This window comes from Anomalospiza imberbis, chromosome 12 (genome assembly GCF_031753505.1).
Source record: "Anomalospiza imberbis isolate Cuckoo-Finch-1a 21T00152 chromosome 12, ASM3175350v1, whole genome shotgun sequence".
NCBI lineage: Eukaryota > Metazoa > Chordata > Aves > Passeriformes > Viduidae > Anomalospiza > Anomalospiza imberbis.
In genome coordinates, this window is record NC_089692.1 from 19,282,753 (window position 1) to 19,341,531 (window position 58,779).

Sequence of the window (58,779 nt, forward strand, 5' to 3'; positions counted from 1 at the left end):
TGTCCCTGCCATGGCAAGGGTGGCACTGGATGGGCTGTAAGGTCCTTTCTCACCCAAACCATTCCATGATCTCCAGTAGCCCGAGGTGGCTCCAGCCAGCCAGGACATCTGCCCTTCTCCACAGCCCAGAGCCAGTTGGTCCCATCTCTGTGGCACATTCCAGAGGAAACACAGCAGGACAAAGGGAACAGCACCAGGCAGAGCATGGAGAGACTGCCCAGGGAATGTGCCAGGGCAATCCCCACCCTTTATTTCTCCCAGCACATGCTTTAGGGGCAAACATGGCTCCCTGAGCAGGGCCATGAGGACAGAGAGCACAGAGCTGCTCATCCCATGCTGGATGAAAGCCTGGCACAGAAAAGCATGGAATGAGCAAGCCAAGGATTGGCCTTCTGCTGCCTGCAGCTCCTGGGTTTCTCAGCAGGAACTCCCCCCTCAGTGCTCATTCCCAGGGATGGGCACTGTGGGGAAGAGCATCCTGGAGGACTGGCTCAGCAGCAGGGAGCTGGCATGGATCTGAGAGTGGTGACCCAAATCCAAAGGGTGGCAGGGCCCCAAGTGAGGGGCACAGTGACACTCAGATGAGGCCCCCCCACGCCCAGTGTCCAGCAGAACATGGGGGTGTGAGTTTGGGGGAGGGAGACAACATCAGCCAACCTCTGCTTCCCACCCCCAACCTGGGCCAGGTAAGGCAGCTCAGGACCCCCCCACGGCTCTGTGGCAGCCCCAGCCCCCACCAGACACTCTGAACACTCAAACCAGGCTCCAGCAGATCCCAGAGCCAAAGCAAAGGAGCCCCCCAGAGCCAAGCACAGCCCTCACACACACACAGAGGGTGCAGGCAGCACCCCTCTGGAATTGCCCTTTGGAATTCCTCCTCCTGGCTCGTACCAAGGACTTCTTCTGGCTGCTCTGCAGGGCTGGGAGGGGCTGGAGGGGCAGCAGGAGGTGAGCAGAGCCTTGGGGCAGTGGTGGCAGCGGGAGGCAGCTCCGGTGCCTGGGACTGGGGAGTGAGGGGTCGGATCCTTGTGTCATCTCAGAATAACGTTGTGCGTTTCCTCGAGCTCAGAGTCCCTGCTTTTTGCCTAGGATTCCTGAGGAACCACTTCCATCAGCTTCTGGCACAGCACAGTGGTGGAGACTGCAGAGAAAGCAAAGGAAAGGTCAGGGATCACCCCCAGCAGAAACCTGGGTCCATGAGGGAAGGGCTGAGCCCTCCACCTCCCCACCCTGAGTCCAAGTACAACTGAAGGCTTGGAATACTCCAGATATTCCCTACTCCATCCCATGGATGCTCCCCTGCTCCATCCCAGAATTCAAACCTCACACCAGCTCTGCTCCTGCAGCAAGGACCCTGCGCTGCTCCAGGACTCCTGGACACAGCTTCTCCTTGCCTGCTGATACTAATTGTGGACCTAACTGTGGATGCTCTGAATGTGAGCAGCCAAAACTGAGTCAGGAATCAGCATGGAAAATCCAAGATGAAGCTTTTACTTCCAATTCTGAAAACCATGTGAGCCCCCAGCCTCTTCTGAAGGACAAACCCACCCAAAGCCCCCTGTCCTGCACACAGGGCAGAGGCCACTGCCTGGCCCAGGGCAGGTGGGACTCAAGGGACCATTCCAGGTGCAGATTTCCCAGGAGAAGGTGCTAAACTGGAGTAATTTTATTATCCCACCCATCCAAATGCTCCTTGCTCCCTGCTGCTCTGCTCCGGTTGGAGATCACAAACTATTCCTGCATGGCAAAACTAATTCTAAGCACAACCAAGTGAGACTCAGATCAGTTGGAGGTGATCCAATTACCTCAGGTTAAAAAAGTGAGTGTGGGACAGAGGGGACAGAGAGAGAGACGGGGGAGAAGAAGAAGAACAAGTGCTGAGTGCTGCTGAAAGCTTTTTTCTTCCTCATGAAACACCCAGCTAAGGCTGGGCACTTCTCCTTGCCTGCTTTTCTAGGTCAGCCCCTTGCAGGAGAGCGGGGAGGCAGCTGCTGAGCTCAGTTACCCGGGCAGCAGGGACTGACTTTCTGGGCTCAGTTGTTGAGGTTCCATGTGCCAAGCACAGCCTCTCCATCCCTCCAAACACACCCTGGCCTTGTGGCAGCTGCTGGAAAACCTTGGAGCAGATGCCTTAAAAATAAACCTGAGAGAAAACATCCAGGGGAGCTTCCCTTCCCTCTGCTCTGCTGCCACAGATGGGATGCCAAGGAAAGCTTTGCCTGGATCCCAAATGTCAGCACGGCCTAAGCCATGGGCTGGGACTAATTGTGGATTTTCAGCTGTCAGACTGTGGCCAGCTGTGCTCAATCCTTCCTACACCACTGGGAAGGGATTCTTTGCTGAGCAAAGGCTTGGCCCTGGGCTCTTCCAGGAGCAGGGAATTCAGCTCTGCTGCTAACAACCTCTTCGCCAGGATTAAAACCCCCCAAAAACATGGTATTGGTCCCAGACGTTGCCATTATTGCACATCGGGATTTATTTTGGATGCTTGGCACACATGGCAATCATCAGGATAAACCTGTTCCCATGAAAGAAAAATGGAGCAGATCCAGGATTTTGGAAGCTCCTCCAGGGGGAGGAGAGCCAGCACGGCAGCACAGCACTGGAAACTTTTTGGGAGCCAAAGCTGCTCCTCCCTGGAGATACTCACAGATGCCTTGGAGAACCCACTTGGGCTTGTTTTGCCACCAGACCCCGAAGAAGTAAATGGGGATCCCACTGAGGATGATGGCAAAGCCGATCCCGCACTCCTTGGGCGTCATCCAGAAGGAAACGGCGATGAGGAACAGGCAGGCCAGGATGAAGAAGATGGGCAGGCAGATGTTCACCTGAGCAGGGAGCAAGGGGCAGCTTAGGAGATGTGCCAGGGGAGGCTTTCCAGGAGCTTATCCAGCCTGGGAGGGACAGAACTATTGTTCCCCCATGGCCAAGAGCCTTTCTCAGCACCTTTTTGGACCTCAGTTCCATAATTCCATATCCAAATCATCAGCACCAAACATCACAGCCAGCAGAGGCACAAGCTGGGGCTGTTTCCCAGGGGACTGCAGGCAGGGCATCCACCAGAGCAGCCCAGCTTTGAGAAGAAAACCCCAAAACCTAAGGGAGGAGCCAGCAAAGATTCCCTTTGGGAAGTCACCAGTCCAGGCCCGTGGGTTTGTTTCCCTGTGGGTGCTGCTGCCTGGCACGGACCCGAGTGTGCCATGGGATGAGGGAAAAACAGCTTTTGGGGGAGAGGCACCAGGGGCTGACAGGATCTTGGCCTCCCCCCAGATGGGATACGGGGCTGCCAAGCTGGCCAAGGACACCGGGGACAGAGCTCGGCACGGGCTGGCTGCTTTAGCAGAAAACTATTTTAGGGGAATTCCACAGGGGTTCAGAGTGTTACACTGAGAGCCACAGCCTGGGATCTGTCCTGGGACTCATGGAGAGTAATCCCACCACAAAGCCCTGTCCCTGTCACCCAGAGCTCCCTCACTGTGCTGTCCCCAGGGCAGCTCTTTGTGCTCCTGCATGGATTCAGCAGCAGGGACACCTCCTTTAGCTACAACACAACATTGCCCTGCAGTCCCAGCCCCTTTTCCATGCAGGACCAGCAGCTGAGCCTCCCCTGGTGCTGGGAAGGGGTCCCCTGGCAGTGCCCACCCTGTTCTCACCTTGATGGGCCTCTCCAGCTCTGGCTTCTTGTAGCGCAGCCACATCATCCCGATGATGGCCAGGGCCACACACAGCCAGTTGAAGAAGCTGAAGAAGTTGATGACTGAGAAGATGTTGTTGGAGAAGGCATAGAGCAGGGTCATGACACACTGAATTCAGGGAAAAGGCCATTAGGAAAGGGAGCAGGCAAAACCACCTATGTTACAACACTGAACGGGGTATTCAGGGGAAATACCTGCCAGGGAAGGGATCACACTAATTCTTACTTATTTAAGCTATTTTCAGTTGGTGCCTGGAACCATTTCATAGGATCATGGAATGGTTTGGATTGGAAGGATCTCAAAGCTTAAAGGCCCTCGAGTTCCAACCTCCTGCCATGGGCAGGGACACCTTCCCCTATCCCAGCTTCCTCCAGGCCTTGTCCAGCCTGGCCTTGGACACTTCCAGGGATGGGAAGAATTCAAGACAGAAGTGGACAATGAGGACATGAGGGGAAGAGTCCATGTCCTGTGGGCACATGCAGGAATGGCTGTGGGGATCCCAGCCCTGATCCATCCCCCAGCCCGGCCCCAGGGCTCACCGTGAACACGAGGGACGGGACGGGGGTGAGCAGCCGGGGGTGGATCATGGACAGGATGGAAGGCAGGTGCCCCTCTCGGGATCCCACGAAGAACAGCCTGGGAGGGGACACAGAGAGGGGACACAGTCCAGTCACAGCCCTGCAGGGCTCTCTGCTCAGCACAGAACAAGTGGGGGCAGCCCGAGCTCAGCCCTGACGGCCCCGAGGCAGGCCTGGAACACCAGTCCCTGCTCACCAGGGAGGCTGGACATGGCCAAGGAATGCAGGAAGGATGGATTTCTATCCTGCTCTCCAGGGACAGCAATTAAGTGACTCCTCAGGCAACCCAGGGATGTGTCAGAGCCGGAACCATGTCAGTCCTGCCCCTGCCCAGCGTTTCACCCCTTCCCGAGGGATTCTCACCCCTGCAGTTTCCCAACTTTCTGCTTCTCATGAAAGCCACTTTCTCAGCAGCCCCGAGCCCTCAGCCTGTGTCTGGTTCTGTTTATTGACCTCACCAGGACTTTGCCTGAGGAACAGAAGATTGACACCACTGAAAGGTTGCCTTTAATCTGGTTTAAAGTCTGACTTTGTCTTCCTGCATTCCCCACTTGGCCTGCAGGCCCTCCAGACTTTGTGTCTGCCCACAGCCACTCTCTGGAGGAGAACTCCAAAGGGTGAGGAACTGAGCACAGCCTGTAAACAAAACCCACAGGATTGAGCAAGGAACCTACCGGGAAGAAGTGAAAAGAGATCCATTGACAGACCCAAAGCACGAGAGCCCAACAAAGACAGGGATGATCCAGGACATGACACCGAGGTGGTAGTTCCCAAAATCCTAAATGGGGGACAAGAAGAGACATTTCACACTCACCGTGTCCCAAAAAACTCAAGAGCTGCCTACAAAGAGTATTTGGAGAAATCTCAACAAATGCCACAGCTCAGTGCTGAAGCTGTGACGGAGTTTCCCATATTCCCATGTGCTGCTCCCCTTTCCTGAAAAAGCAGACTGTGGAACTGCTAAAATACATCAGCAGCCAGCCCTTCCCTCGGGGCCAGGACACGACATTTATCCACCAGCTATCGGAAAGCTCAAGACCAAACGGAAACTCTGAGGAAACTCAGACAGCAGCTCCTGCCAAGTGCTGAGTCAGGAGCTGGGACCCAGCCCTGGGGACACGCAGGGACCTGGCCCTGCAGCTTTTTGTCGCAGGCTGAGCCTGTGCTGCTCCACTGCGGGTTTGCACCAACAATACGGGATCCATTTCCAACCTCTGCTGTTCCAGGCCAGGCTGGACAGGGCCTGGAGAACCTGGGACAATGGAAGGTGTCCCTGCCTATGGCAGGGTGTGGGATGGGATGAGCTTTCAGTCCCTTCCCACCCAAACCATTCCAGGATTCCCTGCAGCACAGGCTGTGGCTGGAGCAGGGCCTCAGTCCCAACCCGAAGGATGGAGCGGTGTCACCTGAGGGGCTCAGCTCATCCTGGACTGGGACATTCTCCCTAAAGCCCTGAACAATCCTGGTCAGGCTCAGTCTGCAAGGTCTGCTCCTTTCTGAAGCCGTAAGGGTTCCTGACCACACTGGCATTTCAACTAATAGAAGTATTATTTTTCTCTCTTAATTAAAACAAGGAAGATGCTGAGAGAGAACAATCCAGTTCAGTGTTGACTGAGTGACCTTTCCCAATAAATATCAAGCTCTGGTAACTGATGGCAGTCACAAGGCCAGCATGAATGAAGCTGCAGCACTGAGTGCCACCCTCACTGCTGCCCAGGATAATCCCCTCAGGATCACGCTCTTTTTTTTCCCTGCTCTTTATCTTCTGCTCAACATCAGGGCTTCTGCAAGCAGCCCTGACCAGCCTGGAACAAAGCAGGAGATGTGTGCAGTGATTCCAAGGCTGATTTCACCTGCCCTGGGATGAGTCAGGCTGGAGCAGCGGGATCTTACCACGGCCACAGCCTCGGACGTCAGCATTTGCTCGGTGCTCAGCGTGGTGAAGTAAGCCAAGTTGGTCAGCACATACACCAGCGTGACAACAGGCAGGGAGATGATGATAGCCAGGGGCAGGTTTCTAGGAAAAAAACATCCATTGTCCTGGAGGAGCTCGCGGGAGGGAGCTGCTGCTCCCAGGGATCGCCACCCTCCCGTGCTCGCTGGCTTTGAGGGACTCTGTTCTCTGGCTTTCCTGTGTGCAGTGTCCCAGGCACACACTGCTCCCATGGGACAGGGGATATCCACAAGGGAACGGGCTGCCCAAGGAGTGGGGGACTCCCCATCCCTCAAAAAACACATGGATGTGGCACTTCAGGCCATGGTTAGTGGTGAACATGGTGCTGGTTCACAGCCTTAAAGGTCTTTTCCAGCCTCAAGGACTGCATGGCCCCTGGACAGCCTGGAGGCTGCAGATGGAGAGGGAAGGATGATGGCAGAAGGGATTTTTTGCGTGGAGAGGCCCTGGCTGCCTGGCAAGCAGGAATCCAAGATCACTTTTAATTAAAAATATCCAGTGGCACCAGCACGGGGATTCTCTCCGGGCAAAGGAGCTCCCTTGTGCTGGGGGGATTCCTGGGGGAGATGGAATCTCAGAGATGCACCGGGCAGTTTTAGGCTCTACCTAAACTCAGCTGTCTGGACTGAGGGAACTCAAAGAAAAGGAGGTCAGGCACAGCCTAAGTGGGTCTGTGAACAGCCTGTGCTGGTACACATTTGCCTTTCCCAACAGTTTAATTTCATTTGTGAAGGGAAAGTGCAAAAGGAAACCCTGCTTGGTGCCACTCTAATTGCTCCTGCAGAGCGCCAAGCTGCAGGAGCAGAGTCAAATACCACAACTGCATCCAGCAGACATGAAAATAATTGCAAAATCCAGCCCCCCTTTTGCTGTTTCTCTGGGAAGGGGCGGATCCAGCCCTGTGCTTCCCAGCAGGACCAAAGCACCCCCAGGGTCAGCCAGGATGGGCTCTTGCACAAGTGCCCCCAAGCCTCAGCTCCCAGCAGCTCCCAGGCACCTTCCCAGGAGCAGAAGGGATTTCTCAGCACTGTCCTGCTCTGCTGAGGGCCCCAGAGAACCCTGAGAGGCACGGGCAGAGCAGGAAGCAGCTCTTGCTCAACAGGATGGGAAGAGCACGGGACAAACACATGGAGAGCAGCACAAACACATGGACAGCAGCACAAATGCTCAGTGGGAGTTGAACCAAGGCAGCAATAAAGCCCTGAGTGCTCTTTCCTGGCCCATAACTCACAGAGGTGTCAGGCCAAGGAAGCAGAGATTTCTCCCAGCGCTGATAACACGGCACGGGAGAGCAGGGAAAACAACAGCCCTGCTCCTGCAGGGGTTATTGTTCCCTTTCCCTGATTCCAGGAGGTAGAAGGTCATTAATTCATCTTGTTTTCTCTTTTTCCAGATGAAGACCTTGGCTTCCTCCTCTGTTAAACACACGAGGAAGCGGCTTCCCCAAAACAGCTGCTTTTCCCCCAGGGAAGTCATGCCAGGACTCACACCTACCTGTATGGATTTATCATCTCTTCTGTCACAAAATTCAAGTAATTCCTGTAATTTCAAAAGGACAGCAGTTAATTCTGGTTAAATAAACCCCTGCAGTTTAACTCATCTGCACAGGGATTCCAGGAGGGGCACAGGCACTGATCCCATGGGAGAACTTAGGATGGCTGATATCCAAGGCCATGCTGGACAGGGCTTGGAGCAACCTGGGATGGTGGGAGGTGTCCCTGCCCATTGGATGATCTTGAAGGTCCCTCCCAACCCACATCACTCCAAGATGAGGATGGCTACAAGTGGCCTTTTTTTCCACAGCAAATGGAGCAGCAGGTGCTCAGAGGACTGACAAAAAGGAGTCCTGCAGGAGCTTCAGTTTGGAATTGGAGCTGGAACTGAGCTCAGTGTGGAAGGGAGAGGGCTGTGCCTTACCATCCTCCATAGGCAAAGAGGCCGCTGTACAGAGCCAGCACGATGTTCCCGACGCCCACCTTGGTGCCCTCGAAGGACTTCTCAGGGGTCAGGTTTTCCACGTCACCTGCAGGACACAAACCCCGCTCAGCGCCGTGGGCTCTGAACACCAAAGGCCTCCAGAGAAACCTGGAGGCAAGAGCTGCTCTTAGGATGAAATTATTGTAATTATCACCCTGCTGCTTTTTGGTTTATGCTGAGCACGGGCACGTTTTCCCTCCAGTTTTCCAAGGATCAATCCAGCTGGGTTCATCCCCAAATGCCGACCCCAAAAACTCATCTCAAGCAAGGACTGACTCCTCCAAACGTTCTCACGCTGCGACGTGCTGTCGCCAAGGTGATGTCCCAGAGACATCCTGGGGACCTTCCTGCTGGAAGATGCTTTGCAAACAGAGATTGTCACATTGTCCTCTCAACTCCAGGCTGCTGGCCTTCGATAAAGCCCCAGGATTTCCTGCACTTCCACCAGCCACCCAAACCCCCAGAAACCCAGGATTTCCTCCAGTCCCACCAGCCACCTGATAAAGCAGAGGCCCGGGGCAATCCCTTTGATTGAGGGAAGTCAGGTTCTGGGGGTTTGGATATCAGAAGTCACCTTCTTTAGGGCCTGATGATCAAAAGTTCCTGTTGTGGATCTGCTTTTGAAAGAAAACGCCAGAAATAGAAGATTTGATTGTGCCTCTGGTCCCAGCTCTCCCTGAGCAGCCCCCAGGTTTATTTATTTTGCTTTCAAATGCTCTGCAGTTGTTTTGTTCCCTGTCTTTGATGGAGGGGCTGGCTGTGGGACAGGGATGGCAGAGCCACGCTCCCAGACGGAGTGCGGGAACGTGGTGGGATCCAGAGGGGCACCTCTGCACCCAGGGGGAGCCCATGTGATTCCTCTTAGGGCACAGAGCTCTCCTAATCACCCCCAACAACTGCATCACAAGGCAGTCAGCAGGGCCTGCAGCTTAACCCTTCATCCCTCGGCACTGGGCACCCAGGAGGTGCTGCTGGAAAAGCTCAGGGATGCTCCAACAGCAGGAATTTTCCCTCTGGATGGCCTCTCTTCCTGCCTCACTGGAAATTCTCCCTCCCCTGTGCCACTGCTGCAGAGGCTGGGTGACAAACGTGGCCCTGGAACAGCTCCCACTCATCTTCCCAGTGCTGGGGAAGAAGGATTCTTTCCTGCAGCACCATCCTGGAGCATCTGTCACTGATGGGGCTGCTCCAAAGCTCTGCCAGTGAGGTGGAGCTGCCCTGTGTGGGGGGAGAGCTCCATCTCATCTTTCCTCCTCCTTCCCTGACCCTCCAGCTCTATCCTGCTCCTTTCCACCCTGGGCATTGCTCCCTTCTCCTTTCTCCCTCCTGCTGCTGCTGAATCCTGACCAGGGTAGAAAGACATTCCTTATCACAGCATGGGAAATGCTCTCTGCTCCCCAGGGAAGCAGCATCCCTCTGCCTTTCCCTGGCTGGAGCCATCTCATGTGCAGTGGGATGCTGTGGGTGTGAGCTGCTCATCCACAGCCTGGGAATCCATCCAGAGCGGGAAAACCAACGTGTGCAAGGCTCCTCCTGCCCAGATCCCAATCCCAGCTGTTCTCTGCTGGAGTCACCTCTTTCCCAGCAGCTCCTTGCACCAGAAAGGTCTTCCCTGCATCTCCCTTGGGATGCGCTGGATGTATTTGATCCTCCACAGCAAAATGCACCAATCCTTTTTTAAAAACAAATCTGAGTGCAAAAGGAGAGCCAGGAAATGCAGAGACTGATAAAAGGCTGAGTTTAACCTCAATTCCTGCCTTGCAGGTTCTGCACAGAATCCCAATTTAGCCCAGGTGAATCAAAGGGCTGAGCAGGAGGGGTGGAATGTGATCCCCTGCATCCCTCGGGCTCAGCTTTCCCCACCTCATTTTCTGCCCTTCCTGAATAATTACCAGTCTGGTTCTTTCCAGGCCTTTTGTTATGGGAATAAGAGACACATTTTGTTCACAGTGCCGGCAATTAGCTACTGCAACAGCACATGGATGGACTGGGAGAGCAGGAGGCATTTCAAACACCCCTCAGGATATCTCTTCTCCAGGGTTTCAGGCTCTCCATGCTCCCACCCTGGTCCATGGACCATCACCTTCACCACCCAGGAGGATGCTCCCGTCTGGGAGCAGCACGAGCTCCACTCCGTTTCTTGTCCACAGCTGGACACCAGCCTTTCCAAAATCCTTGTCTGTCACAGGCAAAACCCTCTCAGGCCAAATGTTCCTTCTCCTGAGGCGGCCAACACCTCACTGCCCTTCCCACCTCACCTCTGGAGAGCTGGAGCTCCCCAAAACCTCCCAGTGAGTTGTTAAATTTCCCATTTCTGTGCCCCAGGGTCAAATGGATTTAGCAACGTGTCAGGACACAATTAAATAACCAGAGGAGTGCCTGCATCTCACCATCCACAGCATAAACGAATCCTTCCTGGGCTCTAATCTAAACCTGCCAGTTTAAAACCATTCACCCCTCATCTCCTCAACAAGCCCTGCTGAAAAATCCCGAAATTATTTAGGTTCGATCCTAATTTGGACCTTTGATCCAACCCCACCTAGTCAGGCAGGCTGAGGTGTGCTGGGGGAGGAGGGAGAGCGGCTGCGCTGCACCATCTCCAAAAGCTCCCAGGCACTCCATCCTTCAAGCCTGGACAATTCCAGCGCCAGGCTTTTGGAGCTGGCTGAAATCAAGGCTTACAAAGGTGCAGGTGAGGCTGCCAAGCACGGCCTCGGGGCATCCCCAGCTCATCCCGGCCTCCAGGCACTGCCCTGCTCACGCCCGGCACAACGGAGAGCCCGAGCCTGGTTTGCACCGGCTGTTCCACCGCACTCTGCTCTACAATTAACCAAATTAAGGTAACGAGCTGTGACACAAAGCCCATTTGCGGCTCCTCCGGCTGCCAAGAGCGCGGTAATTGTGCCGGGTCAGCCGGGGCCCTGCCGCGGGAGGGCTGAGGGAGGGCCCGGCTGAGGCGCTGCGTGCCCGGGCCCTTCCTCCAGAAATGTTCATTTGCTCCCCAGTCATGTCTAGTCTGGTTTTAATAAGCACAGCAATCTTGTCCTGCACAAAGCATTGCAGCATAATTAAATATTTTCAACTTGCCCCAACAGCGAGGAGAGGGAGCGCGGCCATGGGGAGACGGGGCCCTCAGCACGGGGTGTCTGTAGGCAGAGCCCCCAAGGAGGAGGAAAACCACGGACAATTCAGGGAACGGAGTGGGGAAAAGAAGCGTTTGCCACCGGATTAATCTGATTGACCTGCAGCAGGACGCTGCTGTGATTTAGAGGGGCAGGGTGCTGGCAGCTGTCCCTGCGGCCAGGGCAGCGTGAGGAAGGAGGCAGAGCTCCAAGCACGGCAGGCGGTGGCAGCTGGGACAGGGGACAGCAGCAGCAGGGAATGCCGTCCCTGCCATCCTCCTGTGCCCTCCCAGCAGCAGGGAATGCTGTCCCTGCCATCCTCCTGTGCCAGTGCTGTCCCTGCCATCCTCCTGTGCCAGTGCTGTCCCTGCCATCCTCCAGTGCCAGTGCCATCCCTGCCATCCTCCAGTGCCGTCCCTGCCATCCTCCTGTGCCCTCCCAGCAGCAGGGTATGCCGTCCCTGCCATCCTCCTGTGCCCTCCCAGCAGCAGGGAATGCTGTCCCTGCCATCCTCCTGTGCCAGTGCCATCCCTGCCATCCTCCAGTGCTGTCCCTGCCATCCTCCGGTGCCAGTGCTGTCCCTGCCATCCTCCAGTGCCAGTGCCATCCCTGCCATCCTCCTGTGCCAGTGCCGTCCCTGCCATCCTCCAGTGCCGTCCCTGCCATCCTCCAGTGCCGTCCCTGCCATCCTCCAGTGCCGTCCCTGCCATCCTCCTGTGCCTGTGCCATCCCTGCCATCCTCCTGTGCCATCCCTGCCATCCTCCTGTGCCAGTGCCATCCCTGCCATCCTCCTGTGCCAGTGCCGTCCCTGCCATCCTCCTGTGCCGTCCCTGCCATCCTCCAGTGCTGTCCCTGCCATCCTCCTGTGCCAGTGCTGTCCCTGCCATCCTCCAGTGCTGTCCCTGCCATCCTCCTGTGCCAGTGCTGTCCCTGCCATCCTCCTGTGCCAGTGCTGTCCCTGCCATCCTCCTGTGCCCGTGCCGTCCCTGCCATCCTCCTGTGCCAGTGCCATCCCTGCCATCCTCCTGTGCCAGTGCCATCCCTGCCATCCTCCTGTGCCATCCCTGCCATCCTCCTGTGCCAGTGCCATCCCTGCCATCCTCCTGTGCCAGTGCCGTCCCTGCCATCCTCCTGTGCCGTCCCTGCCATCCTCCTGTGCTGTCCCTGCCATCCTCCTGTGCCAGTGCTGTCCCTGCCATCCTCCTGTGCCAGTGCCGTCCCTGCCATCCTCCAGTGCCAGTGCCGTCCCTGCCATCCTCCAGTGCCGTCCCTGCCATCCTCCTGTGCCAGTGCCGTCCCTGCCATCCTCCTGTGCCGTCCCTGCCATCCTCCTGTGCCGTCCCTGCCATCCTCCAGTGCCGTCCCTGCCATCCTCCAGTGCCAGTGCTGTCCCTGCCATCCTCCAGTGCCGTCCCTGCCATCCTCCAGTGCCAGTGCTGTCCCTGCCATCCTCCAGTGCCAGTGCTGTCCCTGCCATCCTCCTGTGCCAGTGCTGTCCCTGCCATCCTCCTGTGCCAGTGCCGTCCCTGCCATCCTCCTGTGCCAGTGCTGTCCCTGCCATCCTCCTGTGCCAGTGCCATCCCTGCCATCCTCCTGTGCCAGTGCCATCCCTGCCATCCTCCTGTGCCATCCCTGCCATCCTCCTGTGCCAGTGCCATCCCTGCCATCCTCCTGTGCCAGTGCCGTCCCTGCCATCCTCCAGTGCCGTCCCTGCCATCCTCCTGTGCCATCCCTGCCATCCTCCTGTGCTGTCCCTGCCATCCTCCTGTGCCAGTGCTGTCCCTGCCATCCTCCTGTGCCAGTGCCGTCCCTGCCATCCTCCTGTGCCGTCCCTGCCATCCTCCAGTGCCGTCCCTGCCATCCTCCTGTGCCAGTGCTGTCCCTGCCATCCTCCTGTGCCAGTGCCATCCCTGCCATCCTCCAGTGCCATCCCTGCCATCCTCCTGTGCCGTCCCTGCCATCCTCCTGTGCCGTCCCTGCCATCCTCCTGTGCCGTCCCTGCCATCCTCCAGTGCCAGTGCTGTCCCTGCCATCCTCCAGTGCTGTCCCTGCCATCCTCCAGTGCTGTCCCTGCCATCCTCCAGTGCCAGTGCTGTCCCTGCCATCCTCCAGTGCCAGTGCTGTCCCTGCCATCCTCCTGTGCCCCCCAGATGTTCCCTATCCAAGGCGTTTGGCTCCAGGGAGGATCCCTGGTGGGCTCCAGACTCCTGTCACTGTGCCAGGAGCCTTGGCTGACCACGGAATCCCGGACTGCTTTGGGTGAGAAAGGACCTGACAGCCCGTCCAGTGCCACCCCTGGCGTGGCAGGGACACCTTCCACCGTCCCAGGCTGCTCCCAGCCCTGTCCAGCCTGGCCTTGGGCACTGCCAGGGATCCAGGGGCAGCCCCAGCTGCTCTGGGAACCTCGCCAGGGTCTGCCCCAGGGCACAGCCCCAGCCAGCTCTGCCACCCGCACCCCAGTATTGTTTGTAAAAAGCTGTTTAAAAGTGATGTCGTGCCTGGAAATCCAGAGCTCTGCTAGGAGGGTTCTGAAAGTACCAGAAGGATGATTCAGACCTTCAGTGAGCAGAGCCTGGCTCTTAAAATGCCATTTTTAGTACTCCAGGTGCAAGGAAACGTCTGGCACTGTGGGGTTGACACATCTGGGTGCTGCTTTCATTTATCAAACCCCTTTTGCTACAAAACACCCCTCTGGCCTCTGTATTTCTCCCTGGGGGTTATTTTGGTAGTTCCCAGTCCACAGTTTTTTCCCTTTTTCTGGGTGAAGAATCCTGTGACTGAGAGAGAGGGAAGGAAAATTGAGTCTCTCTTCCTTTCCTCCCAGGCTTGGAGCACCCTGGGACAGGGGAAGGTGTCCCTGCCCATGGCAGGGATGGGACTGGAGGAGCTTTGAGGTCCCCTCCCACCCAAATTACTCCATTATTCTACAAAAAACAAAAAGCCAAAACAAAAAAAACAAGCCCAAAAAACCTCAAAAAAAACACAAAAAAACAAACAATAAAAAAGCCCCCCCCCCAAAAACCAACCAAAAACCAACCAACAAAATAAATTATTTTTTAAAAAGTAAAAAAAAAAAAAACAACAACAAAAAAGTGCAAATTAAACCCAAATCTCCTGCCCAGCCTAAGCTCTGCTCTGGAGTTAAACCTGCCTGCTCTGTCCTTAACTGACCCCGTGCTGCTCTGGCAGATGCAGCTCTGCATCCCTGACAGCCCAAGGAAGGCAGGCAGGGAGAAAAATGCTGCTGCCTCCAAACAGCTCCTGGAGGCACCACAGACCAGGAATTTTACAGCCAGGATAAAGAAAAGGGACAATAAATAAATGGACAATAAATCCAATAAAAGCAATTCAATAAAATCAGTGTTAAATTCTATTTCTCTAAGTCCCAAAGGCCCAATTCCAGGTTTTTAAGCAGAGCTGCTGGTGAGAGATCACAGCAAGGGCTGGAGCTGCATCCCTGCTCCAGCTGCCTGAGGACACAGAAACATTCCAGAAACCCCGAGGCATCATCCCCAGGAAAAAAACAGATGTCAAACATGTCTGGGATACGTTTATTTCTAGCTTTTTGACATCAAAACCTTTCCTGAACTTCCTCACCTGTAAAAAGCATGAAGGTGTCCTTAATAGCCAGATTTTTTGGCCATTTCACACCTCAGTCAGGTTTTAAAAGAAGTTTTAAGGTATGGATATGGAGAGGACATAACCACAGACCTCTGTGTCACATCCAGGGCAAAAATATCCCTCAAACCTGCCGTCCAAACCTTCTCCATGATCCAGTCTCAGACATCCCACTCCTCAGCTGAGGAATATGGCCAAAAAATACCCAGCTGGACAGAAAGTAAATTGAGAGAGCTGGTAAAATAAGAGAACCAAAATAAATCTTGTTTTCGTAATACTGGAGTGAAAAAACTGTGATCCTCTCTATGTTTTAAGTTATTTCTATTATTTAAGTAAGTAAGTTATTTTTTATTTATTTAAGTTTAATTAATTTATTTCTATTATTTACAGGCTATAATCTGGGGGCCATATACAAGATTTTACAAACCAATACCCAAATTCAGGACTTCTCAAACCACACACTTCCAGCCCCAAAAAGGCTTTTAAAAAGTTTCATTCTTGAATTAATAAAATAATTTCATCCCAAGCAGCTCAGTTCCACTGAGTCAACCTCCAAGCACTTGAAAGGCTGAGTAGGAAACCAACTTCCAGCCTCCTCCTTTGGGAAGGGCAGGGAAGGAGTGATGGGAACCAGCTGCTGACAGGGAAATGTTCTTTTGTGGGCAAAACTGCCACAGAGCCCTTTGTCCTTGAGAGATCCCAGCTCTTCTGCAAACCAGGAAAAGAGCCAAGGAGAGGACAGAAAGAGAAAAAGCCAAAAGCTGAAGGTGGGAGGTTAATGCAGAGAGATTTCTGTGAAATCACAGAAATTTCCACATTTGAGCAAAAAATGTGGTGTTGCTCCTCTGGGCTGTTTATGGATACTGGGAACACAAACCAGCAGTGGGACAGGAACCAGTAAAACCAGTTCATTGTCCAGAACATCCTGGGAATACACAACCCCATTCCCCCTGAAAACCAGCTGGGTGCAGATCTCACCCCAAAACTGCTGCCAGCTTGGATGGGGTCACCCAGCTGCTGGTGGGAAGAGTCCTCTTTGGCCAAAAAAACCAACACTGGAATGGGCACAGGGTGTGGAAATGTGGGACAAAGCTGGAGGACAGGGCAGTGCTCTCCCATTGTCACTGAAAATGGGAATTTTTTTTGCTTTTTTTGAATAAAAAAATGAAGAAAAAAGACAATTTCTTGCTGTATCCCTGCTAAAAGCACAGAGTGACCTGGAATATTGAAAGGAAAATGGAGCAAGGTGCAAACTGCAGGTGGGAGCTGAGGAAGGGACAGGAAAGGAGCTTGCACATTCTTAAGGACTTAGCAGAGAGCTTGGAAGTTCCCTAAGGAGATGAATAAAATCCATGATGGAGCCCAGGCAGAATCCCAGCTGTGGGATTCTGGACAAGCAGGAATGGTCACTTGGGACAAACTGGGAACCAGGATCTGCTGTGGATCCCAAGGATCCCACTCTGATCCAGTCTGGTTTGAGGGTTGGCTGCTCAGACAGGGAGAAAAGTCTTTGCTTACAGGTGTCACTGTCCAGGAATTGCTTTTGATCTCCCTGCCAGGTGATCAGCAGGAAAATAAATCACATGGAGTTCTCTGCCCTGCAAGGTCTGCACAGCCACAACCACCTGAAACTGCAACAAACATCAAAGGAAGTAAAACAACTCCTGGGACACAGGAGGGGAAGAGGGGTTTTATTTAACAGGGCAGAAATCCCTTCTAGGTTACAGACAGAAAACAAGGGAAATCTCATGGATTTCCACCTGAGGAAGCAGGGCAGAAAGTGGCTCAGCCTCCCCCAAAAGGCCAAAAGAACAGCACATTCTGAAGATGCAAATTAAGATTCTATCTGCAAACAAAGCCCAGTTGTAAAAATCTTCATGGTAAAATGTTAACCGACTAAAACAGATTTATCGTGATTTATCCTTTTCCTCCTGGGAGAGAATCAGAAGGTCCAGCAGAGCAGGCTGGGGAGCTGGGCAGAGGGAGGAGGTCTGTTTTGTGATAAGCCTCAAACAATGTCCCTGTTGAGTGTCTGCACTGAGCTGGAAGAAAATAAAACCTCTGACAAAGCAAGAAATACTGCAAAGACAGCACTGGCTCCCAGAGCTGAGACAGGAATTAGAGACCCACGGGCACACACCCCTGTGCAGGGACATGATTCCCTGGAGATTTTATCCCCTTTTTGCAAATAAGGACAGGACTGTTCCCCAGGACACATTTATTCCCACAAAACTTGCACCAAAAAGCCACACTTTGGTTTAACTGTGAGTTAACCAGGTTTGGAACAAACTCAGATGGGTTTGGAACAAACTCAGATGGGTTTGGAACAAACCATCTCCCTGCTTTGAGAGGATTTTACGGGTGCATGAAGCAAACCAGCAGAATCACCAGAAAATCTGCTTTATCTTCCCATTTTTGTCTCCTTTTCCAGGTGCCAGTGCCAGCTGAGAGCTCCAGTCTCTGTTCCTCATGGGCTCCGTGTCCCTGGGTGACCCAGAGCTGGCCTGAGCCACTGCACACCTGGAACAGGATGAAGGGAAATGTGCAGGGGGAGTTTGTGGAAGGATTAAGATGATTGGGAGTGGTTTGCACATGCAGATAATTCTCTGTGAGCAAAATGTTACAAAGAGATTTCCCAGGGCAGCAGCACCAACATTTTCACTCCCTGCAATCCCAAAGGGAGAAGCCACAGTCTCTGTGTAAGTGGGAAAGACTGTTAAGTGGTTTCAGGAGCATGAAATCAAGCCTGGCAGTGATATAAAACATAAAATCCCACAAATAAAATACAAACCCCCAGCCTCTGGCAAAGCTGGAAACATCCCCCAAGCACCTGAGAGAACAGGGAGGTTTGTAAAGCTCTGGAACACCTGGGGTTGGACTCCTGGGCTTTGCTCCTCATCCTGCTTTACCTGCACAGCCCCAAAAGGAGAACAAGGAACAGAACTCACCCTTAGCCAGCTGCACGAAGCCCAGGATGATGATGAGAGCCAGCGCCAGCAGCTTGGCCGCAGCAAAGGCGTCCTGCACACGGGTGGCAGCTTTGACACTGTAGCAGTTCACAGCTGTCAGCAGCACTGAGGGGACACACAGGGACAAGGTCAGCACCCAGGGAGACACGCCAAACGCACCAAAAATCACAAGGAATCTTTCAGTGGGATATATGGAAGGAATTCCTCCCCGTGAGGGTGGGCAGGCCCTGGCACAGGTGCCCAGAGCAGCTGGGGCTGCCCCTGCATCCCTGGGAACGTCCAAGGCCAGGCTGGACAGGGCTTGGAGCAGCCTGGGATGGTGGAATGTGTCCCTGCCATGGCAGGGGATGGACTGAGATGTTCTCCAAGGTCCTTCCAACCCAAACCAGTGAGTGATTCCCTTTTGCTAAAACAACCAACCAGATCCTCTTCCCAGAAGAGAAAAATCACAGAGAGCTCTGCAGCCTCACACTTCTCCATTGCACCCTTTACTTTGGCAGCAAGAGCTCTGAACAATGCCTGTGGTCCCTGGGACATGGAGTGGCACTGTTCCATGCTCCAAAAGTGGCATTGCCACTTTTTCCATTGGAAAACACTCCTGAGGGCTTGTAAATAAAAGGACTGACTGAAGCCCCCTCCAGCAGTATTTGCTTGCTAAGAAGCTCCTGCTGCCCACAAGTTGCCCTGTGGTTAATGCAACTACTGGGGTTTACTTCCAAACTTTTTTTGCCACATTCTCCCCCAGCTCCTCTGCATCCCACTCCTGCCAGTGTGACAATCCTGCCAGGAAAGGCACAGTCTGACCCAGGCCTTGAATAAAGCCTCTGCTCCTGGCTGGGCTTCACCTGCTGCAGAGCAAATAATGGCAGAGCTCTGCTGCCCTCACAAATCATTGGCTATTTTAGTGCCCTGCTCCCTTCCCCAGAGCCTGCTGCTTGTTATGGACACAGGCAGATGTCACTGAGGGTGACAGTGCCCACATGCTGGATGCCTCCCTCCAGCCCAGTGACCCCTCGCTGTCCCCTGGCTGAGCATTCACCAGCAGCTCAGGGAGGAGCAGATCCCCAAATCTCCTCCTGCAACTGGAGGCTTCTCCCTGCAGGATCCTTCCCCAGCTCCCTCTGCCCTCGTGCAAAAGCTCCTTCCCAGAGCCTGCAGCTCCTTTTCACAGGGGCTCTCGATCAGAGCCAAGCAGCTGCTCCCCAAAACATCCCAGTCCCTCTCCTGAGGGCGTGAGCTGGAGCTGCACACCCACTTTAGAGCCCAGAGCTGATCCCAGAGTGGGTGGGCTTGGAAGTACCTCACGGATCCAGTCCCACCCCTGCCACGGGCAGGGACACCTTCCACTATCCCACGGCGCCCCAAGCTCCACTCAAGCTGGCCTTGGGCACTGCCAGGGATCCAGGGGCAGCCTGTGCCAGTGTCCCAGGATCCAGCGGCTTCCAGGATCATTGGCTCCTTCCCCCACCCTCCCATCTCCAGGATCTGCTGCCATTCCAACACAGGAGCACCTCAAGTGTGGAGAAGTGAGAGCTGCATGTGTCAGGCAGGAAAGCACATGATCCGACCCATCCCACAGGGCTGACAGCCAGCAGTAAACAGGGATTGGAGATGGATTTTGTACCGTGCCCTTGGAGCCCCTTTGGAGTGTGGCTGGGACTGAAATGACCCTGAGCTGTTTTTGGGGAAGCAGAGCCACGCTGGGGTCACAGGACAGCACGAGCTGGGCTCTGGCCAGCAGCAGGGGTGAGTGACTGTGGTGACAGATCTGCCACACCACTGTCCCTGTGCCAGGCCCCTCCAGGAGATACGGGACAGGGTTCCCAGCCCCTGGAGCAGCCCTGTCCTGTGGGATCACAGCTCTGTCCCCACAGAGGGACACTGGGACACGTCTGCCTCTGGGAACAGGGCAAAGGGCCACAGTCAGCCAGCAGCGAGGAGGAAACACACAGCTTAACCAAGTGACCTTACAGTGCTACAGGGGACGAGGAAACAGGGAATGTCACCCAGCAAAAGTCCCAACTCAGCCAGTGAAAGCACCTCCAGTGAATCCTCAGGGCAGCGAGCTCTGGAGCAGGATTCCCTCTGACCAGCGATTACGGCTAAAATAAATCTGCCCTTGTTTACAGAGGGATATTTAGAGGATGAGCTCACCCGTCCAGAACCACGCTGCTGCTGTGGTGAGGACAGCCCTGAGAGGTGTGACAGTGACATTCCCTGCCCCACTGAGGCATTCTGTGTCTGTGACAGTAACTGCTTCACCCCCACTTCAACACTGATTTTTAAGGGCTGTTTTCCCTGCTCTGGTTCTACACAGAGTCCCCTGGAGGGTGGAGGTGAAAATGAAAGGTAAAAGTTCCTACACAGTCCCAGTGTCCGTGTTCAGCCCCAAAGCCCCATCAGTGCCAGATAAACAGACTCCCTGAAAATGAGAAAACACTTTGGGATCAGAGAGTAAACAGGGCTGAAGTTTCTGCCGTGGTCACCAGTCAAAGCCCTTCCAGTCACATTTCCTCTGCTTTGCTTTTCCCCCTTTACAATAGTATTTGTCTTTCCTACAGGAGCACAGTGGAGTTACTCCACTTCAACACCTCCAACACAGGAATGGCCAAGAGTCCCCCATTCTCACCCATCAGGAAGAATCCTGCAGACAGCAAACAGGATGGAAGCTTTTCCATAACACTCCAGGACAAATTCCAGTGGCTGCTGAGTTGTTCAGGAGGCTGGGATTTCTTAGGGCAGCAAGTTTGACTGCTTTGATCCCAGATGCTGCCCTGGCAGGCAGGGGCTGTGGGATCCTCCTGGCAGCACTCCCTCACCTCGGCTGAATCGCTCCAGGAAAAACACAGCAAAGCTGCACAGCTCCACCATAAATCAGGGCACTGATACAGAGAGCAGGCTGTGCTGCCCTCATTCCTGCAGTGTTTTCCTAAGGCTCCAGCCCCTGCCAGCCAGCAGCCAGGCAGAGCTTTGGCGTGACCCATCAGGCTGTGCTCGGGAATCATTCGAGGAACAAGGATTTCAGCCTGACCTGACGTGCCACGCCTGGCTGAGCCAGCAGCCCCTCTCCAAAGCTTTACCTAATTGGGATAATAAGTGTTAGAAAGCTGAAGGGATGGCAGATGGACAGGGGGTGACTTTTCAGAGAATCCCAGACTGGTTTGGGATGGAAGAAACATTAAAGCTCCTCTTGTTCCAATCCCATGGGCAGGGACACTTTCCATTATCCCAGGTTGCTCCAAATCCATTCCAGCCTGGCCTTGGACACTTCCAGGGATCCAGGGGCAGCCACAGCTGCTCTGGGCACCTGCGCCAGGGCCTCCCCAACCTCACAATAACAAGTTTCCCCTACGCCTAATCCAGCTTGGGTTATTTGTTACTCATGACTCTGGCAGGAGAAATCCTGGTTTTGCTCTCCAGATGCTGTTCATCCCTTCACCCTCCAGAGACTGCTCCAGCCCAGCCTCATTCCAAGGCCACTCAAAACACAGAGGGAAACTGGAGTTTCTAAATACACCAGCAGGTCTGGCTTCAATATTTCCCCTGTCCCGCAGTCCCTGCTGGCTTCAGGCATCTCACTGAACCTGCTCCACTGGCACTCACCTGCACAGCCAGGGAATTCCCCATTCCGGACAGGAACAAGGACAAACTGATTAAGGTGACACCAGACCCAGGACTTTGCCCACAATTCCCATTTTATGGCTGTATCCCTTTGAAGTCGCCTCCCAAGCTCTTTCCCAGACACAACTCCTAGAGGACAACAGGCAAAACTGCAGACAGATAAATGGATCAATCCCACCTAGAACACATCCACAATAAAAGCAAGGAACAACAGCTCCTGCGTGTCCGGGGAAAGGCAGGATGGGGAGAGTGAGGCTGTGCCCAGAGCAAACAGTGGGAATGGAGCTGGACACAGCTGGACCTGGCCTGCCACTTCTGATGCAACAGCCTTGGCAGCATTCCTGCCCAACAGGCACAGCTGCAGCTTTCCCAGGATAACAGAGTTGGACGAAGATCCAATTCCCACCTGGAAATGGCTGGGGGTGACAGGAGCTTGCTCAGCCCAAGATCCTCCTCAGCAGCTTTGCAGGTGAAATTTCTGGAATGAGCACAGGAATGAATTCCTGAGGTACTGGCACAGCTGCCTCTGGGGTCACACACACTTGCACAATGTCCCTTTTGTCCCTAATTTCACCGCCTGGGCCCGACCTGTGGTGCTGGCAGTGTGATTCCACGCACACCTCTGGAACATGGATAAATGTGTGCAAGTAGCTGCCTTTAAGGGACTAAACTCATTAACTTGCTCTTAATTCCCATGGGATTCCTGTTTGGGGTATCACAGTACTCAGTGATAACACAGCAGGTTGGGAAGTTCTGGAAAATAAAGGGAAATTGAAGGGGAAATAAAGAGAAATCCCCTCCATCAGCTTCCCTGCCGGGAAAACAAGGACTGTGAACTGCTCTATCATGCATGACTCTGTCTGTAACTCACATTTCCAAAGTGCCTGGCCCTTGCCACTGTCTCCCATTTACCATCTGCCACTGGGTGATGTTGATTTTCCCTCACAATTACTCCCAGAACAGCTCCAGCTCCTTCCCTTCTCCACCCCACAGCAAAGGCTGCTCCTTTCCCTCCACATGAAGTGCAGGTGACAGTTAATCCACACAGGACAAAGAAAAAAATAGGTTATACTGACCAGAGTGGATTAAACCCATGGGAAAATCAATTCACCAAGGCAAAAACACCCCACCAATTTTGTATTTCAGTGGCTGGGATGCCACAGTGTCTCCCAAAAATCTGTGGACTGTTTCCAACTGCACATTCCAACATGGGACAGGCAAGGTCAGAGGCAGAAAATGCTTTGGGATATTTCAACTTGGCAGGTATTAACTGAAGACTTTGGTGCCCTGCAAGGTGGGGAAGGGAAAAAGCAGAGGAAAAACTGCAGATATTTCTGCAAGGACAAATCCCTGGAGAAACTTAACACCCAGGGCAGTCAGTCTGGGAAAGGGAAAGGCCTGGGGGCACACGAGGCCGTTGGAAAGCTCCTGGCCCCAGAGCCAACTGCCTATATTAAAATCTACTGATAACAATCAACATCCCTGGCAATGCTTCCCAGTTCCCTTTTTATTCCTCTTCCCAAAAGAGCAATCAGGGAATGGGTGCATCAACAGACACGAAGGCAAACTTGCCCTACCAAGGAGTTTAAAAATGGGATCATCTCCAAATCTACCCAGAGGCCAAGAGCTCTGGATGTCCCAACAAACAACCCCAGGCACCCTGAGCAGGTCCACACCCCTATCCCATAATAACGGTAGGACACTGACACAGGAAAACTCCAAAGAATTCCTCGGTGTTGGGAGAGGTGGCTCCTGTCTAGAAGCAGGAATTGCTATTTTGGCTCCTTAGGAAGAAGGTTGTTATTTACTGTCAAGGTTTCCAGAGGACATGACACAGCAATTCCACCAAGAGGACACTTTACCTCAGGAAGACAAACAAAAATCAGGGAGAAAAGATATGGAAAAGCTCTTTGTCCCTGTTCCTCCCATTCCCAGCAAATAAACCATCCCAAACTAGCTACCTCCATGCTCACCTCACAGAAGCATCTTCCCAACACGGAGCAGCACCTGCTGCTGTTTTATGTGCACAGAATTCAGCTCTGCATCCTGGCTGGAAAAACTGAATTTCCCATCCCTTGGACTGGACCTGTGGCCACATCTGACCCTGGGACTATGGAACCCTTGGGATACTCTAAAAAAGTGATGCTGCTTTAAATGAGGCTGACCCTGGAGGGGTTTTCCACAAAAACCTTCCCAATTTGTTCATGCCAGAGGAGAAATACCCTGAATGATCTCAGTGATAACATAACTCATTCAAACACAGTAACATTTAGTGGGACAGTTGTTGTGAGAGCCAGGAGAAGGGTGCTGGAATTGCACTGGCTGCTCCCTGTGTGTTTCAAGAGCCCTCCAAGCCCTCATTGATTTCTGGAGAGTCCTGCGAGTGTCAGAGCCTGTTTTCATTAATGCTGCTCTAATTAAACACAGATTAAAAAAGCAACCTCAGCCTTGCAGCCAGCAGGGATTCCACAGACCCCTTCTTTCCTTCCACTCCACTCCACCAAGGCACTTTGCTGATGGAGCTTTAGTCCCTTAATCCACCTTTCTGGAGGAGGAAAAAGAAATCTTCAAAGCTTCACACCCAGCTTGTCGTGGCTGATTAATTAAAAGCAGCAATGCTGCAGAATGAAGCCATGTCAGGCACACAGGCCCTGAGCGTGTTTTGTGCCTGCTTTTCACCAGTTTACACCTGATGAGGTGAAAATCCACACACCTGTAAAAGAGCTGAGCCTGGCAGCAAAACCCTGATGTCAAATGAAGACACTCCTGCTTCCCACAGGATCTGTGATTTCTGGGTGGAATGCTGACACTGGATATTCCCTTCTGGACAACCTGGCAGCTACTCTTGCTTGGACTCCTTCTCTCAGGAGTGTCAGGCACTTCCACAGGAGAAGGGCTCTCAGACCTGCCTTCTGCTCATCCCTTCACTCTCTGGCTGCTCAAAACAGAAGAGACAAATGAGGAGCTCATCAGCATTCCCTGGAATTCCAGCCCTGCAGGAGGAATGCCCAACAGCAGAGCTCAGAAGCAGTGAAGGAAGTTTAGATTCAATTTTGAGGAAGATTAAAATTCCCTAGCTTTGATATTGACGTGTTGGGGTTATTAGTGCCAGATTTGCATATCTAATTAACAAGTGAGACACGAATTCAGAAGCAAACTGTCAAACTCCTCTGACACTGAGGAGCAAGAACAAAATTAAAACAACAGAATATCTTGAGCTGGAATGGATCCACAAGGATTAATTATCGAGCCCGATCCCAGTTTTCCACAGTGGAGCAGATTTTCTTGTCAGGAAAGCAGGGAATTCTAGAAGAAGCTGCGTGTGGCTCTCAGGGTGTGAGGATGTGTGGGATGAACAGCTCAGGCAATTGTGGAACACCAAGAACAAGCTCAGGGCTGGCAGCAGCTTCATTCCTGTCTCCCTGATCCACAGGGAATGAATTTAGTGCACCACAACCCAGACCTGGGAAGGTGCAAGCAGGAAATCTGCAAATTAACAGTGGGAAATGAGGCATCTTTAATAAATCAGTTTAACACTTTCCATCCCTGAGCCCTCTCTGGAACACACAGGGTGTACTGGTGATTTTCACTGATTTTTGTTAGGATTTATCAGCTTGAATGGAATAAATGTTCACACAAGTGGCAGCAGGATGGAAAGAAAACCTGAGCCCCTCACACCTGAGACAGAGCACAGGATCCAAGGTTTAATTCTTTGCCATGTCCAACATTGATATTGAAATGTAGATTATCAATTTGCAAATTAAGCACCTAATAACTGTCCCTCCAGCCACTACAGAAGGGGTACAGATGTTTAGATGAGCTCAGAAGCGAGAGAATTCAAATTATTCCTGTGTTTTCACACAAATGCACAAACTCTGTTTCCTGAACTTCCAATGTTTGTGTACCAAACACGGATGGATTTTGTGTTATGAGTTTTAAAGTATCAACAATCTAATCTCACAGGTAAAAGAGATGCTCAAGCTTCTGAACCACCCAAGTAACCTGCAGCCTGGAAAGTCTTCAGCCACACTTTTGGGGACCACGAAATGAGCCAGGCTAAGGATGAACAGCCTGACCCCTCCTGCTCCAGGAAGACTTCCCTGGAGTGGATTCCCAGCTTTTATCTGTGGCAAACACCACAGGCACTCCCAGTGCCCAAGAAAGAAGCCCTGCACACCAACTGTGTGTAGATTACAATCTCTAAGGCAGAAAATACCCATTTGTAGGTAAATTCTTCTTCCCACCCACCTTGTTTTCCTCAGCACCTCCAAAAAACTCCCTCTTCACACCATTTTCTCCTTTCACCCAAGCCTGTGATTTAGATTCCCTTAATGCATTAATTCACTCTCTGAAGTTCATGGTGGCAAATTCTGAACAACACATCATTTATTCAACTCTTCAACTGCAGAAAAGTGGAAACAAATAAATTTAGTTATTCCTCCTCTTACTACAAACTGTGCAGCCAAGTGCATTTCGTGCGGGGATACAAACTTTGCAAGGAATAGAGCTGGGACTGTTCTGCAAGGCTGCATTTTGGCTACTGTACTCCAGCCCCAGGTCCCAAATTCCTCTGCTGCTTCCCAAGCTGCTCTCCCCCATTTTGAGGTAACTCATTCATGTATGTGCTACAGCCTATGCACAAATAGGTCATTTTTTTCTACTCCAGAGCTTTTGAAAGGACTAAAAAGTCTCTCTCTGGGCAGTTTTTGTTTGAACAAAGCTGTTTGTGAGTCCTCACAAGTGTTGTGTGGCTGCCTGAGCCCTTGGAGCAGATTTATTCCGTTTATTGTTCCTGGGTCACGGTGTGGTTTTGGCACTGGGGAGATGAAAAGCTGATTCCAAAATTCAAAGTTCCAAAAATCAAAGTTGCCAAAAGCTGCCCTGCTGAAGGCGCTGCAGGATGAGCAAACCTCTTGGAGCAAAGGAGACAACCCCAAACTTAACCCAAAGCACAAACAAACCCAGAGCCAGCAGTGCAAGGGGGAACAGAGCTTAAAGGAGAAACACATGGGGATGATGCAGATTTGGAGAACTCCAAAGCCTTCCCTTGGCAGTTCAGGATAAAGGTTCAAGAACAAATTCTGCCGCAGGGAAATCCTAATTGCTACCAAAGGAAGGCTGGAGACTTTTCCTGGAGGAGCATAAACAGGAATGGGAGCTGGCTCCAAGGAGTTTCGTGCTGCAAATCCCCCACCAGTGAACAGATCCCAGCATGGGCAGGTCTGTTTAACCCTGCCCTGGGCTTTGAGCAATAAAATGGGAACAGAGACCTGTTTTGGGAATGATCCTGAAGATGAAGAGTCGCTTATGGTTAGAAACACATCCTCAAAGGCTTTGCCAGCTCTATCTGTGCTTGCACGGCAAAACTTTGCCATAAGGCAGCAAGAAAACCTTAAATAATATCCTAATTCCTTGGTTTTTCAGCAAGGAACACAAATGCCACGTGCATCCATGCCCCTCTCCTGTGTGTCCCTGAGGAAACCACAGTGCAGACCAGCAGCAAAGCTCGAAAATCATATTTCCAAAAGGCAACACACCCAGCAGCAGGACTATTCCCTGACCAGTTTACAGCTCTCTTAGTTAAATGATTACATTTCCCTAATGAACGCCCTCCACACTGTAAAAAACTTGGATGGAAACCCACATGCCTGCCCAGGTACCTTTCTATTCCTAAAAATTCAGCAGGGGACTGAGAAGTTTCAATCTTGCCTGAAGAAAGCACAACCCACTGCCATGCCTGTTATCAATCCTATAATTAGCCATAATTTACCTCCCAAAGCTGGCTCTGAGACATTTCCAGACAATATATCTTCCCATAACGACCACGTGCCGCAGCTTTGGGATGCCTGAGATCCTCGGAGGGGGAAGGAATCTCACACAATCCTAGGAAAGGGCAGCACCAACGAGCAGCTTCCTCCTCATCGCTCAAAATGCAAAAATATAGAGATCACCTGGCTGCGATTTTGTACAGTGGATAAATGATTTATAAAGCCCGCACAAAAATTAGGTCTTCTCCCAGTAAACATCTTTATAAAGGCATTAAATTCCAGTGGAGCAGAGCAGATTGAATGGGAAACGAGGAGGGAAGAGGCAGGGCATGGTCCTGTATTTAAAGGATTGGGAATTTGGATGGGGTGACTTTGCAGTCACCAGAGGAGCAGAAAACAGGATTTAAGTGGCAAAACTGCAGACCCCAAAAGAGCAGAGAGGAGATAAAAAGTGCATCAGAGAGATCTGTGTGCCCTGGCAGGGCTCTGTGTGCCCAGGCGGGCCCCACTGGCCCAGAATTCACCCCACCGTGACTGAACTCTGCAAGGCACCGCCCCAGAGACAGACACAACGTCTGCTGGCAGAAAGAAACCCCACAAAAGCAGGTTTTGAGCGCGGTATCAGCGCGCACACGGCCGGGAAATATCCCCTCTCACAGCTGGTGCTGAAAGCAGCCCAGGGGCGTGTTCAGCACCAGCTGCTGGTGACAGATAATTGTTATCCTCACCCAAAGCCGCACACCAACGTCCACGCGGCCCTGCAGAGCCTGGGGACAAGGGGGTTTTACCCTGCCCGGGCTCGGTCCCGTGCGAAAGCACAAGAAATCCTATTCCAGCTCCCAGGAAAAACACACGCTGCATTTATCACAAGCTGCTCGGGAATCAGAGAGCCTCACTAGCCCACAGCTGGCATTTGGAGAATTTTGCGCTCAATTTATTACGGGTGGGGCCACATTTTCTGCTGTGGCTATTAAAAGTAGCCAAAAAAAACCCCCAGGATGCAGCCAGCGTAGCACAGGAGAGATGGTGCAGACCTTTAGGGGAAGGTGATGGGGAGTGAGGAACCACGTGGAGTGGGACAGCAGGGACCTGCAGAGGGTCACTGAATCATGGAATGGCTTGGGTGGGAAGGGAATTTAAAGGTCATCCCGTCCCATGGGCAGGGACACCTTCCACGAGACCAGGATGCTCCAGCCTGGACACTTCAGGGATCCGGGGGCAGCCACAGCTTCTCTGAGCACCATGCGCCAGGACCTCCCCACCTTCCCAGGGAGGAATTCCTTCCCTAAATCCCATCGAACCCTCCTGCCTGCCAGCTGAACGCCACGAGCGGCTACTTACGGACACACAGACAGGCCACCAGCTTGGCAGCCTCGTCGGGCACAGGGCAGGTGGGGAAGATGGGCTTGAGCAGGTAGGTGGCGAACACCAGAGCCACGATGTACTGCGAGGAGGGCCGGATGATGAGCAGCTCTATCCAGAGCTTGAGGAAGGCGGGCAGGGAGCCGTACACCTCCAGCATGTAGGCGTAGTCCCCGCCGGACTTGGTGATGGTGGTGCCGAGCTCGGCGTAGCACAGCGCGCCCACGATGGAGAAGGCGCCGCACACGGCCCAGACCACGAGCGACAGCCCCGGCGAGCCGGCCTCCCGCAGCACGCCCGTGGGGGTGACGAAGATGCCGGAGCCGATGATGGTGCCCACGATGATGGCCACGCCGTTCAGCAGGGTGATGTTCCGCTTCAGGGTCACCCCCTCCGCCGAGCCGCAGGGCGATGGCGAGCGGGCACAGCCGTTTTCCTGCGCCCCTTCCAGCATCTTCTCCGTCGCCTGCTTCTCCTCCTCCTGCGCCAGCGAGGCGGCCGAGCCGGCGGGGCTCCGCTTCTTCACGGCATTGCCGGGGGAGCTGCCGCCGCTGGCGGACATGGTGGCGGAGCGGTGGGAGCAGCGGGCGCGGCCACGCCGCCACCTTCGGCCGCCCCTTTTGTTCCGGCGGCGGTGGGCCGGGCTGCTTTCCGGGGGGAGGAGGAGGAGGAGGAGGAGGGGAGCGGCAGGAGGAGGGCAGGAGCGGCGGGGGATGCTGCAGCGCCCCCGGGGTTCGCGGCAGCCGCTGGGTGCCCACTCGGGCCAGCACCGCTCTCAGCCCGGGCCCCTCCGACCGTCCCCGAGCCCCAGAAGGGGACAGAAGGAGGCAAGTGCCACCCCGCAGCTCGGCCCCGGGTGGCACTCGCTGCCCGCAGGGGACGGGTGTCAGCGGCGCTTCTCCGCCCTGCATGGGCGCTGTGCGTCCGGGGTGCTCTGTAAAGGAGAGTTCCTGTGGAGGAGAGCGCTTCCCTGTCTATGTACACACACACGTGTGTATGATATACTGACATGTGTGTGTGATATACAGGATATATGGACATACATGTGTGTGTGATATACGGGATATACAGACCTACATGTGTGTGTGATATACAGGATATACAGACATACATGTGTGTGTGATATACGGGATATACAGACCTACATGTGTGTGTGATATACAGGATATACAGACATACATGTGTGTGAAATACAGGATATACAGACATACATGTGTGTGTGATATACAGGATATACAGACCTACATGTGTGTGTGATATACAGGATATACGGACATACATGTGTGTGTGATATACAGGATATACAAACATGTATGTGTGTGTGATATACGGGATATACAGACCTACATGTGTGTGTGATATACAGGATATACAGACATGTATGTGTGTGTGAAATACAGGATATACAGACCTACATGTGTGTGTGATATACGGGATATACAGACATGTATGTGTGTGTGAAATACAGGATATACAGACGTGTGTGTGTGATATACAGGATATACAGACATGTTTGTAGGATATACAGGGTATACAGACATGTTTGTAGGATATACAGGATATACATACACATATGTATGATATACAGGATATACAGACACATATGTATGATATACAGGATATACATACACGTGTGATATAGAGGCTGTACAGACGTGTATGTAGGCTATACAGACATGTATGTATGATATACAGACGTGTGTGTAGGATATACAGACGTGTGTGTATGTATATCCTGCCTCTCCCAGCTCCCCCCAGCCCCATCCTGCCGTGCTTTTCCAGCCCCGTTCACGAGCACAGGGCAAGGCCCCAGCGCTGCATCACCCGCACCTCTGCAGAGGTGCTGCAGGAATCAGCCCCTCCTGGCAGACACCAAAATCGCCAAAAAGGCTTCTCTGAAACATTAACGAGTCACCAATCTCAAATCTGCCAGATGGCAAAGTCACCAAAATGCTTGTGAAACTAAAATATAAAATAATTCAGCCATCTGGCAGTCGTGCAGGCAAAAAAGGCAATGTGAAGGCAGAGGTTCTGCATCCAAGGAGAATCACTTGGGTACTACAATAACGCCCAAGGAGCCAATCCTTCAGCAAATTCTGATTCCCTCTTGCCCTGGTGGGAGGAGAGGAGCTCAGAGGCTCCAGCTCTGGTTGCAAACATTCCCTCTGAGGGTGGAAGTGGTACCTGTGAGGAGCTGCTTCCCAGGCAGTGTTGTCACACGAGGAGTGGTGCACGAGCTCCAAACCCAAGGCTGGCTCATCCTCCTGGAGCCCTCTCTGGGCACGGTTCAGACAGGCAGGAGGTGGGCTGGAAGGTTTTCTCCAAGAGAACTCCAGGGAAACTTGAGATGGATATTCTGGGGGGAAAGGGCACGTTTCAGTTACATTTCATTTCCATCACGACCACTTCCAGCCATTCCAGAATCCCAACCAGCCCAATCCTTGGAGCACTAATCCAAACCTGACATCTAGTGGCTGCTCAGGGGCTCAAACATCTGCTGCTGACTTTAGGTAAATATCCAAATTCTGGAAGAGAGCAAAGACAGAAATCACCTTGGCACTAAGCACGTTCCTCCAGTTCTCAAGGAGAAATGGGATCCTGAAGACACTGAAAAGACTCTGACAATTAATTAAAAATAAACCACCAAACATTTATCATAGGTTTTCTGTAACCCCAAAAGCCTTTTTTAAATTTACTAGTTTACCACTACAGGCCATTTTTGTTACTGCATTCCATAATTTATCCCAGGACCATGAAATCAGGAAAATAATCAGATACTTACAACATACGGGATTATCCCTGTGTCAGCCTTGTTACATCAGGATGCAGCAGACAGGACTGGGATTGAAATGAAGTATTTGCTTCAGGTGTTTTCAGATGAACACTCAAACTCAGTTATATAACTGTGAGAATAAAATAATTTATCAAGGGACTTACTTCTGCAGTGCTCCAGGAAGTTCCTCAAGGCCAATAATGACCTAGAACCAGGATCTCCTGAGCTGGAAGGGACCCACAGGGATCAAGTCCAATTGCTGGCCCCAGGAATCCCACCATGGGCATTTTACACCTGATATGAGCTCACACAGACATTTCCATGAACTCCCACAAGAATGGGACAGAGTTATCCCGTTCTAACTCTTCCAAAAGGGGACTTTCTTCTGAGGACTGGAAATCCCAGGCTCCAGAGGCCGTGGGACAGCAGCCACTGAACTGCCCTGCTCCAAGCCGACCTCGTGCTTGACTCTCTTGCAAAGTGTTGCATGGGAGTTCATTCTGCAACTGTTTTTCCATTTGTATTGCTGAGAAAACACCAGCCTGGCACTGGGGTGTGTTCCCAGCGCAGATATCTTCAAAGCACCTGCCAATGCCGGGTGTTGTTATCAGCCCGGCCCTGAGCATTACCTCTCCTCAGGCCCCCAGGTTCTTCCGCAGGACCTTTGAAGAGTATTTGATTATCCGATCAGCTCTCCATGTGCTAACACTCCGAGTCTGGCACATCAAAAGGGAGGAGGGAAGGAACGATTTGTCAGAAGCACAAACAGTGAGCAGGAGCAGGAGCAAATGGGCCATTTGTGAGGAGGGATGGGGATGTTTTGAACCAGCTATTTGGAAAAGCTGCCTCGATCCAGCCACCCTGCTGGCAGCAAATCCCCCGTTTCTTCAGCAAACACATCAGCTGTGTTGATTAAAGAGCTCAGAGCTGCTTTTCCTGGGTAAATGGAAGTGGTGGCAGCTTCTAGAACCATTAAATGGTCACAAGAACAGAGCTGGCCTCACTCCTAACCCAGGCCACTCTTTCTTGAGAGGAAAATGGGCTGCCCAGCCACCAGGACACTTGGGAAAGCTCCTAGAAACACTACCTACAATTATTTTAGGGGCATTTCTTAACCAGGACTGGAATCTCCTGTTTTTCCTATCAAAAGAAACTTCTTTGGATTAATCCAGCTAAACAAAACCTGTCTGGGTGACAGCTGGACTCCAGGTGTGGCTCAGCTGTGAGACAGAAATGAACACTTATTTCACCCAGTGTTCAGGAATCATGGGATGGTTTCGGATGAAGGGACATTAAAGCTCATCCAGTTCAACCCTGACACCTTCCACTGACCCAGGGTGCTCCAAGCCCTGCCCAGCCTGGCCTTGGACACTTCCAGGGATCCAGGGGCACCCTGAGTGAGGGCCTCCCACCCTCACAGGAATGATTCCTTCCCAATAGCTAATCTAAACCCACTCTCTCAGAACAACTTTTAATTGGTATCAGTAATTTGACTTAAAGGTTTTTTTAGGGTTATTTGATAGCATTTTTGTAGCCACAAGCACCAGCTGAGTCACACCACACAGCTCAAGGCTCAGTTTGATGACAGGACAGAGGAAGGAGCTCAGCTGACAGGCCCAGCTGAATGGGCAGTGTCCAGTGAAGGAGTTCAGGAAGGATCCTGAAAGCCTGGAATGCTGCTGGAGATGGCCTGTGGCATCTGGCGGGCGTGACCAATCATGGGATCCCCTTCAGCAGCACACAGAGCCCTTTGTGCTTTCATTCTCACACAGCTCAGCAGAGTCTTTCAGAGCTTGGAAGTACCACAGAACATCTGACAGCTGATCAGACTCGGCTCCTAATGAACTGGGGCATTCCCAAAGAGGAATTCTAATCTTTTTTTGACAGGAAATCAGACTTTTCTTTTTTTTCCTTAACTTGAAAAGTTTAATTACACAACGAGATACAGGCATGGGTTTCTCTGTTCCTTTATTGTAGTTGCACACTAATGTAACAGTGTAAAATGCAGCAGCTGAAGGGTTCTATACATTAGGAAAAATTCTGGGGAAGGGCCTGTATCCCAGGAAAACATAAAGCATTCCCTGTTCCAGGTGCTGTCTGCAGACAGTGATTTCAGTTATGATCAGAAAGGTAACACACATTAAATACACAACGTCATAAAGGCCACAAAAACGAGATGCACAAAGAAAAAGGAAAAGCCAAGATGTGCCAGGAAATACAAGTTAAAACGTCTCAAATGAAGGCATGAGGGGACCCTCCATCCAAAGCAGAATTCCAGTCCTCTCAAACCCTGTGGAGATCAAAGCAAGCTCCGATTCTGGAGCTTCCAAAACCAGAGGAGACCCTCCTGTCATTCCTGACAGAAAAGGCAGCACAAAAGTGGGCAGGAACACCTGAAGAGTGAAAGTTCTGGAATAGGGATCAAACATTCCGACCCCAGAAGTTGTCCCCACTGTGAAGGCACCCAGGACAAGGTGAGAGCAGCATTTCAGAGGAATCCTGAAAGGCAGCTGGAATCAGACCAGCACAGACCTCCAAACCTTCTCCTCCCTTTGCAGGGAGTTGTACCAGAATTATTCCTGTGACAGTTTAATTCCTGGGACTTGCTGCCCCAGGAATGCCTCCCAGGGCAGAATTTACTAATAAAGTGACTCTCATGCAAGGAAAATACAAATATGTGCTTTGACCCTTTTGTATTGTGCCACCCAAAAGAGCCCAAAGATTCCTTTTTAACTTAATTGTGCAAAATCAGCTCTAACCCAACAATCAAATCATTTTTCCACACAGAACCGAGAGAATAAGGCACAGGAATTCTATCCCACCTCTTGATTTAAACACAATTATTTTCCTAAAGTTTACATTCACAAGGTCAATAAAGTCATTGTAACAGAAAAGGTAGAATTGGAAAAAACAAACAAATGAAAAAACCTCAGTATGTTCATTTCCAGATTAATTCCAACAATCTGCCTGCAGCTGAGCTCCTGCCTGCCTTAAGGAGATGCTAAAACACGACACATAAATGCAGGACTCAAGAAACAGCAAAATAAATGTAACAAAATCCCTGTAAAACTTCTTTTTGTAGCACAGTAGAGTTATTTTTTATCTACATTAACCCTGTTTCCCGGTATTTGAAGTGATCAGTGCTGAAATTGGAATTTCTTTGTTTTATATCTGTAAAAACAGGTGTGATTTGATGGAAATATGGACACAGCTTAACTGTATCACTGGGTAATTCACTGTTCTCTAACAAAGCTTCCATGGCAATACTTGAACAAAGTAAATCTCTGTGAGAACTTTAAATAAGTCTCTGTGAGAACTTTTACTGGATCACTGGGAAGGGAATATCCCACATTCCCTCTGATGGATGCAGGGTGTTCAAAAGGGATTTACACATCCAGAAGGGAAAATCTAATTGAGTGGAGCAAACCATGGAGAACTCAGTGTGAGGTTGCTACAGAGCTCCAGAGCAGCTGAAGTTAAAACAGTTATACCCTGGCAGATCCCTAAAATAATCTGGTTTTGGGGTTTGTTGGGAAAGCTGGATCAACTGGCGATTCTTCTCAGTGGATCAGAGAAATCCAAAAACTCAGTGGAAATTACAAAAGCAGTTACAAAAGCTTTTTAAAAGATCCATTCATAAATGATAAGGAGATTGATGCATCTACAGCCCAGCGCTGCTGAGACAGCTCTGTTTTTAAATAAAAGGCAACATTAAGATGTCTTTGTATTACAATTTTTCCTATTAATGAGTAGAAAATATCTGAGCTTCTGCCATCTTTCTCCAGAGTCTCCTCAGAAAGTGTCTGCAAGAACAGCACTGAATAAATATCTCAGATTTAATGACTGGATCATAATTATTATATATTCAGGCAAAGAGTAAAATAATTCTTTTCCTGTTCCTTGGACTGCAGATATTCCTTCCAGCTTTGTTTTGGAATGTATCATTCTCCAGCAAAATCATCACTGATGTGGTTTTGTAGCCAAAAATCTGTGTGATGATGGCAAAGCCTGCAGAGTTCAACTGAGATCATGGAATCAGAAAATGATGGAATGGTTTGGGTGGGAAAAGACCTTAAAGCTCATCCAGTGCCACCCCTGACATGGCAGGGACACCTTCCACTGTCCCAGGACAATCCCAGCTCCATCCAAAGGGAGATGGCACAACCAGGATGGAAATGTTCCCCTAGGCGGGGAGGGCTTGGGGGAAGTGGTGAAAGCAAAGAGCTCCACTGAATTCCCAACAGGAAAAATATCCTACACTGGGATAGAGGGAGATTTCCTTCCTTTCAGCACCCAGAGTCACTCAGTTGAAGAGGCCACATTGCAAGGGACAAAGGCACAACTGTGGCACCAGAAAAACAGCCTGAGGTAGAGCTACTGAGGAAGGAAAAGGCAGGATTTGGGCACTCAGCTGGTTCAACATTATCTCAAACCCTTCATATCATCAGGGTCACGCTGAAAAGTGTTAAAGTGCTTTGAAACTGAATACTTGGACTTCAAAAAAAAACCACAGTACCAATTGGAAAGGTCTGGATTTAGCGCTGCCAAGCCAGGCTGTGGCTCCACTGAATCCCACCAGGAATCAAACAGAGGGAGGAAAGAGACTGGACCAACGGAGATCACACAAGGAGTTCACAGACAGAACTGCTCCTCATCAGAAATCTGGTGCAGGAATTTAATCTGCTAAATACAGCAGAGCATGAAGGGCCAGAGAGAAAGGTGCCTGAGGGAAAATTAGGTTTAGTAGGATGTGAGAGGTCAGTGATCCCTGGGGCTGCTGGACCACAGCACCTGGGAAAGGCTCGGAGCTGGCAGCTCACACAGCAGCTCTGCTTGGTCCACAAATCAATTCCAACCCCCACTGGACCTTGTTACCACAAGGTGCAATAAAAACAAACTGGTCCCCACTGCTCCTGAAGCTGGGTAAGTGTTTTTATAGGAACATACATCTCAAGGCAAAACTTTGAAGAGAGCATTGGTGCTCTGTGATTTACTGAAATAAAAGCCCTTTCTCAGTGCTGTCTTTTGTCCACACTCTCCTAGCACTGGTTTGAGGAATTGGTTTGGGTTTTTGCCCTCCTAATCCCACTGGGAGGGTCTTATCTAATCTTGCCTTCTGTTGATGTGATCAGTTTCCTGGGATCAATTGGACATTTTCACTTAATTTGCTGCTCTTGCCAGTCTTGAGGTACTGGTGAATTCTCTTCTCCTCCCTTCTCCTGAAAGATTATTAACACAAACAAAAGCTGCCAAAGCCAAAAGCTTCTACACTTATTAAAAGCTTTTAGAGAAAGTCTTCTGGCTCCTGGTGTAGTTCCAGCGGGCATTCTGTGGACCCACATCAAACACGGAATGTCATTTTTGTCCTTCTCCTCTCATCCAAGGAGAACGGAAAAAGGTAAAATGTCTCTGAGACAAGCTAGCTCCCTTCCAGCTCTTTTCCCAGACATCAAACAATTCCCCAAAAGGACCTGATCAGTCCTGTACTGATATCAAGGTACTGATATTTTTCTTTTCTTCCCACTTCCTGCTTCTTAACATTTTTCACCCAGGATTATGAATTCATGCAAGGCACTGAAAGAGTATTTGAAGAAACACAGAACAATTCAGAGCAGGAGCAGAGGACCAGCTCTCCTATCCTTATTTTTAACTGTTTTAGTAATTCTTTCTTGACCTCTGCCTCAGAACAATTCAATTCGTTAAAGGTTAATATGACTCACTTCTTAAAAAATAAAGCAAAACTAAAAAAAAACCCACCGTTACTTTGTTTTTTTGAGAGTTTTAAAGTTGTTCTAAGTTTTTTATGCCTTCTGATGTTTACGAAATTTCTACTGAATCTTCTCACACTGTTTAAGTAAATAATGATTGCTTTACATTCTCCTTTGTAAGTAGAGAGAATTGATAGACTGTTAGTTTAACCAGTGTCGTTGGAGAGGTGGCAATTTCACCCTCCAATCCAAGAGTGGAGTCAGAGAATAAAATCCTCTCTTGAAGTTCTTTTCTTTCCCCTTTTACATCTAGTGTCCGTGTGTGAGTTCTTTCGTGGCGTAGTGTAACACCCCACAGTTTCCCTAGGGACAGTCAAGGAGCACTGGCAGTGGAAGGGCACGGAGAGAAGGAGAAATGATGGAAAATGCTGTGCAGCCCGGGCTGGGGGAGCTGGGCCAGCTAGGGGCTGAGCTGGGGGCGGAAGGACGAGCGCACAGTGCGGTTCATCAGCGGCTGCAGCGGGCGGAAGTTGTCCACCATCCTCCTCTCCTCCTCCCCGTGCGACGTGAACAGCAGCGTCCGAAAGGCCTCCAGCTGGGAACCACAAATGGCCACTCCAGTCAACTTCCCAGGAATCCCCCACTTTGGGAATTCGTGGCAAAAGACAAGAGTTTATTCTTGGAGAGGGATGTAAAGTCAAAGGTAGCGCTAGGTTGGTGTTCTGAGGGGTTTTAGCACCCATATGTGCTGGTAAAGGTTGTCCCACTATCCACACCAGCATGGGAGAATTATCAGTCATCTGCCATCCTTATGGAAATTAAATCCCAAGTGTGGCACACCTGAGAGAGCTATTTCCACTCAAATACTTCATCCAACCTCCATTTACAGCCTCCCTGGCACCCAGAGAAGAGGGAACCCCAAAAATCCCCACGTTGTTCTCTCACTGATTTGTAACTGGGATTAAAATAAAGCAACAGCAGATCAGCTTTTAATGCTCACAAGGCCATTCCAATGGAAAGCCATTGCTATGAGAGTAAGGAGCCAAGAAAAAAAGAAAAAGTGAGGAAAATTTAAATTTAAAGGAATGCCACACTATGCCTGCAGTTCTCTGTTAACAATCTCCATGTCACAAAATCTTCCCTTTTTTCCCTTCCCTCCACAAAAAATGGTTGCATCGTGCTAACGAGAGCAAAATTATCAAAATTCCAGTAAGTTCCTAAAACTCCCCAAGTTTTCAAGGGGCAGCTTCCAGAATTGTATATCACAGATCAAGATAAACCTCTTGAAAATAGATGGAAAAATTGAAAAAAGCTGGAAAAACATCTTGGAGAGGTCTTTCAGTATTAGTGGCTGTTAACGCCAGGATTCCTCCCCAAATCCTGGGTTGAAAGCGTCACAGATCTCTGAAAACACAGAGAATTTTTGTGTTTTCACAGAGAATTACTGGTAACCAACTGGTTCTGAGCATCTCTGTGGCAGCAAGAGGTGTGCTCTGAAAGGAAAATTGAGATTTACCTGATCCTCATCCACCTCGATCGGCTTCTTCTTAATGATCCACGTGACTGATTCAGTGAGCGGGGGAGTGGTCAAGGAGCCAGCGTAGGTCCAGTAATCAGGGCAGGAAGGGATCAGGCACGAGGGATCAAAGACATCAAACTCGATCACAGTGTCCTAAATATTAGGAAAAAACACGTTTTTAAGGATGGTGTTTGGAGAAAAAAAAAAAAATGACAAAGCTGAAAAAGATCTTGACAGTGAGGTTAAAAACTGTGTTATGTGTGAGAAATGGGGTGTTGGGAATATTAGTAATGTTATTATTTTAAATCCCTCAAATTTGTGCACATTGGGGTTGAGGTGTAAGGGCAGATAAAAGTTAAATATTTCTGCTGTCTCCCCACAAGCCTTTAGGAATTCAGTATAGGAGAAACAATGAGTGAGAAGGATCAATGGCCTAAGGCTTTGTGGGAGCTGGATGCAAGGAGGAAAAGAGGGAATAAGTGGTGGAATAAGTTCAGGTAGCTGTGCCAGATCCTTAAAAGACTGCAAACAAAAAGTGTTTTACTTTCCACCATGTGATTTTAGGCATCAGGAAGAGGACTGAAGTTTTATTTAAATCAAATAATCCCATCTCCAGAATGTTCATTCCCACACATGGGATATCAGACAGAATGTAGGAGCTTCAAAACCCAGGATTTCCCACACATACATTGCTCCAGGGGGATTTTCAGGATATACTGGGAGATCTTGGCTTATTTTCTTTTAAATTCACATGCTGCTAATTATTATATTGTCACAATAAATGTATACTCAGATTTGGGGAGGTCTTCTGGCACTGAACGGATGTGTTTGGTGTTTATCTGGCAGAGCTGCCACTGCTCTGATATAAAAACTTGTTTTATTTGGATTTTAAAAACGCCTTCCCGTGAGAAGTAGAGGCACAGCGACTTCAGCTGGATGAGATTAGAAGCTGAAGAGGTCGATGTGGTTTTTTCCCTACTTTCAGAAGGGAACAAGAAATGCTTCTGTCAGAGACTCAGCACTCCCTCTCCTGGCAGGAGCCCGCCAGGAACGATCCCATTACCCCAGCAGAAAATTCTGTGTTTACAAAAAAGCAAATAACCTCCTCAAAGATCAGACAAAAATCAAAAAGCCTTAATCCCACAGTAAATAAACCCCCACTTCAAGCATGTCCTTGAAAGGAGAAACAATCTCAAGAGCGGCATTTCTTCAAGAGGTTTTGAAAGCCGAAAGTATCCATTTCCTCCTGAAAAATCAGCTTCCCTTCCCACTTCCAAGGTGTCAACCAGCTCCATTTTACCCCCCCCTCCGGTAAAATTTAAGGCAGAAAGCTTTTCTGGGCGTTTTGTGGTTCTCCAAGTGCTCTTTCTGCCGGGTGACAATGGGTGGGACACCTCAGAGCACTGACCTTGTGTCTGACTGCTGGCAGGGCATCCACCAGGGTCTGCAGCCCCTCGTGCCGTGCTCCCAGCTGCAGGGACAGGGAGGGGTTGGAGAATCAATAAGCTGATCAGTAATCAATCAGTTCTACCTATCAGCCATAGTATTCTTTCATAGCAACAATCACAGAATGTTTAGGGTTGGAAGGGAGCTCTGGAGATCATCCAGCCCAAGGCAGGGGCAGCTGGAGGAACATATCCAGGTGGGTTTGGAATGTCTCCAGACAGGGAGATTCCATATCCTCCCAGGACAGCTGTTCCACCCTCAACAGAAAGCTCTTCACAGTGAGGTGAAACTTTTTTTAGTTTCTGGCCATTGCTCCTAATCCTGTCACTGGCATTGGACAGAGCCTGGCACCATCCTCTGACACCCCTTGGGAACATTGATATGGATTGATGGGATTCCCTCTTGGCCTTCCCTTAGTGCCCTAAATTGGCTTTAACAGAATGCAAACAGAAAGGCCCCATCACAGCTGGTCCTACAGGACAAAATTACCTTTAAGAACACTCCAATAACAGCCAGGCCATTCCCTTCCATCACAGCTTCCTCAAAACTCGGGTACTCCACAGCATTCCAGTGCACCAGATGCAGCTGAAAGAGGAGTGAGGGAGAAATCAACCCCTGCACTGAGCACAGACACCACACCTGACTTCCGATCCTGGCTGCATTTGCTCCTTGGCAGGGTGAGGCACTGCAGGGAGCTCCAGAGAAACCACAGAAACAAGGAACAAAGTGCTCTTGGTAAATAATGGTCCTTCCTTTTTTGTCTTTTGCTTTAAATAGGTAAGACCCATTGCATTTCCCATCTATAAAAGGGATTTAGTCCATGGGAGTCTGTCTCCAGGAATGCTGGTCAAAGGCACAAAGCTCAGTCTTCCACCTCTTTCCTCTCTTCCCAGGAGGAGCAGAGCACCCTGTCTTCCTGAGGAACATCCTCCTGCACACAACAATGTTCCTCGGCACTGCTGACAGCCAATACATTGAGGGGTTTTGTGTGATAAATAAATACCCCAGCCCAAAAACTTAGTCACAGTCTTCCTGTTAATGAGGATCTTGCCAAGCTGGCAGCACCACCATGAACACACCAAGAGGAGAGAAACTCTTTAAAAATAACCCATCGTCACTTTGACAAATTCTTCTCCTTTGGCAAAGAACTGTGGTCAAAGCTGTCAGTTTCACATCTTCACTGACTTCATCCTTTTTATTGACGTTTTCTTTCTTAGCAGTTACTTAAGCATCCAAGTTTTGCTATCTTAGTAACTGTTCAACAGTTGCAAACAGAAAATAAAGTGATGTTTTATAAGAGTAATTAGTATATGCTTTGTGGGTGACAATCTCTGAAAGATTTAGTAACAGTAAACAAAGTGATTTTTAACTTTCAGTAATGGATGATGTCCAGTTTTCAGGCCGTTCTTCTCCAGAAAACATAGTGAAGATGAATTTTTATAGAATAAAACAGCAGATGAGCTGTAGCACTTCAAAATAAACTGCAATTCCTCAACTTGGGAGTTTTCACAGACACACCTGAGACAAATATTTGCATTGTTTAGGATTTCATCTCATACCTCTGCTGGGTAAAATTTACAGTCAACTGTGTGCTCTGAGCCCCAGTCGTTGATAGCTCCCCAGTGGAAGTGGAACTGCTTTAGCCTGTACTGGTTTTCCAAAGGGCCTCCAACGATGACTAGAAAACAAAACAAGACACACATGTTAATAAATAGGATTTAGAATTGGCCAGACAAGTAAATTCTCAGAAAAAATTTGCCTGCAAATAAGAATCAGGTGGAGCAACTCAAACAGGGCCTATCTACACTTTGCCATGACCGAATTATTCAATCAAACACATTCCTGGTTTTCCCTGAACCAAACTGGAGATGAGTCAAGTCTCCTCATCCATCTCCCCTCGAGGGAACATTTTCCCAGGTGACACCACGTTTGGCACAGTCACAGTGATGAGTGTCACATTCTCACCCCTCTGTCAGAGCAGGAGTGTCAGGACCGCCTGGCCAGGTGACACAGCAGTGACACTTCTATTAAATGCATTCAATGACATCCCTACAGGGATCTGTGAAAAATGTTGACATTTCTGATGACAAGACTTCAAAAAGCAAATAATTCCAGGCAAATCAGTATATCGAGTCAAACGTTCAAGTCTCCTGCAAGCTACAAAAATCCAAACATCTTATTCTGCTTCAACACACCTTCCAGACTGCACAAGCAAAGGTCAGCCAGAAATATGTTTTGTTGTGCCTACGAGCTGCTCAGGAAGGATTTAAACATCCAGTCTGCCACTGGGCAAGTTTCTGAGAGATTTAATGCCCTTTTCATCAATTAGTAAATGTAAAACTTCAGTCTGTTCTCCTGATTTCAGAAGACCTCCCATCCTTCTGCAAGGACATGAATGAAGAAGTCCATGCCCAGCTTTCTGCTTCCACTCATTCCCTCCTACCTGGACCAAAACCATCCTGCAAAGTCATCTTGCTAATTATGATACCAGAGCATCTGGTAAATGAGAAACTCTAATTGCTTCCCAAGGGCTAGTAACACTTACGGAATCAGGGAATCATTTAGGTTGGAAAAGAGCTTTTCCAAGGGCTCATCCAGGACTAAAGCATCAGCATCTGCTGATTTCCACTGAACTGCAGGACATGAGGAAGTTGTACAGCAAACCTTGGTATAAAGCACCTAATCCCAACACTGCTTTTGGAAATAATTTAATCACTTCCATGCTAAGGAGAAAACAATGAGAAGCATTAAGAGATTTTCCTTGTATTATTTTTTTTTACTGAAAGCCAGCCAGCAGATTTGAAATCCTAACCAGCCAGGCCTGTCTGTGAAAAAGGCATCAATTAAAATGAGCTGTGTAAAGTGACATTGAATTAATTTCACCCCCTCCTCCTGAGCCATGGGCATGAATGCAATGCTGGCCATCACTGGGAAATCACAATGCCCCATCCCTGAAGTGTCCAAGGCCAGGCTGGACAGGTTTTGGAGCAGCCTGGGGTGGTGGAGGGTGTGGGATGGGATCAGCTTTAAGGTTCTTCCCACCCAAACCACGCTGGGATTCTGTGCTGGAGAAGGTGTGGGATAAACATGTGGGTGACACAGCCAAGCCTCTCAGAAGTGAAGTTTCTGTGCTCTAACACAATCCACTCCTGAGTAAGTGATGGTACAAACTCACAAGTGACTATAAATTTTTGTTAGTAACCACATTCACTTGAATATTTGCCTCACAAATAGCTTTAGGCACAGACACACGTATGGAGAGAGTCAGGTTCCTGTAGCGGCCACCAGAAAGTGACAGGAAACAAACAGGCCCTTCAGTCCCTTCAGAAGCATTTCTTCTCAAATTACAACCTTGACAATTTCAAAACAACACTGAAGTTTAAGGGGCTCTAACAACAAGAACCACATCAGGTGTTTCTTGCAGCCCTGGCTGTTTCAGCCTCATTTCTGGTGGCACCACACACAGACAAACCACATGCTGTACATACCTTCCCCTCACCCTCTTCTTCCTCCTGCTCTACCTTCAGCTTTAGCCCAAGTCTTGCAAACCCCATGTCAGGATTCAGGCATTTTTGTCTATCCTGGGTGTCTTTCTCATCTTCTGTTTCGACTGTGGTGCTTTTGTTTGTTCCCAAGCTTTCTTCTCTGGATTTCTATGATTGTTAGACAGAAGCTGGCAGTGAGAAAAACCAGAAACAGCAAGAGTAAAGAGAGAAAGGTGGAGGAGAGAGGCAGGCACCTGAAAACTGGGGGTTATACAGCAACTCCTCACTATCTGTTGCTTCTGTGTCATTTTGGAGCCCTGTCACTGATTGATTGATGCCATCCTACCCTTCATGGACTTGAATTCATTTAAGGAAGATGAGGATGATGAAAAGGCAGCAAATGCTCACAGGGAAAGATTTACCTCAAGGAAAGTCTTACAGACGAAGCAGGTAAGATCTTTCAGAGGTGAGCACCAGCCCCAAAGGCCTGATGATTCCAGCCTTGCCTTTATGTCACAAAAACTGCTCCTGTGCAATTAAATATTGCATATTTCTGAACCCCCTACAGGCAATCCCCCTTTCCTAAATACTTTTCAGGATCTTATCCTTAACAGATAGTGGGGTGTGGCTTATAAAGCAAGAGGGTGTTCAATGAAAAGCAAAGCCAATCTAAAGTTAGTAAATGAAAATGACTGATGAGGTAACAAGTGATGTCTGTCCTCTAACCCAACCTCACTGAAAAAAAACAGCACTTCTTCATGAAACCAGTGCTTAAATGAGCAAGGGCAAGGCTATTCCCTCTTGGAAAGGGATTATTCCGAGTGAACAGCTAGAAACAAGAAAAACAAAACAAGCCCCAAACATCACACAAGCTCCCTGCATTCCACCACCACCGTTTTTGCTGCACTGTTTTATCAGCCTCTTTCCAAACATCAACCAGAAATGTCGGTGCTGTGAAGACAAAGTGTTTGTTTGTTTGTGTGCTGGAGGCGCCCTCCCCGAGGGCATTGCTAAATCCCTCGGGAAGCTGGAGGAGCTCTCACGGTGAGCAGCCTTTTAAAACATAAATTACTCCAATCCAACAGGTTCAAACTTGCTCAGGGTCCTTCAGTTTTTCTCCTGCAGGACAAGCTGGGCAATCATGTGCTTCACAACAGCCCTGAGCTACCAGCTCACCCACCCTTATGAAATATCTTCATATTCTGCAATAGCCTTTGGTAAAGGCAGCTTCTAGAAGGAACAGTGGACAGAAAATCTGGGATTTGGGAGCAATATTTTGATTTTAAGTCAATTTTTTTACTCTGTTGAGCCTTTAAAAAGGTTGAGCTGCTCAGGTCACAGGTTTATTGACATGGAATTGCTGGAATGCACAGCTGGATTTTCATGCAGTCCTGCTTCCCCTAAAACAACAGGGATAGACACACACCTGCTCCCGAGGGCAGAGCTCGGTGTTATTTCATTCCCTAAAACCCCACTGAGATAAGCCTGTGTGCTTTCCAACTGCAACTCATTTGGCTGCTGATTATTTCAAGTGCAGTAAATATGGTTATTAACACCACAAAAGATAAGTGGCATATTACTTCAATAAAGAGCCGTGAGGGAAGCAGGTTTCAAATTGAGTAGGTACACACAGAAATGACTGAAGACTGACTCGTGTGGGTAAAGTTCATTACAAAACCTACAAGACAGGGCACTGAGGCTTGTGAAAGGAGTTTCAACATACAGCAGGGGATTTGTGCACAATGCCCACGGTAATAAAAACACTGTAAATGTGAAGTCTGTGTAGAATTTCTTCATCATGATTCTTACCACTGTAAACCCAGCATTTTTTAACTGTACATTCATTTTCAACATCAGGTCTTGCATCACACAAGTATTTCTCCTCTCTTTGCATTAACAAGACATTAAATAGATTTTTTTTTTAATAGATTATTTTCTCCCCTGAGTTTTTACTTACTTGATCTATCAGTAGAATCATCAAACTCCACCAGGAAGGAGTAGCCATTGTTCCAGATGTGAAGACAGGTGGTGGGGTCGTAGCTGATTTTCAGAGGCTTCAGGAAGGGATCATAAACACTGTCCCTCCACTGGATGTTGATGGGAGACTGGCGGGTGCCTCCGGGAATTGTCAGCGGGCTCTGCCACAGCGGATGCACTGCAAGGGGAGGAGGAGAGTCAGGCTGATGCAGGACACAGAACTTCCTGGCAAGGGAAGGTGCTGTGTCACCAAAGGCTAATTCGAGTCAGCTGGTGCCCAGGAAAGCAAAAGAAAAATAAAACATTCCAGTTGCATGACTCAAAGCCATGAACCGTGTCAGTACCTTCTGCCTTTGCAGAATGCTCTGCAAAGAAACCGTCCCCTTATTTACCAGAAAAAAGACAATGTTTTCCTATTATTGCCAGATTTTAAGGCGGCTTTGTTTTACAGCTTTCTTTACACACCACCACCACCACCAGCAGCTGAGCTGGGAGCACTCCAGACATGGGATAATTCCCACTGGGAAGCAAAACGTTCTCTAGAAGAAAACACAAGCACAGGGGTTACTCCACCAAGGGGCATCCAGAGCTTCTGCAGCAGGAGCTAACCCGAGCCACAGCAATCCTGACCAAACTGCTTCGTGCAGACAGCTCCTGCTGATCCCACTCCTGTCAAACCCAAACCCAGCAGTTCTGGGGGCAGCCTGGGCCCCTCAAACTGGCACAAGCAGGACAGGTACATGAATGGTTTCCACAGGACTTTATTCTGCTTAAAACCAGAACCGCCGCCTGTGTGGAGCTGTTCGCCCGGTGACCCGCACACGGTGCCTCTGCTGCACCCCAAATCGCGATGCTTCGAGCATCACTTTACAGGCTACTTCACCAGATACCACTGCTCAAGGTCTTTTAAACGCGCAACTGGAAAGAAATCAAACCTTCAAACCACTCACACGAGGGGTGGCCGAATAACTCCCCCCCACCCCCCTCAGTGAGGGGCAAACTACGAAGCTCCGTAAGGTCAACTCAGGCAAAAGCGGCGCAAAACACTCCCTGTATTCGTAACACTGCCACTTCCTGAAGTTTCAGCCGAGGACAAAGCCAGGCAGAGCCCTGCGGCTCCCACACGAAGTCTGCCAGCCGCGGCGGGACAGCGGCAGGGCGGGCAGGGGGGCTGAGGGAGAGCGGCACTCACGGGCGTCTCGCAGGCGGTAGGAGCAGCAGGCGCCGAGGCTGCACCGGCGGCTGCCCCGCCGTGAGGAGGAGGAGGAGGACGAAGAGGAGGAAGAGACGGCGGCCGCCCAAGCTCGGCGGAGCAGCGGCAGCATCGCGGTGGAGATCGCGGAGCCGCCGCCCAGCCCGGCCCGGCGCGGCGCGGCCCCTTCCGGCACGGCCTCCCCGCCATGGCCCGGGGGCGGGCCGGGCCTGCCCTCGGCGGCTCTTCGTGCTGCCACAGCCCCGGAGCAGCGGCAGCGGCTCGGTGAGGCGTGGGGATGCCCGTTTCCCGTGCTCACCGGGGTCCCCATGGCTCTGTCAGAAGTGTGTGCCCTCACAGCAAGTGTGGCCCGTCACATCAAAAGGGATGCCTGCGCACCGAGAACATCCCCTCAAAGGAGAATCGCCTCAGCCAAAAAAAGTGCCCCCTCACACCAAAATAGTATTTACTCCCTCACATAGAAGCGGTTCTCCTTCATCAAGCGTTTTTCCCCTCACATAGAGTGTTTACTCCCTCACATAGAAGCGGTTCTCCTTCATCAAGCGTTTTTCCCCTCACATAGAGTGTTTACTCCCTCACATCGAAGCGTTTCTCCTTATATCAAGTATTTTTCCCTCACACAGTATTTTATTTATTCCCTCACATCAAAATAGTATTTACTCCCTCACATCGAAGCGTTTCTCCTTATATCAAGTATTTTTCACTCACACAGAGTATTTTATTTATTCCCTCACATCAAAATAGTATTTACTCCCTCGCATCCAAGCATTTCTCCTTATATCAAGTGTTTCTCCCTCACATCAAAGCACTTCTCCTTTATCAAGTGTTTTCCTTCGCACAAAGTATTTATTCCCTCACATCAAAGTATTTATCCTCACACCAAACGCCAAAAAAGTGTTTATTCCCTCACACCAAAAAAAAAAAAAATGCACAGAGGTGGGTGGCCCTGGCACAGCAGGGTCCCCTCTCCAAGCCACATTTGGAAAAGTAATGAAAAGTTAATATTTATGTTTACTTTCCTTGGCTGTCACAAAGCCAATGGGCCAAAACAATCCCACCTTGGATGGTGAGAGGGTCAACTCAACTTATCTGAACTCAGTATTCACCTGACACTGCCTGAGGCAGAGACATCTCAGTGGAACTGGTTAGAACCTTCATCACTCCTCCAGCCGGTAAGTAACAAATAGCTAAAGAAAAAAAAATTAAAGAAAAAAAGGAAAGCCTGTAGAAAGCTGAAAGCATCAGTGAAAGCACAGAGATAAAGCAAGAATTCTAATTTTGGCCCGTTCTCTTGGGCAGCCAGGAGCAGACCACCCTTAGCTCCTGACCTTCATCTTCCTGTCCAATTGTATTTCCTAGTTACTCTCTTAAAATCATTTTGAAAATCTGCATTTCCCTTTTGGGGATTTTTTTTTAATCTTGTACTTTTGAATTTTCACAAGGAACCTGATGTAACACTGAGAATGTTTTACTGAAATGAAGACAGGACCAGCTACTCAACCAGAGTCAACCAAGAAGCGTTTGCCCTGTTTTACCCACATTGCATAAGAAGTTTCCATTGCATTGACAGTCTAACATGTTTAAAGAACTCCTGAGTTGAGTAAGAGCAGGTTGAAATCTGACCAGCGATTTGCTTTGGGTGGCTGCACGATCACAAACAGATCATCAGGAGATGTACAAACAGCTTGTGATGTCAGGACATTAAACTGGGTTTAAATTTCATTTTACTTCCTTCCTGCAACGTCTCTTTTGTGTAGCAAAACTGCAAGCAAATGAATTTTTGGTTTGACTCCCAATGTTTTTTAGGGTGGCTAATTTACTATTCTCAACAGAATGCTTCCTGTAGCTTAAAAAGACGGATAAATGAGATTGAAAGACCTGCTGCCCATAAACATAATGATTCAGTCAGGCTTAATCACAGTTTAACAGCCTATTGATCATGGTTAGGCAACTCCTTAGCACAGGTGTGTCCTGCTGAAGTTACTGATGGACAACAGGACAGCCCAGATGGGCTTCAGGTGTTTTATATTCAGCATAAACAAGAGATGCTGGGGCTTATTCTCGTCTACCAACGAACTGCTGTCATCCCTCCACCATTCTCCCTCTCCCAGGATGTGTCCCCTAAATACAACTAATAATCTTGGGCAGCTTAGAAATTACATCTACACCTGGTTGTGTAATTACAGAAGATCACAACCATCTTTTTCTGTATGTTAAAGCTGATGAAATAAAAAGCCTCAAGCTCCACTGCTTTACCTTGTGCCACCAGTAAGACAGCCCAACTTCATGAAGCTTTTTGGTGGTTTGATCCTGCAAGGTTTTGAAAAATGTGAAGTTTCTTCACAGATTTTTTCACTAACAGAGCAAGTCACTTCTCGTGGGCTGAACAGCACAACAAAAAGCTTACAGCATGCTCACAGAAATCATGGGCTAGTCAGGTACAAAACTAAAGAGAAATAACTGCAACACTTTTGTTTCCCTCCTGAATCACTCGCAGAATCTCCATCCAGTTTTGCACATGCTACTTCTTCCAGAGTGTGAAGTTCAGTAAAACTCCAGCATTGCATTTTAAAAATCCTTCAAAGAAAACCCTTCAAAACAGGAGCTCAGTGGCAGGGAGATGGTTTGGTTTGGAAACTGCAGACAGAAAGACAAAACTACCTGTGGGGGAAAAAAAAAAAAAAAAAAAAAAGCCTAAGCCCTAAACCTTGCTCCCAGCCCTTAACCAAGGTAGTCAGAATCCTTTCCAGACAATTCCAGACACGGAGTTCTCCCTTGGCCATGCCCCAGCTCAGGGTGCTGATTTATGCAAGAGAGACACAGCTCTCAGGCAGCAAGAGCTGGAGAGAGCAGCAGCAGGCAGGATCACAAGATTCCTGTTGTTTTCCCCAAATTGTTACACCTCTGGGCCAGCTGGGATGTTCCAGCTGGGCTCTCTCTTGTTCCTGAACCCAGAGTGGTTTCCACAACCAGAAAGGGAAGAGCCTGAGGGATGAGCTCAAGTGATGCAGAATCTGTGTGGGAAGAGAAATAGAAACCTCACCTTCGAGTTTTCAAACGGCCAAAGTTAATTTTAAAAAAGGTGAGAATTAGAACTAAGTGTGCACTCTGCAGCCTTTGCTCACTGAAGAGGGGCCTGGGCTGGTGTTTGCCTTTGTCACACACCCATTTCTGGTACTGGTAAACTGAATTTTGTCATACAAAAAGCCTGACCAAGATGTGAGTCACCTGTGAAAAGGGATCTGCCACAAACAGACCTAATCTGTGCCTGATTTACTTGATTTTTTTAAAATCCCCATCAGACACAGTGATGCTCCATTTAATCTTATCATGTTTGGGGGCTTCTTACATTTGCCCTGTGTTTTTTTCCCCACTTTACCCAGCTATATAGAGCCATCCAAATAGTCCCAATCTTTGGAATAATTTCCCATAACTAATTGCAGCTTTTGAAGTAGTTCCTTAAAAGTCCATTTAGGATTGGTGCAAGCATCAAAAGTTTCAGAGTGGCAATCAGGATCCAGATGAAAATAAAGATTTTAATCTTTGAAAGGAAAAATACCTGAATCAAGTACTTTGATTTCTTTACAAATGAGATAAACCAGGGCAAACAGCGTGGTGGGGAGAGCTGAGAAACCCCACCCAAGGGAAGGAAATAAAGCCCTGTTTGCCATAGCAACACATTCTGAACAAGAAAATAAAATATACATGCTGCTGAAGCTCAGTAAAGAACCCTTTTAAACTTTAAAGGACCACAGTTCTGCTTCAGCCACTGGGACCGAATATTGCAGAGGAAATCCAAGACAGGTTGATTTCCTTGAAGATTTTTTGGTCTGAATCAAGACTTTGGAGGATAACAGCGCTGCTTGGCTCAGGCCCATCGTGACAAGGTGCTGAAAGTTCTGCTGAATTGATATCAGATGGGGGCTGGGATTTAGGCCAGTGTATTGATAAACAGCCCAGAGCTTTTTATCAAACAGATGTAGCTGACAGGGTGCTCCCAGCTCGACAGGGGAGCACAGCAGATTGGGAAATGCCGACTTTTCCTCTGTCTCCACAGTGTTTGGCTGAGATAGGAGCCTGGCTGAGGAGGCAGTGGCTGAGCCCAGATAAGGGGAAGGTAATTCCAGCTGGCGAGGTAAAGCAAACAGAGGCTTTATCTTCTCCTGTATAAAAAACACGTGCTGAAATTATGCATGCAGGCTTAGGAACTCAGCAGGGAAGGGCTTGGAGAGAACTCCTGGACAATTTGGGGAGGCACTGCAGTTGTATGTGCAGGCCTGGAGATGGCACACCTGGATTGTGTGGCTCTGCAGGACTTGTACAATTCTTTGGGATTAAAAAAAAACCCAAAACTTGAAATATTCTGCTTTTCTTGTAACTACTTCTAAAAGGGCAAGAAAGGAAAAAAAAACATTTCAGACCTGCTCTGCTAATAATTACTAAATTAGGCATTAAAATCCCCAGGGAGAACATTTCCAGCAATTATTCTGAAAAAATGAGTGTCTGAATCCTCCACCTCCATGTGTCATTACAAGATACCTCAGAGCTTGGCACAGACACTCCTATCCTCCACACTACTGGGAATTCTGACATCCGTGCCACAATTCTCCTCAGTATTTCTACAGTGAAGTGCAGGAAAAGCCCTTTGTCCTTGCAGGGTCACAAGGGGAATCCAAAAGCTCCAGAAACTGTCAGCCTTTGAGTTGTTTAAACCTGGTGTGAGTAACTGTGGAGTAACCCCCAGGCTGCCTCACTCAGAGCTCCTGTCCACTCCCTGCCTGCCAAAAACAGCCATTCCAAAGACAGGGATTTCCCAAATCAGTTTGTTTTGGCATTTCCTGCACGAATGGCACAGAGGAGAGAAAGGCTGAAGGAGTAAAGAGTCTTAAATTGAAAAGAGGAATGTGAGTAAAAATAGACACCAGTTGTGGTTCATTCAGTCAGCAGTGCTCCTTGGATGGAACAAACTGTCTGATCGCTTCTTGGAATGGGATCCCCTCTTACCCTGGGTAACCATGAAGTGTTAAAAGAGCAACCCAGCTCTGTTCTTTGGCAGAAGTTATTATGCTAAACAAATTTACAGAGGAAAAAAATAAGAACAAAAGGTTTTTCTAGCTACAAAAAATTACTCTTTGCTATTCTCCAGCTGGCATTATCTGCACAGCAGTGAATAGACACAATCTCTGGCTGGCCCCATATTATCTGAAAGCAAGTTAATCAGTATTTTAAATATCTAAATCTTTAACATCCTCCAGGAGCGTCTTGCACTTCAAAGTGATTTATTGGAGGTCTGTACAGCACATTTGGAGGGGTTTGTGGCTTGTTCAAGGCCTCATTTTCCAAATCAAACATTGCAGTGGCTATGAAATTCCAAGTCAGAATCAATTTGTGCTAAATGTGTTTTGAATTATGCTCATAAATAGTTTTCATTGAATGCAACCAAGCCTCTCAAGTAATGATTGCTTTTTGTCACAGGTTAGAGTCACAAAAATCTTGGTGCCACTGACAGCAGAAATAAAAACCAAGGTGGAACCCTGAAATTCCACAGAGTATTTTCACTTCTTTCATTCGATCCACTCTTTTTTCTTCAATCTGTCAGCCACATTCCCAAATCCCCCTTTTTAATTCGCTAATCAATAAGAACACCACTCACCCACACCAGCTCTCTTCCCACCCCAGCCTCTCCCATTTTTCACCGATTTGGAGGAGATGCAGTGACTTACAGGCAGCATTCCTGGCGTTTTCCCGGGAGCAGGCAGCCAGGCTGCAGGACCGTGCTGGCACAGCCCGGAGGGTTTTCAGCAGCTTGGAGAGACGCCCCAGGGCTGTCACCTTCACCCCACTCATCGCTGCCACCGGCCACTCCAAACCTTCACTGCTCCCTCAGCCTAACAACCCACCAGCATCACAGAGAACCAAACCCCACATGGGTGCAGAGCCCCACTGAGGGGTCGCCAGGCTTCTTTAGAAATAATTTTGAGAGCACCCTTTGCTGGTTAAGAGGTGGAGCCAGCCCAGGAGTTAATTTTCAACCTGTCCCTGCCCTGTCTTCTTCATTGGCTCGGCATTCTCTCCAGAGGCTGGCTAGTTGATGATTATTCTACATGTGCTTCCCAGAGGTGTTTTTCCCCCCATCATCTGGTTCTAAGAACACAGGAGAGTGGCAGAAAACTCCTCTTTGATATGCAAGGAGAAAGCTCTTATCGCTCCTTGGTGCATACACGCCGTGACTTTGAATAGTTGTATATTTATTTGAACACTGATAGCCAAGAGGTGCTGTCAGGAACAGCTGAAATGCCCCGAGCTGGGGCTCAAACTGAGGAATTCCCAAAATCCAGCAGCTATGCAAGGCTGGGCCCAGGAAAGGAAATATCTTAGCTCTGAGCATTTGCTACAGCAGCATTGCAGCCTGCAGGTGAGGAGCTGCAGAACAAGGGATGGCAACAAGAAGCTTTGTCACAAAAGCATCCCCTGATTTTGTATACACTAAAAATAGCACCATAAGGACACATAATTACTCCTCTGCTCACACTTGGACACAGCTAAAATTTTTGTTTGGGTGAGGACACAGATGTTTTCCTGACACATATTTCTCAGAGGTGAGAAAAAGAATGTTACTCTCTTGCTGGTTCCAGGGGCACTTCCAGTAACTTTGTTACCTTATGTGAATTTCCAGCCTGGAAATCCCACGCTTCATTTTTCTTTAGATGTTTGCTCTTCCTCCGACTGAAAAAACCCACATCAACGGCACAAACACATCCAAGTCAGAGCTGCAATTTTTCAGGCCAAGCACAGAAAGGAATTACTCCCATAAAAGTTTCTCAATATTTTAGATTATTACCAGCCAAACGGGAACGGGGAGCCATTGAAGATGGAATTATCCTTTCCAAGGACAGGGAGTCAAGGATAACCTGGCACAGCAAAGGGTCCCCTGGCATTCCCGGCCCCTATGAGTGACAAAGTGACAAAGCAGGTCCAAGGTCCACATCAGGAGCACAAGGAAACAGCAGCAAAGAAAAGCAGCAAAAAAATACCCCAATTCCTTCCCAGAGACAAAAATAGTGACAAACCTGAAGCCAAGAACCCCCACCCCAAAGCTGAGGCTTAAATGGGCTCCTGGCCCATAGTGGTGGGTGGAGGCTGCAGGTGAGGATTATGGGGGTCATTAAAACTTAGTTAAAAAAAATCCCTCAGGCTCATGACAAAATGAAAGTATTCACACAACCCATGTGATTCTTCTTCTCCATTAAATACCTGAATGGGTATACTTCAAAAACTCCAGAATCCATCAATGACGGAGCAAGAAGTGATAATGATAAGAGTGTTAACATTCTGTAATTAAACCCTCCTCTTTTCTTAATTCATAAATTAAGAAGATTAACCTGTGAAATATTTTTATATGGCTTTGATTTGCATTCTGTTGGTGTTTTATTTATTTATTTGTTTGTTTTTAACAAACTGGTGTTTTGAATTAGAAACTTTTTGGTGATATTTTCATGAAACATCTGCCTGTCTGCCATCTCTTATCACACAGGGTGTCAGGGCAGGGCTCAGGGAATCCTCTCTGGTAGCCTGAATTGGCCAGCTGAGCTGTCCTATTTATTATTCCCACCCCTCCTGTTTAGCAGAGTCTTCCTTCCTGCTTGTCATTTATTCCCTGAGCTGCCAGCACTGCCTTTATTGTCAGCTCTGAGTTCTGCCCAGATAACTGAAGCATCAACTGTTCTTCATAATTGGGTAATGTGACTGCACACAATGAAAATGGGCTTCTTTTTCTTCACAGAAATGAAACGAGGGAAAATTTAGAATTTTCTTGCTGTCACCCAACTGACTTTTGCTGTCAGTGCCTCCAGACTGAGCAGAGAGGGTCAATAATTGAGGTTTTTTTTGCTACAGCATTGCCAGCACTTAGCTGTTTTTATATTACCATTGTTCATATTAATTGTGTTACTTGCAGAGGGAAAGTCACCTTCTCTCTGCAGTGTGTCCAAGGAATCTGATCACCCTGCTTGGAATGGTGTTCCTGCCCTGGGGTTGCAGGTCTAACCCAGTAATTCAGCAAAAAATACAGTGTTACAGCTTTACTGTAATTAGATATCATGGAAGCGATTTACTAATGATCATTTTCCTCACCTCGTTCTTGTCTAATTGCCAGGACACTCAGGTTGTGGGGAGCTGCCTGGGAGTTTTGCTGCTGAGGAGTGGAAACCTCTATGGAGTGACTAAAAATGTCACTTAGTGTGACAGGAGCCAGGCCATCCCTGGGAGGCTTTGCCCCTCATTTCCCTGAGGATTGGCTCACACTTCCCATGGCAGATTTTTACTTGAGGGAAGTGGTTTTTTTTTTTGATGTCCACATTTTACTGGGACAATTCATCCAGCTGAGCTCAGCTGGCAACCACCTCTGCTTGTTCGTTCTCTCTCTTGCATTGGAGTCCCCAAACAGGACAGAACATTCCAGATTCGTCCCCATGAGTGCTGAGCAGGGGGAATTCCTGAGATGTGCTGGGAAGCTCTGTCTGATACAGCCCATGGACCATCATCCCTGCCAGGGAGCACTCCAGGATCTACTGGAGAACACCTGGAATGGGAGAAAAACTTGTCTCCAGAGCTTTGCAGTGGCCAGGTTGTAGGGAAACACAGGATTTCACCATCCAAAGGGTTGGAATTTGCCTCTGGATGAGGTTCTGGCTGACCTGGGTTGCCCCGAAAAGCAGCCCTGCCCTCCAGCCTCTGCCACGTGGAGCTGTGTGGAAACCTGCTCAGGGACATTTGCCACCCTGGCCACAGCTGGACATCTCCACTCAGTTTATTTTACCTCTCACACCTGCAATGTTAGAGCTAAAAATAATTTTGGATGTGTTGAAATGGATGCATGTCCAGAATGAGGAGATGGTGAAATTCTGCTTAGAATCATGGAAGGATAAAATCCTCTAAAATCTGTAGGTGGAATGAATGCCCTTCAGGCTTTGATAATCCCCCCAAAAGTTCTCAGATGCTAACGGTACCTGACCAAATAAAAGTGGTCTGGGGCAAACCTGGGCAGAGCTGGGCAAACCTCAGCTGCGTGGGAGAAGTAAAAGGGCGGAGAAGCTGTGAGAGATCCTTGGAGATCCCAGCCAGGCAAGTGTAAAGACAGGGCTTTTGCCAGGGGCACATTTCTCAGAAGGGAAGGAGCCTCCCATAATTTGTTTGGGTTTTTTTTTTTTTTTTTTTTCTCCCAGGTTGTGTTTAGGGAGATGGAGGAGTCTGTAAATAAATAAATAAGAGAACATTGAGATGGTGTCTGACCCTTCTCACCTTGTTCCTCAGACTGGCAGAAGTGACCCTACAGGACCATGGACTTTGACCAGACGGGTGGCAAAACATGTCACAGTGTTTCTCTCTCTGCTGAGGGGATGCAGGGCCTTTTCTTCCATCCCTGTTCATGAAAATTAGGAGTATTTTCATTGAATAAAATGGAGTTTACTCAGCAGAAACCAGAATGAGATCAGAGTATTGATACAGAGGTAGCTGAAGTAGGTCCAGGAGCAAAACCCACTTGTTGCTGCCCTTCCCCACAGAACAATCTGAGGGGATTGAAAATGGATGTGGCATCTGAACATTAAATGATGAGCTTCTCCTCACGTGCTGCTACAGCACATTTACAAATAATGTCAATATTCTCTTGGTTAAAGAGGTATTTTATGTAACTTTTCCTTAAGCATCACTGTCGCAATATAGGACAGGCTGTGTTCATAGGGCTGGGTTTGTTTCCCGTTCCAGTTACAAGAGATTAAAGAAAAAATTAATAAACCCAAGCAGAACGAAATTAATAAACAGGAGAGCTTCAAGTACTCATTTTACTTGGATGTAATTGAGGATTTTATCCTTTGGAAACAAAATTATTCTTCCAGCAAATACTCTGGAGTGACTTCTGTGCCCTGCTCACTTCTTCCCCATCCCTTTTTCCTGTGTCCTCATGCTCAGCACTGAGGATAATTATGGATGTCTGTCACTTGTTTAAACAAAAGCTTTGTTTGGCAACCTTTCTTTTTCTGCTGCAGCTACAAAATTGTGTGCACAGTGTGTTAATTTTTTACCTTTGATGCTATGGGAAGGCTTTTTTTCCTTAATGGAAAAAAAAAAAAAAAAAAAAGGAAACCAATGAATGAGATCCCAATCTCTCCTGATCCACACAAACATGTGAAAGCAGCAACTTTCTTAGAAAACAATAGTAAATGAATGCTGAGAGCAGGGTGAAATGAGCTGGATACTTCCTGGAAGCAAATTACTCCTCATAACATGGCAAAGCACAGACATAAAATGCAAGAGACCGAAAAAAAAGAGCATGAAAATGTGAGGAAATAAAACAACAAAGAAATCCCTTGTTTTATTTGGGACAACAGACTAACAGGGCAACAAGGGGTATTTTCTCCTGTAAAATTAAAAAATTAAATGACGTATTAGCAGCCTGAAGTTCTCAGTTGCTTTTATATGAGGACAGGAAATTAAGAATGAATTTGATGTAGGCACTTGAGCAAATTATCGTGGTTTAAATCAGAATAAACCTTTCAGTGTATCAAGTTCTTCTTGGCATTTGCTCATAGGCGGACTTATCCCAGGGTAAAGTGAAACCCTCATTCACTAAGTGGGGATTACACTGAATTTCTTTCAATTATTGCAGAAATAGTCACAGGAGCTCAGCTTTGGCAGCAGCTGAAGCTCAGGAGATTGTGAAGCGCAGGAAGCAATTACCCTTTGGTCAGTCACTCACTGGTACTGGGAGTCAAAGACTAAAAAGCCAAATCTGGGCCTCCAGATGGAACAGAGAGATCCTTTTCCTCATGTTTTCAGCCAGACTTCGTGCTGCACGAAGTGTTTATCATTTCTGGCTGTGCAGTCTCAGGGAAACACGAGGTAAAGCATGATAAAGGAGCCTTTCCGTGATTTATTGGTGTCATCCATAATTTTGAAAATAAATGCCTTCTGGCTTGGAAAAAAAAATCCAAACTCACTTGTCTGGTAAAGAGGGAAGAAACTCTTCCAAGGGGTGAGGAAATAGTGGATTCTCAGCTGCTGGATCAGAGTGGACGGGCAGGAGGAGGTGCTGCAGCCTCCCTTGGGGATAAATTGTTTTATTTGTTTGTTCTGCTGTTATCTCTGATCAGATTCCCCGACATCAGTCGGATCCCGCCAGTATTTCCTGCGGTTAATTTGAGCTAAATTAACTTTGGGTAAACACCATAACTGTTTTATGGCAATGACAACTTTTGTGTTTGTGTTGGGAAACGATTCATGGCTCTCCAGAGGAGAAGCACCTCACACCTCCAGAAAACAGGAGTTAATAATCTTTGGGATGGCAAGATTATGAAAATATGAGAAAACAGGGCAGCTTTTACCAGCAGCTGGAATGAGGATATTTGTATCCCTGTTTTTCCAGCTGGGACCTGCAATTGCTTGAGTCCAGCAGAAACCCTGTAGCAAAACTGTTACAGGGCAAATGGGTGCATAAAGCGTGAAATAATCCACTGTGAAAAGTCAGATTCTAAGTAGTTTAACCTTTGAACTGCCTAATGTGCTTGTGAAGGGGGAGAACACGGTAAATAAATCAACAGGCTGAGCTGAGCACTCCCAAACCTGCATGAGGGAGCAATTTCCCGACACACGAGGCCTGCAGGTATCTGGAGAGCCGAACCAGAGTGGATTCAGCTGTGTGACACGGCACTGGAGAACCCCATTAAGCATCTTATTTAGGAATTTTTATTTCTCTTATTTAGGGAACGTTTTAATGCAGAAGTCTGAAAGTCGCTGCTGGTTATGGTGAGGCTGAAAAGTGAAGCGTGGTTGGTCTTTAATGGGCAACACTGTGCTATATAAAGACAGAAATTCGCCTAAACTTTGTCCTCTTTCAGAGCCATTTGCATACGCTTCCTCCGTGCTTCTTTTCTGGGGGCTTTTTGCATATTTTTATCGTGCCCAGAAGGCTCACGGCGCGTTCCCCACCTTCGCCC

The 58,779-nt window shown here is 49.0% G+C and overlaps 2 protein-coding genes and 1 long non-coding RNA gene across 4 annotated transcripts; 1 reads left to right on the top strand and 2 right to left on the bottom strand.

Moving 5' to 3' along the window:
• Positions 1–222: 222 nt before the first annotated feature.
• Positions 223–29,450, bottom strand: SLC7A5 (solute carrier family 7 member 5). Its single transcript, XM_068203178.1, has 10 exons — positions 28,645–29,450; positions 17,894–18,019; positions 8,145–8,250; positions 7,722–7,766; positions 6,167–6,290; positions 4,948–5,051; positions 4,235–4,331; positions 3,654–3,803; positions 2,651–2,828; positions 223–1,141 (listed from the first exon to the last, which is right to left on the bottom strand). The coding sequence occupies exons 1-10, from the start codon at positions 29,225–29,227 to the stop codon at positions 1,086–1,088; spliced, it is 1,569 nt and encodes a 522-aa protein (XP_068059279.1). The 5' UTR covers positions 29,228–29,450; the 3' UTR covers positions 223–1,085.
• LOC137481450 (uncharacterized) lies at positions 9,049–15,760 on the top strand. The gene is made up of 2 exons (XR_011003500.1): positions 9,049–11,044; positions 15,336–15,760. It is a non-coding gene; the product is annotated as an uncharacterized lncRNA (long non-coding RNA).
• Positions 29,451–37,574: 8,124 nt separating the features above from the next.
• CA5A (carbonic anhydrase 5A) lies at positions 37,575–52,669 on the bottom strand. 2 transcript variants are annotated; one of them, XM_068203159.1, is made up of 7 exons: positions 52,510–52,669; positions 45,554–45,751; positions 41,671–41,789; positions 40,601–40,696; positions 40,074–40,136; positions 38,663–38,818; positions 37,575–37,741 (listed from the first exon to the last, which is right to left on the bottom strand). In XM_068203159.1, exons 1-7 carry the CDS (start codon positions 52,631–52,633, stop codon positions 37,607–37,609), a joined length of 891 nt encoding a protein of 296 aa, XP_068059260.1. In that variant the 5' UTR covers positions 52,634–52,669; the 3' UTR covers positions 37,575–37,606. The 2 variants fall into 2 exon arrangements, with proteins under 2 accessions (XP_068059260.1, XP_068059259.1); XM_068203158.1 differs by lacking the exon at positions 52,510–52,669 and adding an exon at positions 46,766–46,962.
• Positions 52,670–58,779: the final 6,110 nt, after the last annotated feature.

Bases quoted from the DNA above. Each gene is read 5' to 3' on its own strand.
- SLC7A5 (XM_068203178.1), bottom strand. From the start codon at position 29,227: ATGTCCGCCAGCGGCGGCAGCTCCCCCGGCAATGCCGTGAAGAAGCGG. The intron at 18,020-28,644 runs GTAAGTAGCCGC...GTGTCCCCTCAG, and splicing joins GGTGGCCTGTCTGTGTGTCC to TGCTGCTGACAGCTGTGAAC. The intron at 2,829-3,653 runs GTGAGAACAGGG...CTCCCTGCTCAG, and splicing joins AGCTGGAGAGGCCCATCAAG to GTGAACATCTGCCTGCCCAT.
- CA5A (XM_068203158.1), bottom strand. From the start codon at position 46,898: ATGCTGCCGCTGCTCCGCCGAGCTTGGGCGGCCGCCGTCTCTTCCTCC. The intron at 41,790-45,553 runs GTAAGTAAAAAC...TTTGTTTTCTAG, and splicing joins TGATTCTACTGATAGATCAA to TCATCGTTGGAGGCCCTTTG. The intron at 40,697-41,670 runs GTATGAGATGAA...CTCCTCTTTCAG, and splicing joins GTAAATTTTACCCAGCAGAG to CTGCATCTGGTGCACTGGAA.